General features: G+C 44.2%; 1 protein-coding gene across 2 annotated transcripts; it reads left to right on the forward strand.

Moving 5' to 3' along the window:
• The first annotated feature begins 12,194 nt into the window (after nt 1–12,194).
• LOC125006438 (DDB1- and CUL4-associated factor 1-like) lies at nt 12,195–33,731 on the forward strand. 2 transcript variants are annotated; one of them, XM_047582476.1, is made up of 30 exons: nt 12,195–12,373; nt 13,457–13,629; nt 13,735–13,811; nt 14,477–14,550; nt 14,884–14,997; nt 15,195–15,332; nt 16,083–16,721; nt 16,963–17,064; nt 18,569–18,727; nt 18,876–19,055; nt 19,858–19,967; nt 20,056–20,155; nt 21,006–21,175; nt 21,688–21,812; nt 21,920–21,996; nt 22,079–22,231; nt 22,705–22,860; nt 23,924–24,580; nt 24,715–24,992; nt 26,423–26,621; nt 29,398–29,480; nt 29,576–29,660; nt 30,161–30,394; nt 30,818–30,911; nt 31,138–31,242; nt 31,362–31,435; nt 31,529–31,615; nt 32,654–32,818; nt 32,928–33,063; nt 33,147–33,731. In XM_047582476.1, exons 2-30 carry the CDS (start codon nt 13,463–13,465, stop codon nt 33,191–33,193), a joined length of 4,785 nt encoding a protein of 1,594 aa, XP_047438432.1. In that variant the 5' UTR covers nt 12,195–12,373; nt 13,457–13,462; the 3' UTR covers nt 33,194–33,731. The 2 variants fall into 2 exon arrangements, with proteins under 2 accessions (XP_047438432.1, XP_047438431.1); XM_047582475.1 differs by lacking the exon at nt 12,195–12,373 and adding an exon at nt 12,420–12,585.
• The last annotated feature ends 38,358 nt before the right edge of the window (nt 33,732–72,089 follow it).

Below are 72,089 nucleotides of genomic sequence, written 5' to 3' on the forward strand. Positions count from 1 at the left end.
TAAATGTCCTATAAATGTCCTCAAATGTCCTTAAATGTCCTATAAATGTCCTCAAATGTCCTTAAATGTCCTTAAATGTCCTTAAATGTCCTATAAATGTCATTTTTAATTGAGAACGAGTCATTTGATGGACGGCTTCAACCTCTTCTCTGCATTTTCACACCGCAAGCAGATGAGTCGCACATAGTCCAGTCGCATGAGGTTTTACTAGGAAAGTTTGAGGAATATGAGTTTAAAGTGTTGCTTGCAGTGTGAATGATCCCCCCCCCCCCCACCAGCACCACCAGCACCAGCACCACCCTTCTTCCAAACCTTGAACGCTGGTTGATGTTTGTAGTATTTCAGGACGAGCTGCAGAGCAGAGCTTCCTGCACTAGGATGCATGTTCCTGGTCGCAGCGCTTTGGCTTTTAATACGTTCTTTTAGTTTCCACGTCCTTCTGCATGTTGCTTGTCCACGTCGCACCGAACACTGGAATGTTTTTCATGCATCGTGTCGAACGCCGACATAAAGTCACAAAAACACACGTTAAACACACGTTAAATACGTAAATACAGCAGAAATAAACGTGTCTTTACAGAGAGTTTAAAAACTCTGGATACAGTTTTAGAGACTTTAAGAATAAACTTTTTAATTAGCTGGGAGTTAGATGGAGACATGAAGATTTAAAGGACACGACGCAGATTATATTTTAACATCTGTGACGTCCAGACCAATGAAAACCATCACAACACTTCTCCTGCCAGTGGTCGTAATGTTGTGGCTGATTGGAGACTTTATGCTGGTGTTCCTGCTCCTCACAGATCGTGTTCGTTCTTCTGGAGCTCAGAATAAACTGTTCAGTGTTTCCTCAGTGGTTATGGAGCAACAGCTGATCTACGAGTGATCTGGTTTATTTTAACCCTCAGAGCTTCACATGAAGATTTAAGAAGAAACTTTAATTAGTTTGACTTTTAAAAGACTTTTAAATAGTTCCTCACTGGTCTGTGCATTTTTATCAAGTTTGGTTTTAGACTCGTAAAAAACGTAAAAAAACGTAAAAAAAGATGCTGAACATGAAAATTGTTCCTTTAATCTATGAAACAATAAACCTGAGTAAAGCAGGAACCAGTGATTATTAGACGAGAACAATATTCAGATTAATTTCAGACTTTCAGACTCTGTGAATCTGTAGAAGAACCAGGTTTATCTAGACCTGGACCACGGAGGCTGCTTCATATATTATTATGCATATTTTTAGTTTTAGAACAATAGAAATGTTTAGTTTATTCATTCATTTAAAAATTAAAGACAAAAAAAATAAAAATGCACAGACCCAAAATATTTTCCGTCTCCAGTCGACTATGAGGTCGTGTAATATTTAAACGTCATAAATGAAAATGAAATGCTTCATAACGCTGCTCAGGATCCGCTCTTTAACCGTGTCAGGTCGTTGTGTTGTGTTTGTGTTGTGTTTGTGTACATGCTGAGTGGACTGGAGCTGCAAGATTTTGGACAAGACGTCAAATATTGAATCAACATATAATATAATTAGTTACATGTGGTGAAAATTAGACCATAAAACAGAATATTGTGAATATTGTCGCACCTAGAACTCTGACAACTGTTATTTAGTTTGAACACTAAACAAAATCTTAAAGTTTGTGGTTCACTCTGGTGATTTTGTTGAACCGAAGGGACGGGAATCAAAAAAAACACGTTTAATGATAAAACCTCCGTCTGTCCTTCAGGATTTTCTACATTTCAGCGTAAAAATGGTTCAAAACATCATGAAAGGAAACAAAGATGGAACCGAATCAAACACATGAAACTGAAATATGAGACGAAAATGAGCCGATATCACAGATCAGAGACGAGCTGAACAGTTTAAATGTTTGGAGATGAACCAACACTGCATTCCAGCATCAGAACCTCATCCCTCCATGACACATGGGGGCGCTAATGTCCTGGTTTGGGCCTGTTCTGCTGCATCTGCTCATCATTGATGGACCAATGAACTGTGAATTCTACCAGTGAACTCTGAAAGAAAATGTCAGGACATGAGGCCATGAGCTGGAATGTGAAGAGAAACTGGGTCATGGAGGAAGACAAGGAGCCCAAGAACACCAGTGGTTCTCCAGAAGAACCAGATGAATGTTTAGGAACAAGTCAAAGTCCTGACCTTCATCCAGTAGAAATGTTGGAGCATCAGCTGATGAGAGGAAACCACCAACATCTCACAACTCAGCTGGTTCTGATCTGATTAATGGATCAGCTGTTACAGGAACATTTATTGTGAAGGACTCACAGACTCACTGATATGTAATATTGGCTCATTTTACTCATATTTCTGTTCCCTCTTTGGTTTGTTCTGATCTTATTTCATGTTTGTTTTAACTCGGGTTTGATCCTGAATGAAACGATTCCCGTCCCTTCGCTGATGTTTGTGTTGTAGGAAACGTCTTCATCACCAACTAAAACCATTGCCCCCCCCCCCCCCCCCCCCCACGGTCGATGTTTGTCTCCTCTTCACCTCCTGGATGTTGTTGGTTAATTGTTGTGTCTGGTTGCACTCTCTCCTTGTTGCTGCCTCCTTTTCCTCCTGCTCTTCTCACCTTCCTCCCTTATTATTCCTGCCTCTCCACTCTTCTTCCTCATCTTCCTCGTCCCCCCCCCTCTCTCTGACCCCCCCCCCGTCCCCCCCTGGTGGTTTACGGGGGAACAGCTGGCCCTGCTGCAGTACCGCCTCAGTATGTCCAGCATGCCGTGCCAGCCCCACGCGCCACCAGGCTCTGGGACCCTCCACACCTACCAAGTACTTTTACCTTTTCATTCCCCCCCGGCCCCCTGGGGCCTCCTGGAGGTAACGCTCCGTCCGCTCGGGTCCCGGTGCAAGAATACTTCTCTCCGCCGGCCGCCATGACGCCTCATTCATTCTGCATTTACTAAAAACGACTCGATGCCGATTCACAAGATCCTCTGTTCTTAGATTAAATTACATCAGATTCAACTCTCTTGTCGTTACACGTGTGAAGCTGCAGATCTAGTGCTGAGTTTAGCATCAGTAGGTTTATTACAGGTTTATATGGACAGATTCAACCATATATATATATATATTTATATACAGGTGAGATTCATCTTCCACATATTTGGTATAAATTACGTCTCCTGGCCTTTAATTCTGCTACAAAGTGTCAGATACATGTTAATTAGTTGAGATATTTATGTTTAAAAACTGTTATTTTACAGAAGGTGATGTTTATAGAAGAAGAGTCTCTGCAGAGACAAGAGATACAAGTATGAATGAAGTGAATTTAAAAGTAAATACAAACTCTGTCCGTGATAAAGAAGCAGGCAGCTGGTTTTATACCTGTTAGTTAGTTTGTTTATACCGTTTGTTTTTGTGCTCGTTTGAGACAAATAAAAAAAAATCCACTGATTTAAAAAATGATCTTAAACATCTGAGGATTTTCTGAATCGATATCTTTTGAATCCAGATCAGTTTTCTAAACGTTTAAAGGACGAACGGCGACGTAGAGGAAAGATTCGGTGTCGAGTGAACAGAGAAGTATCCTTGTCAGGGATTTAATCCAGGAATGAAGCTTTGGAAATGAAGTTTTTATGCTTTTATTTTATTTTATTTTTATTTTTTAATGGCTTGGTTGTGGATCTTTTTAAATGCATGCTGTTTATTTCTGCTGTGTGTGACGAGCTCTGTTGATTTTTGAGTTTCTGCTGAAAACGAGAGCGAGAGACTAACAGTGACGCTGCCTCAATTCAAATGCAAGTTTGATCACATTTTCATGCGTTTGCTGGTTTTGTGTCATGAAGCAATGAATCCTGCAGCTTAGCCGCTAACGAGCTAACGAGCTAACGAGCTCAGAGGTCCCACGTCCCTCAAACATGAACCAGGACAGAAGATGTGTTTAATGAATCAAAGTGAGGTGGGACCTCTGAGCTCTGAGCTTCTTGTGAATCGTGCTGCTGCTTTCGGACCGGGACGCCGCGTCATGATTGGCTGCTTTGTTTCTCTGGTTTTGGAGGCTGGTGTTGGAATAAACTGGTTTTCATCAGGTTTTTTTCTTTTTGAACAGGAGCCGTTCAGTCCGTCGGAGGAGCACGTGCTGGTGGTTCGACTCCTGGTCAAACATCTTCACGCCTTCTCCAACAGCCTGAAGCCGGAGCAGCTGACGTCGTCGCCCTCCGCCCACTCCCACACCCACACCAGCCCCCTGGAGGAGTTCAAGAGGTCAGCATGCACTGACATCACTGCTGCCTCAGGCCACGCCTCCACAGGCCACGCCCACTCAGGACACGCCCCCTCAGGACACGTCCCCTAGTGGCAAAAACACAGTGAAATGCATCAGTAAATAGGTCAAAAGGATTATTAAAAGTGAAAAAAAAAAATCAAAATCAGCTGCTATTAATAATAATAAAAGAACAACAGTACAACATCAAATCAATGACTAAAAACCTACAGCTACTGAACTGATTAACATGTCCAGTCTCTCTAACAGAGGACACGTCCTGTGTCTCTAACAGAGGACACGTCCTGGGTAACAGAAAACCTTTGTTATCCAGGAAGGACAAAACAACTGTTTTTCCTTTATAATCAGGCACTAACTGGGTCTACTGTGTCAAACATTAGCTTAATCTTCAACACATCAATGTCATATTTCACATGAAATAGGTCATTTTAAAATTTAAAAAATTATAAATGTGTTATTAGCGTTATCCAGAAAGACACATCATGGTGGTACATCATGTACCACTGAGCGAAAAGGTCAAAATATCAACATTTTAAGAGAGATTTACTGATATTGTTTTCTCTTTCGGGTCCTTCAGAATCTGTTGGCTGATACAACACCCTGAAACATGAATGTCCAAATCCAATTATGGTCATAGACACTTTATGTGTGAGACACAGGAAGGACATCTGAGAATCAGAAAATGTAAATGAGCTTAGTGTTGTTACTATATTTGTAGGTGTCATTACAAACACCAACACAATTATGACCCAGTGTATCATTAATGCCTTTATTAAGATTTTTGACATTTAGCATAATTTTGTACTTAGATCTTTAGCCCGGACGTTATCCAGGAAGGACAGTTTTGTACTTTTGAGCTCAATTTGTCCTTAAATTTTCATTTCTTACAGTAAATACTCATGAGCAAATAAAGTGGGGAGAATTGAGTAACAAATTGTACTTTTTAAAATTTTTTATTTATTTTTACTATGATAAATATGCCTCGGACACCAGAATCCACATGTCTCGTCTTCGACCCAAATACACCAGGAAATATGTGGATTATCAGATCAACAATGATCCATACGAACTAATATGGTTTTGGAAAAGTTTCAGTTAGTTTCAGATCTGATGAATGAGGCTAAATAAAAGATGCTAACGCTAAGAGTTTTAACGTAACTGTAGCGTTAAAAGGATGAAAGGAGTGATCACAAATATTCAGTTTATTGTTTTATTGTTATTTATTGTTGGAGCTGAAATAGTTACTGTAGATTTATCTGACACCCAGAACAGAACAGAACTTAAGAAATAACTCAAGGTTTGACTTCATCAGTAAATTCAGCATAAATTAATATTATCTGACACTAAATGAACCACAACACCAGGTTTCTGTGTCTGGATTCAAGTTGTTTCTTCTAAAGCAGTGAAACATTTACTTCTCTTTTCTTTGACAGATAATCTGTAAAAATATAAAATACATCTGTAAAAATATAACATTTATCTGTAAAAATATAAATATTTCTCTGACTTCTTTTCTTTTTTTATGTGATTTTACAGAGTAGACGCTGTTAAAGCCTCTGGTTCAAACTAATGCTGCTAATCTCAATGTTTAACCCGTCACTTATTTCCACCCGGTGAACGTTACCATGGAGACGCCGGCTTCCTGTGACGTCACGTTCACGATTATATTATTACTCATGACGGGAATGTTTATATCAAACTAAACCGTCTAAATTTACTCTCTTCACTTGTATTTGGATATTTTCTTTAGATGAAAACGTGTGAAACGTAATTTATTAGCTGGTTATGATTCACATCAGAAATACAGGATTTATCAAACTAAAACTCTCTGAACTCATTTTAAACTACAGATTATTTCAAACTAAAAATAGTTTCAACGTATTTAAATTTACTTTCTCTCACTGATTATTTTTCACCAAATCACGAGTCATGTGTTCATGATAAAATTAATTACACAAATGTCTGATTCAGTAAAGTCTAAATTTAGACATTTATCACGATGAAACCGTGTGAAACGTGGTTTATCAGGTGGATCCCAGTGGATTTAATTCACATCCTTTAGACGTCGGCTGATGATGCATTCATGGACAGTGGGAATAACCAGCGTTTGGATGAAATAACTGAGCCGGTGTGAATGAATGTGTTTCTGCAGGGTGGTGGTGCAGCGCTTCGTGCAGCAGAAGCTTTACCTGTTCCTGCAGCACTGCTTCGGCCACTGGCCCCTGGACGCGTCGTTCAGAGCCGTACGTATTATTATTAACGTCCAACATTTTATTTTTATTTTTATTTTATGTCTGGACTGATCCAGGCTCGTCCTGTTGGTTGGTCTGTGTCTCTGCGTCCAGGTGTTGGAGACGTGGCTGAGCTACATCCAGCCGTGGAGATACACCGAGGAGAAGACCCAGACCCAGAACCAGAACCAGACCCAGAACCAGACCCAGACCCAGGCCGAGCCGAACCGGACCGTGGCGGATAAGTGGGAGGGGTTTGTCCAGGAGAACCTGCTCATGTTCACCAAACTGTTCCAGGTGTTTCTGAACCGCGCGGTGAGGACGGACCTGGTCAACGCCAAGAACGCGCTGATGGTCTTCAGAGTGGCCAAGGTGTTCGCCCAGCCCAACCTGGCCGACATGATCCAGAGAGGTAGGGAGGGGGGCGGGGCCTGGAGGGGGCGGGGCCTGGAGGGGGCGGGGCCTGGAGGGGGTCACCGCGGAAACTGCGACTCAGCATCTCCTCACATATAAATAAATAAATAAATAAATAAATAAATAAACATCAGGAACAGAAAAACTGGAGGACGTGTTCTTTATCACCTCCTCCCTTCTTACCCTCACCACCTCACTCTTTCCTCCTCCTCCTTCTCCTCCTCCTCCTCCTCCTCTTCTCCTCCTCCTCTTTGTTCTTCCTCCTCCTCCTGCTCCTCCTCTTCCTCCTCCTCTTCCTCCTCCTCCTCCTCCTCTTTCTTCTCCTCCTCCTCTTTCTTCTCCTCCTCCTCTTCCTCCTCCTCCTCCTCCTCTTTCTTCTCCTCCTCCTCCTCCTCCTCCTCCTCTTTCTTCTCCTCCTCCTCCTCCTCCTTCTCCTCCTCCTCTTTCTTCTCCTCCTCCTCCTCTTTCTTCTCCTCCTCCTCCTCCTCCTCCTCCTCTTTCTTCTCCTCCTCCTCCTCCTCCTCCTCCTCCTTCTCCTCCTCCTCCTCTTTCTTCTCCTCCTCTTCTTCTCCTCCTCCTCTTTCTTCTCCTCCTCCTCCTCCTCTTTCTCCTCCTCTTCTTCTCCTCCCCCTCTCCTCCTCCCCCTCCTCTTCTCCTCGTCCTCCTCCTCTTTCTTCTCCTCCTCCTTCTCCTCCTTCTCCTCCTCTTTCTTCTCCTCCTCCTTCTCCTCCTCCTTCTCCTCCTCTTCTCCTCCTCCCCCCTCCTCCTCTTTCTCTTTCTCCTCCTCCTCCCCCTCCTCCTCCTCTCTCTCCCTTTTCCTCCTCCTCCTCCTCTTTCTTCTCCTCCTCTTCCTCTTCTTCTCCTCCTCCTCCTCCTACTCTTTCTTCTCCTCCTCCTCCTCCTCCTCTTCTCCTCCTCCCCCTCCTCTTCTCCTCGTCCTCCTCCTCCTCCTCCTCCTCTTTCTTCTCCTCCTCCCCCTCCTCCTCCCTCCTGCTCGTCTCCATGGTAACGTATGAGGATGAGTGATGTGCTCCTTCCAGGGGAGCAGCTGTTCCTGGAGCCGGAGCTGGTCCTCCACCACCACCGGCAGCCGCGGGGTTTCCTCACGCCGGGGCAGGGGGGCAGCTACCTGTCGTCACGGCAACGCGTGGTGACGGACACGGTGTTCCGGGTGAAGAGCCACGTGTACGCGCTGGAGGGACAGGACTGCCAGTACACGCAGATGTTCGGAGGCGAACTCAGAGCAGCCGTGAGTTTAACTCCTCCTCCTCCTCCTCCTCCTCCTCCTCCTCCTCCCGCGTCCTGATTGGTCGATGGGAGGCGTCTACTGAACGGTTTCCTGTTTCAGGTGATGAAGCTGATCCAGATCATAGCCCAGGCCCGTCACACCGCCCGGAGGATCTCGGATCAGTCCAGCGAGGCGGCCGCCAACACCTCCTTCCTGTCCTGGTTCGGCCTGGGCTCCTCCCCCCTCAGCAGCACCTTCGGCCCCGGCTCGGGGGCGGAGCCTGAGGAGAGCGGCGAGTACCTGAAGAAGACACACGAGTTCCTGGACAGAGCTCTGGAGAACCTCTGCTACATCTTCAAGGTACACGCTCCCCATTTTACTCCTCCTACTATCACCCCCTCCCTCCTCCCTCCTCCTCCCTCCTCCCTCCCTCCTCCTCCTCCCTCCCTCCTCCTCCTCCCTCCTCCTCCTCCCTCCTCCCTCCCCCTCCCTCCTCCTCCTCCCTCCTCCTGCTCCTCTCCCTCCTCCTCCTCCACCTCCCTCCTCCTCCTCCACCTCCCTCCTCCTCCTCCTCCGTCTCCTCCTCCTCCCCCCCCTCCTCCCTCCTCCTCCGTCCTCCCCCCCCCCTCCTCCCTCCTCCCCCTCCCCCTCCTGCTCCTCCTACTATCACCCCCTCCCTCCCCCTCCTCCTCCTGCTCCTCCCCCCTCCCTCCTCCTCCTCTGATGAGTCTTGTCTTTGTGTCCCAGTTGAACCAGGGCCAGTTGTCTCAGCTCATCTCCTCCCTGGGCTCCTCCCAGGATGAAGGGAGGAGCCTCCAGGTTCCTGACTGTGTCCAGGGGGAGGAGGGCGTGGTCCTGACCGACCTGGGCCGCAGACAGGTGGGTGTCGTCATGGTAACGGGATGAACACATGCAGCAGCAGGTCTCTCTGTTATTTAATACTTATGTTTATTATTTATTGTTTGTTATTATTGTTTGTTTATGTATGTATTGTCAATTGTTGGTGCAGATGATGAACGTATTTATTATTATTATTATTGTTATTATTTGTCGGTGCAGATGATGAACGGGCTGCGTAGGTTCGACCTCCAGTACCAGGGAGACCCAGAGCTGCAGCCAATCAGAAGCTACGAGAACGCCACCATGGTCAGAACCTTCTACTGGATCTCTGGGCTGGTCAACGACAGGGTGAGGAACACTCCCCCCCCTCCCCCTCCCTCCCCCCTTCATTCATTCATTCCTTCATTCATTCATTCATTCATTCATTCATTCCTCTCCCCCCCCACAGTTTGGGCCCCACATGTCCGCCCTGTGTTCGCGTCCCGACTTCCTGGGTCGTCTGGGTCGTCGCTACCTGACGGAGGTGGAGGCGGGGTCCAGCCCGAGGCCGACGCCCACGTCCCGCCAGGCTCTGGAGCGGAGACGTCGTCCTCGTCTCAGCCTCCGTCCTCTGGCCAGCTACAGGACGCTGCTGCTGCTCTTCTTCTTCTACGCCTTCGGGGCGCTGCTGTCGCTCGGCCCCCTGGGAAGCACGGCGCTGATCGCGGCCGGCGCCGTCCTCTACGGACTCGTCACGACGCTGCTCGGAGACAAACTGAAGACGCACTAGAACAATAATAAAACACACAGAGACACAGGCTGCGACCGTGAAGTCATTCTAATCAACACAAAACTACAAATCCCAGGAGGCAGTTCACCCACGTGTCAAACTGAGACACAAAATTTGTCTAAGTTTATTTTCCATCACTTACATCTGGACTTTCTTTCCATGGAAATGTGTGAAACCTGATTTATTATGTGGTCACAGTAAAAAATCTGCTTATTTTTCACCAAAAAACGACTCATCTGTGACGGAAAGTTGGATTTTCTTTATGTGAAAATGTGTGAAACGTGATTTATTTTGTGCGTATGAGAAAATTAACTGCACAGATGTTTGATTCGTCGAAGGAAAAACTTTAAAACGTCCAAATTTACTTTCTTTTACTTATATTTAAAATCGTTTTAGATGAAAACCTACAGTTCCCAGGAGGCAGTTCACAGATTTGTCAAACTAAATTTACTTTTTCACTTATATTTGCTTATTTTTCACCAAAGCGCGGCTCATCGTGTGCTCATCATAAAATTAACTCCACAAATACTTGATTCATCAAACAAAAATACCCTGAATTTATATAAATTTACTTTCTATCATTTATATTTGAACTTTCATGAGATGAAAATGTGTGAAACATGATTTATTTTGTGGAGGCAGTTTATAAAGTATTTAAGTTAAAACACTCAGATTTACTTTTTATTTCTGATATTTTTACTTTTTTTCCCAATGAAAATCAGGTTTGATGTTTTAAACTACAAAACCCAGGAGGCAGTTCACCCATTCATCAAAATAAAACGCACTAAACTCGTCTAAATTACCTTTTTTATCGCTGATATTCAGTTATTTTTCACCGTGTCTTGACTCTTTGTGCTCACGATAAATAAATCTGGTCTTTTTTTAAACTTTCTGGTTTTCAGTTTAAAATAACTTGAGAGATGAGTTGATTCAACCTTTTATTTTGGAGGCCGTCGTCATGGAGACGTGACACGAGTTTTAGAAGGAGACGTAAAGTTTCTGACAAAAATCTTAAAAAGAAAATTAAGTACAGGTTAAATTTAAAGTCATTGGCCATTAAATTAGGTACAAGAGAGAATTAATTCTATGTCAGAATATTAGGGACACGTGTCAGTAGTTCTACAAAATAAAAGCAGTCGAATCAACATCTGTGTGAGTTATTAGGAGCTAAATAAACTCCAGAGCACTGTTGTATAATGTGAGTCTATACGGGGCTGTTGTGTTGCCTTCACTAGCGTTCCTAATGAAGTGGCAGTTCATTAAAGCTGAGGCCAAATGTTTTCTAATGTTCGTCCATTCACATCATTTCTCTGTAACGCTTTAATTCATTCGTTCATTATTGTGCTGATTCCTTTCAAACTTGTTTAACTGAGGAGAGTTTTCACACGTGTAAATAATCAGCGTGGGTTTTGTTTTATTCTTTGTTTTTTTGGTCAGAAGATTCAATAAACTGTTTGCACTGCTTCCTGTTTTCTGTGGCTAAACTTTTATAACTGAATCACACGAAGCTTTGGAAGAATTCATAAATTAACAGGGTCTTGAAAAGCACCGTATTAAAAGCTGATAATTCAGTTTGGGGGAAATTAAGGTCCATAATTAAAAAGTCTTATCCCGACTTTATGAGGTCTAAAAATTTGAGTTTGAGTCTAAAAACATTGAAAAAGTGTGTGAGTTTATTAAAAAACAAAGACAATGTGGTAAAATAAAAACGTGACTGTTATAGGTGCGTTCGTCAATAATTTATCCTTTACTTTTTGAGTTTCTTTTGATGAAAATGTACGAAAGTTTAATGTGGACGTTTTAAACTACAATTCCCAGGAGGCTGTTTACAGATTATTTAAACTAGATCAATCTAAATGTGGCCAAATTTACTTTCTGTCACTTGATTGACTTGATCTTTTGAGTTTCTATAGATGAAAATGTGTGAAATATGATTTATTTTGTACTTATAATAATATTAACTGCAGAAATGTTTGATTTGTCAAAGTAAAATAGTCTAAACTTGTCAAAATCGACTTTCTATTACTTATATTTAGACTTGTTTTTATCAATTTATCAAACTTAAACCCACTAAACTCTTCTAGATTTACCATCTATCACTGATATTTGGATTTCTTCTATCTATCTATCTATCTATCTATCTATCTATCTATCTATCTATCTATCTATCTATGCATCTATCTATCTATCTATCTATCTATCTATCTATCTATCTATCTATCTATCTATCTATCTATCTATCTATCTATCTATCTATCTATCTATCTATCTATCTATCTATATAAAACTCAGCGTTTGCTTATGATTAAATAAAATACATAAATATTTGATCTGTCAAACTCAAACACTCTAAACTCGTCTAATTTAAATAAATAATAATAATTAATAATAAAAAAATCCCGTTTGCACATTTAGAACTACAAAACCCAAGCGGAAGTTCAGCGCCACGTCATCGAACGTCGCCGGAAGCTCAGTGACGTACCATGCGGCCGCCGGGAGAAGTTTGAAAATAAACGTGAAACTTTTGTTCCTTTTTAAACGGTTAATTGTCAGATGTTCCGCGGGTCGCTTTTGGGGGACACTCGTGGAAGTGGGAGCGGAGAGCTGAAGTGAGGAGTCCGGCCCGGAGGACGCTCGTCTCCCGGTGAGTAGCGGGGGTTAGCCGGGTTAGCTCCGCGGGGCTAGCTGTCACCTTGTTACCGTGATAGCGGAGCTCCGAGCGGAGGCTGGAGAACAGCTTGTCCGAGCGGAGGACACCTGTTGCGGCTAAAAATCGGTCCGTACGGCCCTGGTTGTACCTGGAGCCCGGACATAGGGACCATGCCTGAGATCCGAGTGTCTCTCCGGCTGCGGAGGGTGAGGAGAACATCCAGGAACTTAATAATTAACTTCATTTCTACTTTCTTTGCACTGTCTGCCGCGGGAAGATAGTGTCGCTAAGAGCGTCTCAGTTTGATAGAGCTGCTGTTTATTGTCTCAGTTTGATCATTGCATCTAAAAGAACCAGAGAAAGTCTAAATATATGTAAAAATAAATAAATATAGGCCAGTGAAATGTGTCTTAGTTTAATAAATCAACAAACTGTAATATTAATTTTACTATAACCACATAATAAATCATGTTTAGTAATTAGAAAAAAAACAAATGTATGTAATAAAAACTAAATATATGCAAATTTAATGTGTTTTAGTTTGTTAAATCTACTATTTATTATATTCATTTGATCATTTTATCTATAAGAACCAGAGAAAGTCCAAACATATGTTAAATATAGGCCAATTTAATGTGTTTTCATTTAATAAATCAACTGTTTCTGATGCTAATTTTACTACAAACACACAATAAATGATTTATTTTTAAAATCTAAAATAACCAAAAAGTAAATTTATCGGTAATAAAACTCAGTTTAGGCAAATTAAATATGTTTCAGTTTGATAAATCTACTATTTATTATTATAATGTGATTATAAAGGAACCAGAAAAAGTCCAAATGTATCTAATAAAAACTAAATATAATCCAGTTTAATGTGGTTTGGTTTAATAAATGAACTATTTCTGAAGCTAATTTACCTATAAACACACAATGAATCTTGTTTTTCATGTAAAATAACCAAACAAAGTGACTTTATCAGTAATAAAAGCTGCTTTATATGAGACAGATGAGCTGTTTCTATGAGCGTACGCATCATTGTGTCATATGTCTGGTTTCGTCCTCCTCGTCTTGCAGACTGCGATGTCGTCCCCGGGTGAAGAGCGTTCGGCCGCGCTGTCCTCGGCTCTGTCCAACGCGGTGGCGGCGGCGATGGCGGTGGAGGCCGTGTCCGACCTGACGTCGCTGCTGGACGAGTGGGAGGAAGCTCAGCGCGGCAGCACAGACCCTCTGGTCTCCATCCTCACCAGGTCGGCAGGGACACGTCAGGGACACGTCCGTCCATCGCCCTCATTCACGTGCTTCATTCACATTTTAACAGCTTCTCTTTGTGCTTTTTTATTTATTTCCTGCAGAATATCTGAGCTGATTGAACGGGAGACGGGAGAATATCACAAAGCAGATCCTGATCCGTTCGACGACCGTCATCCAGGTGATCACAGCGCTCGGTCCTTCGTTTAGTCCAGTTTAACACAAGTTTAATAAATCTACTATTTATCATGTTAATTTGATCATTTCATCCAAAAGAACCAGAGAAAGTCCAAATATATGCAAGAAAAACTAAAGTGTAATGTGGCTCAATTTAATAAATCAACTGTTTCTAATGTTAATTTTACTATAAACACACAATGAATTGTGTTTTTTTATCTAAAATAACCAACAAAAATAAACTTATTAGTCATATAAACACATTTAGATGAAATTAATGCGTTTTAGTTTGATAAATCTACTATTTATTATGTTAATTTGATCATATCATCCTTAATAACCAGAGAAAGTTCAAATAAATGCGATAAAAAGTAAATCTAGGCCAGTTTTATGTGTTTTAATGTAATAAATCAACTGTTTCTCATTTTAATTTTACTATAAACACAGTTTTTTATCTAAAACACACAACATTTCAGTCCTTTGTTCTCGGAAGAACTCAGAACTCTTTCAAATCCGTTGGGTCCATTACACTCTATTAACTTATTAACTTTATTTATTTAAACTTTATTAACTTTATTTATTTAAACTTTATTAACGTTATTTATCTAAACTTTATTCCCTTTATTTATTTAAACTTTATTAAAGTTGTGGTTTGTTTTAACTGTGCAGGACGAGCGGATCCAAACTGTCGACTCGGACAACTCCTGAAGATGCTCTTCATCAACGATGACTTCACCAACGCAGTAAGATCATTCATTTACTTATGTACTGGTATTTAGCATTTAGTGCTATTCAGTATTTAGTAATATTTAGTATTTATTACTATTTAGTCGGGCAGAGAGTGTAAAGTTAATAAAAGATGGGAATGATTTGTTTGGTTTTATTAATGTCTCTGGGATTAAAATCATGCAAGTTTTGACAGATTCTGACCCAGAAGCTCCAGAATTAAAAGTTTATCTCTGTGTTTTCTGGTTGGTTCTTTATGGAATAAAACAATAATAACTGTAAAGAATGAAACATGAGCCAGTGTTGGTGTGAAGGAGCTTCTTTAATTCATTTCCGTGCATGTTTTGCAGCTGCTGGATAACTACATCATGACCAGCAGGGAGGTGAACCTGAACACGGCCGCCTGCCGCCTCCTGCAGAACATCATGCCGGGCCTGGACTCGGCCGTCGTCTTCCAGGAGAAGGTACGAGGCTCGGACAGAGTCTGCACGTTATCGGTTTCACTGTGTCGTCATGTGGGTTCGCTTTAGTCCTGGACGAGGACGAGTCTTCTCCTCGGTTTGTCTCCACCGGACGTAGCTCAGCTTGATTTAAATGGGAAGCGTTAACAGTAAATGTGTCTCTGTCTGTCCCCGTTGTCTCCGTGTCTCGTGTCCATCAGGACGGTTTGGTGGAGAAGTTGTTCGTCTGGGCTCAGGAAGCAGAACGTCCTCTGTCCGTCTACGCTACAGGTCTGTTGGCCCGAGCCATGAGCAACCAGGAGGTGGCGCCGAGCTACCGGGAGGACAACGCTCGCCTGGTTAGTTAGTTACTTAGTTAGTAGGTTAGTTAGTTAGTTAGTCTGTTACTACGTTAGTTAGTTAGTTCTGTAGTTAGTTACTTAGTACGTTAGTTGGTACATTTGTTCGTACATTCGTTAGATCCTCAGTTAGTTTGTTTCTTAGTTCGTTACTTAGGTGCTTAGTTTTAGTTTGTTCGTTCGAATGTTCGTTAGTTCCTCAGTTAATTAACTCATTAATTATTTCGTTACTTAGTTACTTAGTTCATTCGTACGTACGTACATTAGTTTGTTCATTAGTTACTAAGTTTGTTGCTTAGTTCGTTAGTTGGTTCATTCTTCGTTTCTTGGTTTTAGTTTGTTAGTTCATCAATTAGTTTGTACGTTCGTTAGTTCCTCAGTTAATTAACTCATTAATTAGTTTGTTACTTAGTTCATTCTTTTTTACATGTGTGTCTTTGTTAGTTAGTTTGATAATTTGTTAGTTCCTCAGTTACTTAGTTTGTTCGTTCATATGTACGTACATACGTTAGTTTGTTCGTTAGTTAATTTGTCAGTTACTTAGTTCCTTAATTAGTTACTTAGTTATTACGTTTGTTGGTACGTTGGTAAGATTCGTTAGATCCTCAGGTTGTTTGTTTGATAATTCGTTAGTGACTTAGTTCGTTAACTTGTTAGTTTGTTACTTTGTCAGTTCCTCAGTTAGACTTAGACTTCGTTCTTTCTTTCTTTCTTTTTTCACCGTCCTTGTTTCCTTGTTCCTCTCTGAAGGTTCCCATCATGATCCGTCGTCTTCACCAGCTGCAGAACGAAGCCTCCGCGACTCACATGAGCTCCGGTCAGAATCTACCTCAGGACCATCAGGACCATCAGGGCCCCCAGAACCTGGACCAGGACCCCCAGAACCTGGACCAGGACCCTCAAGACCTGGACCAGAACCTGGACCAGGACCAGGACCAGGATAAGGAGGAGGAGAGGAAACCTCCTCCGTCCTCATTGGCCCAGAAAAATGGAGGCTGCAGCTCCACCCGACTCCTCCCAGGCTTCGTTTACCAGGCGAGTCCAGACCAGGAGGACCCCCAGGGAGGAGGAGGAGGAGGAGGAGGAGGAGGAGGAGGAGGAGGAGCGGGGGGGAAGAGACGAGCCACCGTGAAGGAGAACGGGAAGAAGGCCAAGCAGAAGCTGAACTTCACCTCCTCCTGCAGCAGCAGCCGGGCGGAGGAGGAGGTGGAGAAGGAGGCGGCCGAGGAGGAGGTGGAGGGGGAGGAGGAGGGGGAGGAGGCGAGGACCTCCTGGTCCGAGATGAGCTCCATGGTGATCGGCTCCGACTACGTCCTGGCTCCTCTGAGTGCGGCCATGGAGCAGAGGCTGATCCTGCAGTACCTGGCGCCACTGGGAGACTACCAGGAGGTGAGACTGAGCATGTGCAGCCTCCGGCCACCGGGGGGAGCTCTGCAGCTTCTGCAGCCTCCGGCCACAGGGGGGAGCTCTGCAGCCTCCGGCCACCGGGGGGAGCTCTGCAGGCTCTGCAGGCTCCGGCCACCGGGGGGAGCTCTGCAGCCTCCGGCCACCGGGGGGAGCTGTGCAGGCTCTGCAGGCTCTGCAGGCTGTGTGTTGGCGTCCATCTCTAAGCGTGCGTTGTGTCTTCCAGCTCTTGGCCGTCTTCATGCAGCTGGACACCAGGTCTCTGCTGATGAGCTACATCGACCTGAAGAAAACCAACAACGTGCAGCTGACGTTCGACGCGCTGCTGGTCAGAACCCGTCACCTCCGATTCAACTAGATCCAAAACGTTCCGTAACTTCAGGAACAGTCAAAGCTTAAGATGATGATTTATATTGTTTATAGGTTAAAGTCTCTGAACAGATTCATTAATGTTTTAAATACGTCTCAAAGTTTAGTTCAGTTATTAACTTTTAATATTCATATGTTCTTAAGTATTTCATAGTGTAGTTGTGTTACAGTGAAGCTGCTGTGTTGTGTTGAGTTGAGTTGTGTTGTTGTGTTGTGTTGTGTTGTGTTGTGTTGCGTTGTTGTATTGTTGTGTTGTGTCGTGTTGTGTTGAGTTGTGTCGTGTTGTGTTGTTGTGTTGTGTTGTCGTGTTGTGTTGTGTTGTGTTGTTGTGTCTCTGGTCTCAGTGGATCTGGTTCCAGGACTTGAACCCCTCCCTGTGCAAGAACCTCTGTGTGGCAAAGATAATCTGGAAGTTTATGGGCGAGTCTCTGCAGCCTCGGTCTGATACAGGGACCAGGTCTACAGGGATCCTTCTAGTTTACATAGAACCTGATACAGGGACCAGGTCTACAGGGACCCTTCTAGAACCTGATACAGGGACCAGGTCTACAGGGATCCTTCTAGAACCTGATACATGGACCAGGTCTACAGGGATCCTTCTAGTTTACATAAAACCTGATACAGGGACCAGGTCTACAGGGATCCTTCTAGAACCTGATACAGGGACCAGGTCTACAGGGATCCTTCTAGTTTACATAGAACCTGATACAGGGACCAGGTCTACAGGGATCCTTCTAGAACCTGATACAGGGACCAGGTCTACAGGGATCCTTCTAGTTTACATAGAACCTGATACATGGACCAGGTCTACAGGGATCCTTCTAGAACCTGATACATGGACCAGGTCTACAGGGATCCTTCTAGTTTATACAGAACCTGATACATGGACCAGGTCTACAGGGATCCTTCTAGTTTATACAGAACCTGATACATGGACCAGGTCTACAGGGATCCTTCTAGTTTACACAGAACATGTAATTTATCTCCAGGGACCAGAACAGTTTAAGAACCTGGATGTCAACATTTAACATCTATGGAGACTGACCCACTGGTGGACGCTAGAGGTTTAGAACATGTTCAGAGAACCTCTAGAGAACGTTTAGAGAAGGTTTACATGTTTAGGGATGTTTAGATGTTTGGACAATGTTTGGAACACGTGTAGAGAGAACGTTTGGATGTTAGAGAGAGCTCTTAGGGAGAACCTTTAGAGAACTGTTAGGTTCTCTAAAGGTTGTTTCTAAACGTTCTACAGAACATGTTCTTAATGTTCCCTAAACATCTTAACGTTCTCTAAACATGTTCTAAACGTTCTGTAAACATGTTCTAAACGTTCTGTAAACCTTCTCTGCAAACATGTTCTAAACGTTCTATCTAAACGTTCTCTAAACATGTTCTAAACCTTCTCTCTAAACGTTCTCTCTAAACGTTCTCTCTAAACGTTCTCCCCTTGGTTCTCCCCCCAGTATCTGGCCTCGCTGCTCCTCCATAAGAAGTTTGCTGCTGAGTTCATATCTCATGGGGGGGTGCAGCGCCTCCTGGAGGTTCCCAGACCGTCCATGGCAGCGACGGGAGTCTCCCTGTGCCTGTACTACCTGGCCTACAACCAGGACGCCATGGAGAGGGTACACGCCGTAACCTTTAGAACATGTACTCATATCATACATATACATTTAGAACATGTATTAATATCATACATATATATTTAGATCACGTATTAATATGATACATATATATTTAGATCATTATTATTAACCCCGCCCATGTCTCCAGGTGTGCATGCTCCCTGAGGGCGTCCTCTCAGACATGGTGTCCTACGCCCTCTGGCTTCTCGAGTCGTCCCATTCGTCGGGCGTCTGTCACGCCACCATGTTCTTCTCCATCTCCTTCTCCTTCAGGGCCGTGTTACAGCTCTTTGACCAGCAGGACGGACTCCGACGCCTCGTCAACCTGGTCAGTTCTTAGGTCTCTGGTCTCTGGTCTGAGGTCTCTGGTCTCAGGCCTCTGGTCTCTGGTCTCTGGTCTCTGGTCTCTGGTCTCTGGTCTCTGGTCTCAGGCCTCAGGTCTCAGGTCTCTGGTCTAAGATCTCTGGTCTCTGGTCTGAGGTCCCAGGTCCCAGGTCCCAGGTCTCTGGTCTCTGGTCTCTGGCCTCAGGCCTCAGGCCTCAGGCCTCAGGTCTCTGGTCTCTGGTCTCAGGTCTGAGGTCTGAGGTCTCTGATCTCTGGTCTCTGGTCTCTGGTCTCTGGTCTCAGGTCTGAGGTCTCTGGCCTCAGGCCTCAGGCCTCTGGTCTCTGGCCTCAGGTCTCAGGTCTCAGGTCTCAGGTCTCTGGTCTCTGGTCTCAGTTCTCAGGTCTCAGGTCCCAGGTCCCAGGTCTGAGGTCTCAGGCCTCAGGTCTCTGGTCTCTGGTCTCTGGTCTCTGGTCTCTGGTCTCAGGCCTCAGGTCTCTGGTCTCTGGTCTCTGGTCTCTGGTCTCTGGTCTCTGGTCTCAGGTCTGAGGTCTCAGGTCCCAGGTCTGAGGTCTCTGGTCTCTGGTCTCTGGTCTCTGGTCCCAGGTCTGAGGTCTCAGGTCTGAGGTCCGTCTCAGTCTGGACGCTTTAAAAACAACTTTATTCTTGTTAGTGAAATCGCTCCAAAGACTTTATGAGTAGATCAAGTTTTTTTAATGTGGTGCACTAATTTTACCTTCTCTTCTATATCTTCCTTCCTTCCTTCCTTCCTTCCTTCCTTCCTTCCTTCCTTCCTCCCTTCCTTCAGATCAGTACTCTGGACATCCTGAACACAGATAACGAGGCGTCAGTCATGAGTGATGATCAGACTTTCTCCAGCAGACAGACGGCCAAACACACCTGTATGGCTCTACGCAGGTAAAATCAATTATATGTTATATTAATTAATTAATTAATAGATATTGTGATCAGGTGAACCCACCCTCCACCTTTTAACTGGTTCTAGGTACTTTGAGGCTCATCTGGCCGTGAAGACGGAGCAGGTGAAACAGTCTCTACATTCTTCAGACAGCGGGACCATCGTTGCCCAGCAACCGTTCTACAAGGTTCGTGACTTCATCCTCGTTAATGAGATTACATCATACATCACATCTATGATGTAATCTCATTAACGAGGATCAGTTAGATCCTCGTTAATGAGATTACATCATAGTTAATTCATCCTCGTTAATGAGATTACATCATAGAGTTAATTGATCCTCGTTAATGAGACTAGATCATAGAGTTAACTGATCCTCGTTAATGAGATTACATCATAGAGTTAATTGATCCTCGTTAATGAGATTACATCATAGAGTTAATTGATCCTCGTTAATGAGACTAGATCATAGAGTTAACTGATCCTCGTTAATGAGATTACATCATAGAGTTAATTGATCCTCGTTAATGAGATTACATCATAGAGTTAACTGATCCTCGTTAATGAGATTACATCATAGAGTTAATTCATCCTCGTTAATGAGATTACATCATAGAGTTAATTGATCGTGAATGAGATTACATCATAGAGTTAACTGATCCTCGTTAATGAGATTACATCATAGAGTTAATTGATCCACGTTAATGAGATTACATCATAGAGTTAATTGATCCTCGTTAATGAGATTACATCATAGAGTTAATTATTCCTCGTTAATGAGATTACATCATAGAGTTAATTATTCCTCGTTAATGAGATTACATCATAGAGTTAACTGATCCTCGTTAATGAGATTACATCATAGAGTTGATTGATCGTTAATGAGATTACATCATAGAGTTAATTGATCATGTGGACTCTCCTTCCTGTTTTCACATCTATAATAATGATTTAATAACACTTGGTTTAGACCAGTGTTGATCAGCTGATGATGTAACTAACGTTGTGTGTCTGTGTGTGGTTGTGTGTGTTCTCAGGCCTATTCTTACACCAGGGAGCAGATCATTGAGATGATGGAGTTCCTCATAGAGTTCGGTTCTCCTCGGTTCCACTGGGAACCCGTGGAGGTTTTCTCCAAACTCTCCTGTGTTCCTTTGATGCTGCAGCTCATCTCCACAGCCTGCGACTGGAGGACCTACTACGGGAGGTACACAGGCTCCGCCTCCTCCTCCGCCTCCGCCTCCTCCTCCTCCTCCTCCTCCTCCTTCTCCTCCTCCTCGTCCTCCTCCTCCTCCACCTCCTCCTCCCCCTCCTCCTCCTCCTTCTCCTCCTCGTCCTCCTCCTCCTCGTCCTCGTCCTCGTCCTCCTCCTCCGCCTCCTCCTCCTTCTCCTCCTCCTCGTCCTTGTCCTCCTCCTCCTCCTCGTCTTCCTCGTCCTCTTCCTCGTCCTCATCCTCCGCCTCCTCCTCCTCCTCCTCCTCCTCCTCGTCCTCCTCCTCGTCCTCCTCCTCCTCCTCGTCCTCCTCGTCCTCCTCCTCCTCCTCGTCCTCGTCCTCGTCCTCGTCCTCCGCCTCCTCCTCCTCCTCCGCCTCCTCCTCCTCATCAGAACCTCTTCATCATTCATAGATCTATTATTGATTTGATTGATTGACTATTGATTAATGATGTGAACTCCTGTCTCCTCCTCCTCCTCCTCCTTCTCCTCCTCCTCCTCCTCCAGGAGTGACACGGTGCGTTATGCCCTGGACATCCTGTCCATCCTGACCGTGGTTCCTAAGGTCCGGTTGGTTCTGGCCGACACTGTGGAGGTTCTGGATGAGACCAGGAGTCTGGTCTCTACTGTGGGTCAGTGGCTCTGATGTTGTCGTTGTCGTTGTTGTCGTTGTTGTTGTCGTTGTCGTCTCGACTGAACAGGTGATTCTGATCCTGCTGTTCCTCTTCATGTTGTCCAGGTATGAGCATCATCCTCGGGGTGGCAGAGGGGGAGGTGTTTGTTAACGATGCTGAGATACAGAAGTCAGCGCTACAGGTGAACACAGGCCCCGCCCCCTTCCTCCAATACTAATACTACTACTACTACTTTATCTTCTTCTTCTTCTTCTCCTCCCCAGGTGATAATAAACTGTGTGTGTGCTCCAGACCAGAGTCTAACCACCGTCACCCCCCTCAGGCCCAACCTCCGCCCCCCCCAGCCTCCTCAGACCCCCCACAGCCGCATCCTGGTCCACATGTGGCAGGTCCTCCAGAACAACAACGGCATCAAGGTGAGAAAACAATGCTACTGCCTTATTTTAATCATCTATTTTAATAATGTTGTTTCATGTATTTTATTATTTCAATGACGTGGTCCAGGTGCTGTTTATTATATTATTTTATTATTATTGTTTTTTATTTTGTTACTATTTTGATAATGTTGTTTTTATATATTTTTATTATTTTAATGATGTCGTTTTATATTTATTTATTTATTATTTTAATGGCGTTGTCCAGGTGCAGTTTATTATATTATTATTATTTATTATTTATTTATTTTATTTTTATTATTTTAATGATGTTGTTTTATATATTTATTTATTATTTTAATGATGTCGTTTTATATTTATTTATTATTTTAATGGCGTCGTCCAGGTGCTGTTTATAAAATTATTATTATTTATTTATTTATTTATTTATTTTATTTTTATTATTTTAATGATGTCGTTTTCCATTTATTTATTATTTTAATGCCGTCGTCCAGGTGCTCCTGTCCCTGTTGTCGGTGAAGACGCCGATAACAGACGCTGACCTCATCAGGGCTCTGGCCTGCAAAGCTCTGGTCGGACTCTCTCGCAGCGCCACCATCAGGCAGATCATCAGCAAACTACCGCTGTTCACCAGCGGACACATCCAGCAGGTCAGAACCACAGATACATCCAATACCAGGAATATCTATTTATTTTATTTATTTAGTAATCTCTGATTAATTTGTTTGTTTAGCTCTTTATTTATTCATTCATTTATTTATTTATCAATTTATTAATCTATTTATTTATTTATTTTATTTATTTAGTAATCTCTTAATTAATTAGTTTGTTTATCTCTTTATTTATTAATTTACTTATTTATTTATCAATTTATTCATCTCTTTATTTATTTTATTTATTTAGTAATCTCTTAATTAATTTGTTTGTTTAGCTCTTCATTTATTCATTTACTTATTTATTTATCAATTTATTAATCTCTTTATCCATTTATTTATTTATTCATTTGTCTGTTTATTTATTCAGTAATATCTTAATTAATTTGTTTGTTTTTCTCTTTATTTATTCATTCATTTACTTATTTAATTATCAATTTATTAATCTCTTTATTTATTTTATTTTGTAATCTCCTAATTAATTTGTTTATCTCTTTATTTTTTTATTCATTTATTTATTTATTTGTCAATTTATTTATTTGTTTTATTTATTTAGTTATCTCTTAATTAATTAGTTTATCTCTTTATTTATTCATTTATTTATTTATTTATCAGTTTATTAATCTCCTTATTTATTTATTTTATTTTGTAATCTCCTAATTAATTTGTTTGTTTATCTCTTTATCCATTTATTTGTTTGTCTGTTTATTTATTAATTTATTTGTTTGTCCGTCTCTTTATTTATTTGTCTGTTTATTAATTTATTTGTTTGTCTGTTTATTAATTTATTTGTTTGTTTATCTCTTTATTTGTTTGTCTGTTTATTTATTAATTTATTTATTTATCCATTTATTAATTTATTTGTTTGTCTGTTTATCTCTTTATTTGTTTGTCTGTTTATTTATTTGTTTGTCTGTTTATTAATTTATTTGTTTGTCTGTTTATTAATTAATTTATTTATCTATTTATTAATTTATTTATTTGTCTGTTTATTAATTAATTTATTTGTTTATTAATTAATTTATTTATTTGTCCTTCTCTTTGCCCCGCCCCCTCCCAGCTGATGAAGGAGCCCGTGCTCCAGGACAAGCGCAGTGAGCACGTGCTGTTCTGCCGCTTCGCGGCGGAGCTGACGGAGCGTGTGTCGGGGAAACCGCTGCTCATGGGCACGGAGGTGTCTCTGGCGCGGCTGCAGAGGGCGAGCGTGGTGGCCCAGTCCCGCATCACCTTCCCCGAGAGGGAGCTGCTGGTCCTCATCAGGAACCACCTGGTCACCAAGGGCCTCCACGACACGGCCGCCACGCTCGCCAAGGAGGCGCATTTACCCGCCAGCTCCTCCTGCTGCGCCACGCCTCCTCCTGCTCCTCTCCCTCCTCCTCCTCCTCCTCCTCCTTCATCATCATCCTCCTCCTCAGGACCCAGGACATGTCGTTTAGCCGGTGGCATCGCGGCTCGCGTTGGAGCCACCACCCCTTTATCCTCCCGCTCCATCTCAACCCCCCCGTCCTCCTCCTCCTCCTCCTCCTCAGCCCTTCCTCCTCCTCCTCCTCCTCCTCTTCTTCCTCCTCCTCCTACTACTCCCACTACTCCTCAGGGACAAAACTCACATGTGTTCGGTCGGATTCTGTTTTCTCGTGAGCGTCCGGCGGCCGTTTGTAACTCAGGGAGGAAACTCAGAGCTCTGAAGCAGAAGTCTGACCACGGAGCTTTTATCCAGGTCAGTGACACATCCTCCCTCCTCCCTCCTCCTCCCTCCTCCCACCTCCTCCCTCCTCCTCCCTCCTCCTCCCTCCTCCCTCAGGGTTGTGGTTGTGTTTCCTGACCCCCCCTCCCCTCCCGTCTCGTCTCCAGACTCCAGCCATGAAGAAGCAGCTGGAGCGCCACCACCCGTCCCCTCCGACGCTGGACAGCATCATCACCGAGTACCTGAGGGAGCAACACGCCCGATGCCCCAACCCGGTCACCACCTGCCCCCCGTTCTCCCTCTTCACCCCCCACCGCTGCCCCGAGCCCAAGCAGAGGCGGCAGGCCTCCCCCAACTTCACCGCCCGGCTGGGCAGCAGAGTCCTGTACCCGAAGTACGGCGGCGTGGACCGAGGATGTCTGGACCGACACCTGATATTCAGCAGGTACATGTGGGAGGGGTTTACACCACGGAACAGAATCTAGACCCTTATTTTCACATCTTTTACATCTTTTAAAGTACAGATGACAGAAAAATCTACTTAAGTACAGTAACAAAGTATTTTTACTTCGTTTACTTCCCACCACCATCAAACAGCACAGAGTTAGAGAAGAGGAGATAAGAAGACAATAATAATAACAATAATAATAATAATAATAATAACAATAATGATAATAATAATAATAATAATAATAATAATAATAATAATAATGGCACACAGAGGAGCAGCTTTTCTTTTTCAAGTTTAAACATACAGGCCATTATTTCAATTTAAGGCCTTAAAATGTGTAAAATCCTCTTAAAATCTCATAAAATGTCTTAAATATGACTTTGAAAGGTCTTAAAAATGTGTTGACTGCTTTTATTTCAAGCAAATGTATAAACTTCAATCTCGCTATAACGTAACTCATGTACCTGTGCAAAACGAGCTAGCTAGCATGCTGTGGGCGCGCCGTGGTGTGTTAGCGCGTAGCATAGCAGCAGAGAACCCCACAGCATCACTTAAGTTTTCTCTGGCCAAGTTTTGCTAATACAACACTTACTAACGAGTAAGCTACTAACGAGCTAACAGGCTAACTGCTCAGTAAGCTTCTAATGAGCTAACAGGCTAACTGCTCAGTGAGCTGCTAATGAGCTAACAGGCTAACTGCTCGGTAAGCTGCTAACGAGCTAACAGGCTAACTGCTGGGTAAGCTACTAACGAGCTAACGGGCTAACTTCTCAGTAAGCTACTAACGAGCTAACGGGCTAACTACTCAGTAAGCTACTAACGAGCTAACAGGCTAACTGCTCGGTAAGCTACTAACGAGCTAACGGGCTAACTTCTCAGGAAGCTACTAACGAGCTAACGGGCTAACTGATCAGTAAGCTACTAACGAGCTAACAGGCTAACTGCTTGGTAAGCTACTAACAAGCTAACAGGTTAACTGCTCGGTAAGCTGCTAACGAGCTAACAGGCTAACTGCTCAGTAAGCTTCTAACGAGCTAACAGGTTAACTGCTCGGTAAGCTGCTAACGAGCTAACAGGCTAACTGCTCAGATTGTCCTCCACATTATAAGCTGTTGCCGTACAGTGAAGCTAGTTATACATTTAAAGCTGTTGCTAACAGCGGCTAATCAGGTAACGCTGAGTTCTGAACAAATATCATTTCACAATAAAGAGGCTTCTTTTGTTTTTAAGTTGTTGTATTCCAGCGTGAAAGAACTGTAACATTCATATATTGTGCGTTGTGTAATTCCAGCCTCTTTTTGTCCGGATGGATGTGAAATGGGTCTTAAATTGTATTAATTATGGTCTTAAAAATGTCTTAAAGGGTCTGAAGTTTGACTTGTTCACCTGGTGCGTGAACGTCTCTGTGCTCTCGGTCCGTTCAGGTTTCGTCCGATGTCCGTCTTCCACGAGGGCGACGGAGACGAGAGCGGCTTCACCTGCTGCGCCTTCTCGGCCCGCGAGCGTTTCCTGATGCTGGGAACCTGCTCCGGGCGCCTCAAGTTCTACAACGTGTTCTCTGGGGAGGAGGAGGCCAACTACACCTGCCACACGTCGGCCATCACTCACCTGGAGCCCTCCAGGGTAGATTCACCACACCTTTACCCGCCCACACCTTTACCCGCCCACGTCTCCACAACGTCACACTTTAACCACCCACGTCTCCACAACGTCACGCTTTAACCACCCACACCTCCACAACGTCACACTTTACCCGCCCACACCTCCACAACGTCACACTTTAACCGCCCACACCTCCACAACGTCACACTTTAACCGCCCACACCTCCACAACGTCACACTTTAACCGCCCACACCTCCACAACGTCACACTTTAACCGCCCACGTCTCCACAACGTCACACTTTAACCGCCCACGTCTCCACGACGTCACACCTTTAAACCGCCCACAACGTCACACTTTAACCGCCCACGTCTCCACAGCGTCACGCTTTAACCACCCACGTCTCCACAACGTCACGCTTTAACCACCCACGTCTCCACAGCGTCACACTTTACCCGCCCACGTCTCCACAACGTCACACTTTAACCGCCCACACCTCCACAACGTCACACTTTAACCGCCCACACCTCCACAACGTCACACTTTAACCGCCCACACCTCCACAACGTCACACTTTAACCACCCACGTCTCCACAACGTCACACTTTAACCACCCACGTCTCCACCACGTCACTCTTTAACCACCCACACCTCCACAACGTCACACTTTAACCGCCCACACCTCCACAACGTCACACTTTAACCGCCCACACCTCCACAACGTCACACTTTAACCGCCCACACCTCCACAACGTCACACTTTAACCGCCCACACCTCCACAACGTCACACTTTAACCGCCCACGTCTCCACAGCGTCACACCTTTAACCGCCCACAACGTCACACTTTAACCGCCCACGTCTCCACAGCGTCACGCTTTAACCACCCACGTCTCCACAACGTCACGCTTTAACCACCCACGTCTCCACAGCGTCACACTTTACCCGCCCACGTCTCCACAACGTCACACTTTAACCGCCCACACCTCCACAACGTCACACTTTAACCGCCCACACCTCCACAACGTCACACTTTAACCGCCCACACCTCCACAACGTCACACTTTAACCGCCCACACCTCCACAACGTCACACTTTAACCGCCCACGTCTCCACAGCGTCACACCTTTAACCGCCCACAACGTCACACTTTAACCGCCCACGTCTCCACAGCGTCACGCTTTAACCACCCACGTCTCCACAACGTCACGCTTTAACCACCCACGTCTCCACAGCGTCACACTTTAACCGCTCACGTCTCCACAACGTTACACTTTAACCGCCCACGTCTCCACAACGTCACACCTTTAACCGCCCACGTCTCCACAGCGTCACGCTTTAACCACCCACACCTCCACAACGTCACACTTTAACCGCCCACGTCTCCACAGCGTCACGCTTTAACCACCCACACCTCCACAACGTCACACTTTAACCGCCCACGTCTCCACAACGTCACACCTTTAACCGCCCACAACGTCACACTTTAACCGCCCACGTCTCCACAGCGTCACGCTTTAACCACCCACGTCTCCACAACGTCACACTTTAACCGCCCACACCTCCACAACGTCACACCTTTACCCGCCCACGTCTCCACAACGTCACACTTTAACCGCTCACGTCTCCACAACGTTACACTTTAACCGCTCACGTCTCCACAGCGTCACACCTTTACCCGCCCACGTCTCCACAACGTCACACTTTAACCGCTCACGTCTCCACAACGTTACACTTTAACCGCTCACGTCTCCACAACGTCACACCTTTACCCGCCCACGTCTCCACAACGTCACACTTTAACCGCTCACGTCTCCACAACGTTACACTTTAACCGCTCACGTCTCCACAGCGTCACACTTTAACCGCCCACGTCTCCACAACGTCACACCTTTACCCGCCCACGTCTCCACAACGTCACACTTTAACCACCCACGTCTCCACAACGTCACACTTTAACCACCCACACCTCCACAACGTCACACTTTAACCGCCCACACCTCCACAACGTCACACTTTAACCGCCCACGTCTCCACAACGTCACACCTTTAACCGCCCACGTCTCCACAACGTCACACCTTTAACCGCCCACACCTCCACAACGTCACACCTTTACCCGCCCACGTCTCCACAACGTCACACTTTAACCACCCACGTCTCCACAACGTCACACTTTAACCACCCACGTCTCCACAACGTCACACTTTAACCGCCCACACCTCCACAACGTCACACTTTAACCGCCCACGTCTCCACAACGTCACACTTTAACCACCCACGTCTCCACAACGTCACACTTTTAACCGACCACGTCTCCACAACGTCACGCTTTAACCACCCACACCTCCACAACGTCACACTTTAACCGCCCACGTCTCCACAACGTCACACTTTAACCACCCACGTCTCCACAACGTCACACTTTAACCGCCCACTTCTCCACAACGTCACACTTTACCCACCCACACCTCCACAACGTCACACTTTAACCACCCACGTCTCCACAACGTCACACTTTAACCGCTCACGTCTCCACATCGTCACACTTTAACCACCCACACCTCCACAACGTCACACTTTAACCGCCCACGTCTCCACAACGTCACACTTTAACCGCTCACGTCTCCACAGCGTCACACTTTAACCACCCACACCTCCACAACGTTACACTTTAACCGCTCACGTCTCCACAACGTCACACTTTAACCGCCCACGTCTCCACAACGTCACACTTTACCCGCCCACACCTCCACGTTCTGTTCATCTGTTCACAGTGTGTTTTTTTTGTGTTTGTCAGGACGGGAAGTTGGTGCTGACCTCCGCCTCCTGGAGCGTCCCGTTGTCGGCTCTCTGGAGCATGGACGGCGTCTTCAGCCTGAAGTAAAAAAAGAGGAAACCCTCCCGCACAGCTTCAGTTCCTGAGAGATTCCTAAAAACCTTGTCCGCTGATGTTTGTGGTTTCTTTTCTCCCGCAGACACTCGTTCGCCGACGATAACTACGTCGAGTTCAGCAAACTCTCTCAGGACCGAGTCATCGGCACCAAAGACCAAGTCGCACACGTAGGTTTCACCAGCTGTTTGATATTTCAGTCTCATGTCCCATAAAACTTACTTTTGAAATGTTAAAAGTTAAATTGTTATGTGTTACAAAATCAACATCAAAATAAATGTTGCTGCTAATCACTGACGCCCCCAAAATTAATTAAACTTTGGTGTTTATGATTAGGACTGAAGTAAAAGATTTATGTGAAATAATAAATAAAATAAAATGTGTATTTATATATTAAGTGTCTCTATATTTTCTAGTTTTATTTCTTGTGTTCTAGTTTTATTTCTGTTGTTCTAGTCTTATTTCTTGTGTTCTAGTCTTATTTCTTGTGTTCTAGTTTTATTTCTTGTGTTCTAGTTTTATGTCTTGTGTTCTGGTTTTATTTCTTGTGTTCTGGTTTTATTTCTTGTGTTCTAGTATTATTTCTGTTGTTCTAGTTTTATTTCCTGTGTTCTAGTTTTATGTCTTTTGTTCTAGTTTTATGTCTTGTGTGCTCCTGTGTCCGTTGCAGATCTACGACATCCAGACGGGTCAGAAGACGTTGACCCTGAACGAGCCGGCTCTGGCCAACAACTACAAGAGGAACTGCGCTACGTTCAACGCCACCGACGACCTGGTGCTGAACGACGGCGTCCTGTGGGACGTCCGGGCGTCGCGCGCCATCCACAAGTTCGACAAGTTCAACATGAACATCAGCGGCGTTTTCCACCCAAACAGCCTGGAGGTCATCATCAACACCGAGATCGTATCCTTCAGCCCCCGGGACGCGTTCACATTTATAACCTCAAAGCTAATAGTCACAGCTAACAGCAGCTCCTCCTACTCTAATAATAGCCAACCAGCTAACAGTAGCTCCTCCTAGCTATCCAGCTAACAGTAGCTCCTCCTAGCCTTCCAGCTAATAGTAGCTCCTCCTAGCCTCCAAGCTAACAGTATCTCCTCATAGCCTCCCAGCTAATAGTAGCTCCTCCTAGCCTCCAAGCTAAAAGTAGCTCCTCCTCCCTTCTTAGTCTCACAGCTAATACTATCTCTTCCTAGCTTCCTTGTCTCCCAGCTAATAGTAGCTCCTCCTAGCCACCCAGCTAACAGTAGCTCCTCCCAGCCTCCAGGCTAATGTTAGCTCCTCCTAGCTCGTAGCATAGCTTTGAGCCTTAACAGCAGGACTCAGTGGGACCTGAGGACCTTCCACCTCCTCCACACAGTCCGAGCTCTGGACCAGTGCAGAGTCGTCTTCAACAGCAACGCCACCATCATGTACGGAGGTACGAACCTTTCCCTCTACTGTTAGCTAGCCGCTAGCAGCTAGCTGCTAGCGGCTAGCTACGATAACCACCAAAGATTTACCACCAAAGACCGTCCCCACGCTCACAATGTGTTGTGTTTGTGTTTGTGTTTGTGGTGTGTTTGTGTTTTGTTTGTGTTTATGTTGTGTTGTGTTGTGTTGTGTTGTGTTGTGTTTGTGTTGTGTTGTGTTGTTGTGGACCACAGCGATGCTCCAGGCTGATGATGAGGATGATGTCATGGACCAGCAGATGAAGAGTCCCTTCGGTTCCTCCTTCAGGACCTTTGATGCTACGGACTACAAGCCCATTGGTAGGTTCTGGTTCTGGTTCTGGTTCAGGTTCTGGTTCAGGTTCTGGTTCTGGTTCACCAGGTTTTATGAATCATTGTTTTGTTCTCGGCTTCATTTATTCATTTATTTGTCTTTTCAGCCACCGTGGACGTAAAGAGGGACATCTTTGACCTGTGCACTGACTCCAAGGACTGTTACCTGGCCGTCATCGAGGTACTGGACCTACAGCATGGAGGGGGGGGGGGGGGGGGGGGGGGGGGGGGGGGGGGGGATGAGTGGTTTTAATGTTGAACGTCTCGTCTCCAGAACCAGGACTCAGTGAGTCTGGACACAGTTTGTCGTCTCTATGAGGTCGGACGACAGAAACTGGCTGAAGAGGGAGACGACGACGAGGTGGGAGTTAAAATCTTTTAATCTTTATTTAATATTCATCATTTAATTAACATATTTTAATCCTCACGTCTTTTAATCTTTAACGTCTTTAATCCTAACATCTTTTAATCTTTAACGTCTTTTTATCTTTAACATATTTTAATCCTAACGTCTTTTAATCGTTAACGTCTTTTAATCCTAACGTCTTTTAATCCTAACATCATTTAACCTTTAACATCTTTTAATCTTTAACGTCTTTTAATCTTTAATGTCTTTTAATCCTAACTTCTTTTAATCTTTAACATATTTTAATCCTAACGTCTTTTAATCTTTCATGTCTTTTAATCCTAACGTCTTTTAATCTTTAATGTCTTTTAATCCTAATGTCTTTCAATCTTTAACATCTTTTAATCTTTAACATATTTTAACCCTAATGTCTTTTAATCCTAATGTCTTTTAATCTTTAACGTCTTTTAATCCTAATGTCTTTTAATCTTTAACATATTTTAATCTTTAACATATTTATTCTTTAACGTCTTTTAATCCTAACGTCTTTTAATCTTTAACGTCTTTTAATCTTTAATGTCTTTTAATGTTTAACATATTTTAATTGTTAACATTTTGAATCTTTAACGTCTTTTAATCTTTAACGTCTGTTAATCTTTTAATCTTTAACATATTTTAATCCTAACGTCTTTTAATCTTTAATGTCTTTTAATCCTAACATCTTTTAATCTTTAATGTCTTTTAATCTTTAACGTCTTTTAATCTTTAACATGTTTTAACCTTTAACGTCTTTTAATCCTAACATCTTTTAATCCTAACGTCTGTTAATCTTTTAATCTTTAACATATTTTAATCCTAACGTCTTTTAATCTTTAATGTCTTTTAATCCTAACATCTTTTAACCTTTAATGTCTTTTAATCTTTAACGTCTTTTAATCTTTAACATATTTTAATCCTAATGTCTTTTAATCTTTAACATGTTTTAACCTTTAAAGTCTTTTAATCCTAATGTTTTTAACCTTTAACGTCTTTTAACCCGTCGTGCTCCTGCAGGACGATGAAGATCAGGACGACGACTCCTCGGACTCGGACGACGATGACGATGACGACGACGACGATGATGATGAAGACATGGACACAGATCCGCTCATAGAGGAGTTGGTCAATAACGAGAACCCTGAGAACCAGGAGGGAGGGAACCCTGCAGCTGAGGAAGAGGTACCGGAGTCTTCCTCACTTTAACCATCACACACCTTTAATTAACTAATTAATTAATTAATTAGACGATTCGTTAAAAGATGATGATGATGATGATTTTCCTCCTCAGGCCGAAGGCAACGACAACAACAGCAACGATGAAGATGAAGATGATGAGGATGAATCTGACTCTGAGGACTCGTACAGTGATGATGATGATGATGATGATGAAGGCTCCGACCCGTTTAACCCGGACACCATCGACTGTGAGTGACCAGCCATAACATTATGACCACTGACCTTCCTTCTGCACAGTTGTTATAAACCGGTTTCTTTTTTCTCTCTTCAGTTTTAGAAGAGTCTGATGATGGTGAAGGTCAGTTGTTCTGGTTCTGATCCAGAGTCTCCTCCTCCTCCTCCTCCTCCTCCTCCTCCTCCTCCTCCTCCTCCTCCAACAACATTTTCACTTCAAGCGTCAGATGGACTTTCTCTCGACGAGACGACGGTGAAGAGAAATAAATGTTTCCCCCAGAGGCGACTTCAGAGAAAACGCTTCAACGTGACTGAGTTTCTTCTTTTTTTCTCACAACAAGACTTTGTAAAATGTTTCCTCGTGTTTGGTTTGTTCAGCCTGGAGTTAATTTAAAGACATTTTATAGTTTTTCTAAAAATGAACAAGAAAATAAATGTCTGCATCTTTTTGTTCTTCTGGGAGTTATTGACGTCCACACTGAGGCACAGAGCAAATAATCAGCGTGGAATAAATAAATAAAAATAAATAAAAATAAATAAAAATGTTTTTCATCCTCAAATACAAAAATATAAAATGTCATGAGAATGTTCCTGTGTGATGTCTGGAAACCAAGAAATACCTCCAATCTGCTCAGCGATAGAAAATCACCAGAACAGAAATAAACCTTTTATTTTGCCGTTACGCCGGAGTCGGTCACTTTCACTTTAACTGCTACAAACGTTAAATTAAATCTTTCTAATTTATTTAATTTATTATTTTAATTATTATTTTTTCAGGGTCAAGTACAAATATAATTTATGTTGTTGCTAATATTTAAATCTGAATATTTATTAAATAAACCTTAAATAAATCTACTTTATTTTAGCAGCAGATATAAATTTACCTCAGGAATCATTGTAATTTACTTTATGATGTTTTCTGCGTTATTCCTACGACTATGACACTTTTTTTATTTCAGATTTGTTTGTTTTGTTTTTTTTTTTGCAAATTTCTCCAATTAAACTGATCAAATTAAATATTTAAATGAGATTTTAAATAATATATAAATTAATTCCCTAGATTTTCTAGATATTTTTATGATTTTTCTTCAAGTTTCCTTGGTTCCTTTGTCTTTTGACATAAAAAAAAACATTAAACCTACAGAATTCAGAATAAGGGAGAAAACTTGAGACATAAACATGTTTATTTATTAATTTATTTATTGCCTTGTGTATATATTGGAAAGTATTTTGTATTTGTTCTATAATGGAAAAAAAAAAGAAATTGTCACAAATATAAAACAAAACAAATATCATGTAGAAAGTGGGTTCCTTTCAAATTAAAAGCTCTTTACATCCTGGATGTTTTAGATGGAGACGACAAAAGCATCCAAATGAAAAAACTAATTATATTGCTGAGCCTCTTCCGGGTTTAATTGAGATTTTAATTACATTCCTATCTCTATATTTGTGTGTTTTATTGCTTTAATCATTATTATTAACTTCGTTTTATCTTCCTGTTTTCGAATTTCAGATTTTTATGTCTTTTAGAAGCACTTTGTAATTTTGATTTGCTTTACTTACTGGCTTTGCTTTATTTAAATTTTATTTATTTATTTTTTAGAGAGAACTTTAAATTTAAGCACTGGTGTAATCAGGGCATGAATATTAAATATTGTTTAAAATTGTACCGTTAAAAATTAAGCAAAAATATATTTAAACAGTTAATTCGTATTAAAGGTTGAAATAGCAGAAAGGACCGTGAAACCGATGGCGTCGCCATGTGTGCGGCGTGTTAGCGGCACGTTAGCTTCTCGGCTACAATTCAGTAGCAGAAAGTGTTTTTAATCTGTGTCTGTTCACGAATGATAAGATTTGGATCCGCCGATTTTTTAATAAGTGACTCTTGCTTGACATGTAACGGAGAATGTGCTGGAAACTGTCCACAAACTCCCTCAAAACGCAAGAAAATCGGAAAATTCGTTTTTTCTAAAGCGAGTTCTGACGGTGGCTACAACGAGTTAATCCGTTTTCATATGCGACGGATTTCCACGATAACGACGTCATTGAAAACGGTACGTCACGCTGAATTTAAAAATATCGGTGTAATGTTTGTGTGTTGAATTTAGAGTGAATTATTACAACTAATTTATTTGGTAGCATCTTGTATTTCCTCCATGTTTGCGGTCACTAACTTGTGCAACTAGTCATTTGCATAAATATAATAACCTGAAACCCACGTTGTGTTGATAAGACGTGTTCCTCTCATTATACAGCGTATTTACCTGCTTTTTATTATTAATATTATTAATTTGACATTTCAGCATCAGGAAATACTGAAAAATAGACCAAATGTACACGAGAACGCCCAAGCTAAGCTAGCTAAGCTAAGCTAGCTAAGCAAGTAAGCTAACATTCCTGAACTATTCAAATAACATACAACACAGAAATAAAATATATGTTTTATATATTTATTATTTTTTCAGATTTTTATTGATGTTATATTTAAGTATTCCTTCACACAACATGTATTTATTTTATCAAATGAAGATTTCCTTTAATAAACATGGCTAATTAGCAACAGTTATGCTAGAACATTGTTAGCCTCCGTTTATTTCTTAAACTCTCTATAAATTTATGTAAAAAAAAAGGAAAAGGGAAAATAATTGTGGTCAGTAAATGTATATATATACGTGTGTGTGTGTGTGTATATATATATATATATAAGACTATATACACATTCAAGACTATAATATGAGAATAAATTTAATTTAATTTACTGGTTAATGTGTAGGACAGACTCTTATATTATGATGCGTTCACGTCCAGACGGTCTCATCTGGCCCATGAAGGATGAATTTACGCTGTGAATGTGAATAAATACAGTTAAATACAGCTACAGTTTTATTTTGTTGTGGACATAACATAACACTGAGACCTAGAATCCAGTTGTTCATTAAATGTTTCATACTGAACTTATTTGCACTAAAACAAATGCAGTAAACTGGCCGTGAGTATTTATTTATTTATTTTATTTTATTTGCTGTACTTCCCCGGAGCTTCCACACGGTGGCGCTGCGCACAGCGAAACTCGGGAGTGACATTCGTGTGCTGCTTTAAACGCGTTCATTCATGCGTGTCCGGGGATCAGCTGTTCGTGTTCATGTGTGCGTCGTGACCGTGGAACCCTTCTCCATCTGCAGCCTCCTCGCTCCCGTGATCCTCTTACACGGACGGAGGCTTCCTCCCTCCCTCCTCCACCACCTCCTCCTCCACCTCCTCCTCCTCCACCGCCGCTGCTCCTGCACGACTCCCCCGGTTCACACCGACACCGACACAGACCGGAGCGGAGCGGAGATGGTGCGATGTGGAGACGAGCTCCGGGATTTATCTTCATGGAGCAGCTGTGCGCTCTGACACCACCCTCCTCCTCCTGCTCCTCCTCCTCCTCCTCCTCCTCCTCCTGCTCCTCCTCATCGTCGCTCCGTGTTGTTTTTCATCATTTTTTTAAAGTGATCCTACTCCTTTAACAGCCTCCCGTGTCCCGTGTCCCGTGTCCCGTGTCCCGTGGGTCCGGGCCGGAGGTTCGATCCCCGCAGAGCGCACCGCACCACGGCCGCTGCTGCACCATGCGTCACCACGAACCGGACCGGAGCGTCACATCTGCCCTGAGCCCCGAGGATCTTTACCACTGATTATTATTATTATTATAAGATTTATTTTAAATCACCCTGAACATTTGAAGCAAACTTTTCCTGCTCGTGTCCGGGTGAAAACCTCATGAAGCCTCTCACCGGGTGAATATACTTTATTTTTTTTTTTTTTTAAATTTCCCGTGGATTTTTTTTTTTTTTTTTATTATTTTTTTTGCTGTGGGTGAACCGGAGACATCATGTGGACGCCGACGGAGGATGAGAAAATCGGAGTGGGTGAGTTCAGTGATGCTGGAGTTGGTTCAGTTCGGGTCCTGGTGACTGAGCTGAGGGATGTGTGATGTGTGTTTTCCTGTTAAACGCTGGCTGAGGTTCGTGGGGTGCAGTGTGAGGTCTGTGGGGGGGTGCAGTGTGTGTGGGGGGGGGGTCCAGTGGGTCCAGTGGGTCCAGCTGAGAGTCTGCGCTGGGACGCCGCTGATTTATCAGCTGTTATTCTGCTGCAGTGAACGTGTCTGAGTCATTAGACTCTGGTTCATCGTCTCATCCACCCGCGTCACATCATCCTCTCCGTGTTTTTTATCATCATCCATCATCATTTAAATGCTGGTCTGTGATCTGTGTGTTTCCATGGACTCTAGTGATGATGCTGGGGTGAGTTCAGGTGGCGGTAACCATGGTAACGCCTGCTAATCATCTCCTAACCAACCAACAAGTAAATAAATAAATAAAGAAGCACATATAGAAATAAAATGGACATCAGGTGGAGGAGTTTCCAGGAGGAGGGACGGAGACATGGGGACATGGGACAGATGAAGCAAAGCTGTAGGAGGACGTGGGGGAGACACTTGTCCCTCTCTGCCCCCCCCCCCCCCCCCTCCACACACTTTCCACCTGTACGTCATTTTTTTTACAGACACTAAATTATTGTTTGAAAGTCGAGTAAAAACCAAACAACTCCTCCAGAGCCCCCCCCCCCCCCCCCCCCCCTCCCCCTGGTGTTTTGTTGCTGCTGTGTTTGTGTCTTGTTTGTGTTGTGTTGTGTGTGTTGTGTGTTGTGTTGTGTTGTGTGTGTGTGTGTTGTCGTGCTGGATGAGGCTGTGCATACCAAGGCAGGCGCAGTGGTAACTCATAGAGCTTCTGGATGAGTAGAGCCTGGTGGGAGAGGACGGCCCATTCAGACGGATGAATGCAGCTTTGTGCCCCCCCCCATCCCCCCCCCCCCCCCCTCCTCCCTCCCCCCTCCAGGGCTGCACAGCTCAGCACTCAGTTCTCACCCTCTCACATAGCAGAGGACAGATGGACGGGGGACACAGGACACAGGACAGATGGACGGATCAGGCCAGAGATAAAGTCCTTCATGGGGAACGCACCTGTTGGTGGAGACACAACCCAGACCTGAAACTGGACCACGGGACACAGGGGGGGGGGGTGAAGGAAGGGAGGGAGGAAGGAAGGGAGGAAGAGAAGGGAGGAAGGAAGGGAGTTTAAGAAGTGAGGGAATGAGGCAGGAAGGAAGGGGGTCGAAACAATGAAGGAAAGAAAGAGAAAAGGAAGGAAGGGAATGAGGAAAGGAAGGAAAGAAGTGATGAAGGAAGGGAGGAAGGAAAGAGAAAAGGAAGAAGGAAGTAAAGTAGAAAGAAAGGAAAGAAGTGATGAAGGGAGGAAGGAACGAGGGAAGGATGAAGGTAATAAGGAAGGAAGTAAAGTTTGTGTCCCTCCTGATGTTCATTTCTTCCTTTCTGTGTTGATTGGTGACGGTTGCCGCGGTAACCACCTGGTTACCGGAGGCTGTCGGAGTAAAAACTGGTCCATGTACCAAACATTAACCGAGCTGCCTCCATCACAGCGTCTCCCTCGTCTCCTGCTATGGAAACTATGGAAACACAGTTTTATTCCTTTTATTCTTTATTTAATTAACCAGGTTGGTTCCACTCAGACCAGTGATTTCTCACAAAGGGAACCAATGTTACAAAGACAGATATAAGATACAGGACACAGATATAAACATGTAAAACTATGAGATGTAAAGTCCAGCTGCTTCACTGTTAATAAGACCTTTAAGATAATAAAATGCTGAGAAACAAACAGGTGGATGAATAGTTTTATAGATTTTTACACTTATTTTCAGGTTGAGATTTAACAGTCGAGTCAGAGATAGAAACATATTTAATGTGGGAAGTTAACTTCTTGTCCGGGGCCGTGTGTGACCCTGTGGCGGCCGTGTTTCGGCCCGCGAGCCTCCTGTTTGGCCTCCAGTCATCACGACGTCTCAGCTCAGATCCATTAAAGTTCATCTCCATGAACTGATGACGGATTATTTCTCACACAGACGAATAAAATCCTGATCTGCGTTTTATTCCGTGTGCAGCTTCGTTCCTTCAGCCTCGGCCCGTCACACTCATTCATTCATTTCTTTCTTTAATTCCTTCCATGTTTACTGACCCACATCCACAGCTTAAATCATATCATACAGCTTCTATAGAGTTAACACGAGCTGCAGTGAAACCAGGTCAGGATGTGACGTTAAAACCAGGCCACTGGTTCATTCAGATCGATTCGTTTATCCAATGTTCTGCTTCCCCGATAAATAAAAACCATTAAACCTTTTCAAATAATCACGTGTATTGATCCCAGAGGTCGTAGTTATTCAGTGTAATTGGTGGAAAATGTTTCTTTGAGTCATTTTTTCACCATTAGCATGTAGCATGACTTAGCTCCACTCAGTTCTCAATCTAAAATATGTGAAACTAAAGACGAATCCTCTGCATCTGGTTCAACTGATTCCAGATTAAACGTGAACCAGGAACAAAGAGACAGACTCTGAATAATACGTCGAATCATTTTCACTTGAATGAGTTTATGAACTTTATTTGAAACTTTAATGTAAATTTAGAGACGAAAAGATACGTTTAACACATTTTAAAATGAATCAGTGAATTCATGGAAGCTTCTTATTTATTTTATTTTATTTGATCGACGTATGAATAATCCAGAGAATAAAAAGTGCAGAACAGACGTCAGACGATTTCTTTCATCTTTTTCTTTGAAGTGACTCAGTGAAACTAAAGCAGGTCAGAGTTTCACTCTGTTTTCAGATGCGTTCGTATCCTCACCTCCTCCTCCTCTTCCTCTCCCTCCTCTCCTCCTCCTCTTCCTCCTCCTCCCCTCCTTCCTCCTCCTCTCCCTCTCCTCCTCCTCTCCCTCCTCCTCTTCCTCTCCTCCTCTCCTCCTCTCCCTCCTCCTCTTCCTCTCCTCCTCTCCTCCTCTCCCTCCTCCTCTTCCTCTCCTCCTCCTCCTCCTCCCCCTCTCCTCCTCCTCCTCTTCCTCTCCTCCTCTCCCTCCTCCTCTTCCTCTCCTCCTCTCCCTCCCTCCTCTTCCTCTCCTCCTCTCCTCCTCTCCCTCCTCCTCTCCTCTCCTCCTCCTCCTCCTCTTCCTCTCCTCCTCTCCTCCTCTCCCTCCTCCTCTTCCTCTCCTCCTCTCCTCCTCTCCCTCCTCCTCTTCCTCTCCTCCTCCTCCTCCTCTTCCTCTCCTCCTCTCCCTCCTCCTCTTCCTCTCCTCCTCTCCTCCTCTTCCTCCTCCTCTTCCTCCTCTTCCTCCTCCTCCTCTTCCTCCTCCTCTTCCTCCTCCTTCCTCCTCCTCCTCCTCCTCCCTTCCTCCTCCTCTTCCTCCTCCTCCTCCTCCTCCTCCTCCTCCTCCTCTTCCTCCTCCTCCTCCTCCTCCTCTCCCTCCTCTTCCTCTCCTCCTCTCCTCCTCCTCTCCTCCTCCATCCCTTTTTCCTGATTCCGTCTGTCTCTCTGTTTATTGATCAGTGGTTTAAAAAAGAAAAAAGGTCGATAGCTTCACGCTTCACAGCCTCCTCCACTTCACTGATGGACACAAGGAGTCTCCTCCCCTCCTCTCCTCTCCTTCCTTCCTGTCTCCTCCCCTCCTCTCCTTCCTTCCTTTCTGTCTCCTCCCCTCCTCTCCTTCCTTCCTTCCTGTCTCCTCTCCCTCCTTCTTTCCTTCCTTCTCTTTGAAGCTTTAAGTGAAACTAGTTCATCATTTATTCATCATGGACCATGTGTCAGTCAGCGTCTCCTCCTCTGTTTTAGCTCCGGTTTAATCAGGAATAAAGCTCCTCCCACTCCCCCTCAAGCTCCTCCCACTCCCCATCAAGCTCCTCCCACTCCCCATCAAGCTCCTCCAGGACTCTCCTCTTTCATCACGTTTTCTTTCCTGAGTCTTTCTCTGACTTGATGAATATTTCACGTAGAGACTTTTTATAGATTTATAGTAAACGTGTAACTTCTTCTTCTCTGGTCAGTTAGATGTAGTTTAGAAGTTCCTGATCTTCAGGATGAATCATAGTCGAGCGTCCCTGTCTCCGCTCAGCGTCTTATAGGACGGGATGAGTCCAGTCAATGAGCACTTTATTTAATAGATTTAAGGCTCTGCAGCGTTTAACTGATCAGAAATCAGACTGTGTCTGAATCTGAATTACAGAAGGATCCTGGTTAAATGAGCTAAATACTAGCCCCCCCCCCCCCCCCCCCCCCCCCCCCGGCTCCTTGTCCTCAGCTTCCTGCTCATTCAGTCACATTTATTGAAGCGAATGAAACTTGACTGAGCTGAGTCCATGTTTCAGTCTCTGCTCTGAGTACGAGAGCTGGACCTGAATCCTGGGCTGGGGGGGGCGGGGGGGGACGGGGGGGGACGGGGGGGGACGGGGGGATGGGGGGGATGAAATGTAAAGAAACAGGAGATAAATACCAGCTCTGAGTTTGACATGAAACCTGCAGCACTTTTATTTCCACATGTTTTATAGTTTTAGTGAATCACCACGTTAGTGTGGCCCAGTGATAGACTGTGATAGACTCAGTCCTGGGACCAGGCCCCACGTTAGCGACCCCCCCCCCCCACACACACACACACACACACCGACCCCCCCCCCCCAGGATTACGTGGTACTGTAGATGAGATGAGATGAGACCACATGTACCTAATGTTTTGGTTCTGTGTGAAACTCTGGGTTTAAAGTCTGAAGAGATGAAGATAAAACCTGATTCCAGTGTTTTCCCCCCAACATGTGTGTGTGTGTTGTAGTGTGTGTGTGTGTGTGTGTGTGTGTGTGTGTGTGTGTGTGTGTGTTGTAGTGTGTGTGTGTGTGTGTGTGTGTGTGTGTGTGTGTGTGTGTGTGTGTTGTAGTGTGTGTGTTTGGTGTGTGTGTGTGTGTGTGTGTGTGTGTGTGTTGTAGTGTGTGTGTGTGTGTGTGTGTGTGTGTGTGTGTGTGTGTGTGTGTGTGTGTTGTAGTGTGTGTGTGTGTGTGTGTGTGTGTGTGTGTGTGTGTGTGTTGTAGTGTGTGTGTGTGTGTGTGTGTGTGTGTGTGTTGTAGTGTGTGTGTGTGTGTGTGTGTGTGTGTGTGTGTGTGTGTGTGTGTGTTGTAGTGTGTGTGTGTGTGTGTGTGTGTGTGTGTGTGTGTGTGTTGTAGTGTGTGTGTGTGTGTGTGTTGTAGTGTGTGTGTGTGTGTGTGTGTGTGTCTGTGTGTGTTATAGTGTGTGTGTGAGTGTTATAGTGTGTGTGTGTGTGTGTGTGTGTGTTGTAGTGTGTGTGTGTGTGTGTGTTATAGTGTGTGTGTGTGTGTGTGTGTGTGTGTGTGTTATAGTGTGTGTGTGAGTGTTATAGTGTGTGTGTGTGTGTGTGTGTGTGTTGTAGTGTGTGTGTTGTAGCTGCTTCCATTGCATCACTATAATGTTGTGTAGTGGGTCTGACTGGATGAAGGGGGACCAGGATAAACCAGAGTCCAGGTCCAGGTCTGGGGGCTAAGTGGTTCACAGGTCTAGAGTTACAGTGGGGGAAATAAGTATTTGATCCCCTGCTGAATTTGTAAGTTTGCCCACTTCCATAGAAATGATCAGACTCTGGTTTTTATGGTTGTTTACTGGTTATGGGTATAGACAGAATATCAGTCGAAAATACATAAAAAACACACAATCTAAAAGTTATAAATTGTTTTGTATTTTATTAAGGGAAATAAGTATTTGATCCCCAACAATTCACTTAGAATTCAGGCTCCTACAGATTGGCTGGTGCGCATGTGGCACGGAGCTGTGCTCATCAACTAATTACCAATACTCCTGATCTTAACTCGTCATGTATATAAAGCACACCTGCTCTAAGAATCAGTTTCTTACATTCCAACTCTACAGCACCATGGGCAAGACCAAAGAGCTGTCAAAAGATGTCAGGGACAAGATTGTAGACCTGCACAAGGCTGGTATAGGTTACAAAACCATCAGCAAAAGGCTTGGTGAGAAGGTGACAACTATTGGTGCCATTATTCGCAAGTGGAAGACCCATAAAAGGACCATCAACTGTCCTCGGTCTGGAGCTCCCCCGCAAAATCTCGCCTCATGGAGTGAGGATGATGATGAGAAAGGTGAGGGAGCAGCCTAAAACAACACGGCAGGAGCTTGTTAATGATCTGGAAGCAGTTGGGACCTCCGTCACCAAGAAAACAGTTGGCAACACACTGCGCCGTTATGGATTGAACTCTTGCAGTGCCCGCAAGGTCCCCCTGCTCAAGAAGGCACATGTACAGGCCCGCCTTAAGTTTGCCAGTGAACATCTAAATGACTCAGAGAAGGCTTGGGAGAAAGTGCTGTGGTCTGACGAAACCAAAGTTGAGCTATTTGGCATTAACTCGACCCGCCGTGTTTGGAGGATGAAAAAACGTGAGTATGACCCAAAGAACACCATACCCACGGTTAAGCATGGAGGTGGAAACATCATGTTTTGGGGCTGTTTTTTCAGCAAAGGGTACAGGGTAACTTCACCGCATTACGGGGCAGCCATGTACTGTAACATCTTGGACAAAAACCTTCTTTCCTCAGCAAGAACACTGAAGATGCCTCGTGGTGGGTTTTCCAACATGACAATGACCCAAAACATACTGCCAGGACAACAAAGGAGTGGCTCAAGAAGAAGCATATTAAGGTCATGGAGTGGCCTAGTCAGTCTCCAGACCTTAACCCGATCGAAAACCTGTGGAGGGAGCTGAAACTCCGAGTTTCCAAGAGGCAGCCAAGAAACTTGAAGGATTTAGAGACTGTCTGTAAAGATGAATGGGCCAAAATCCCTCCTGCGCTGTGTGCAAACCTGGTGACCAACTACAAGAAACGTCTCATCGCTGTGCTTGCCAACAAAGGTTTCTCTACAAAGTACTGACTTGTGTTGTGCTTGGGGATCAAATACTTATTTCCCTTAATAAAATACATAACAATTTATAACTTTTAGATGTGTTTTTTATGCATTTTCGACTGATATTCTGTCTATACCCATAACCAGTAAACAACCATAAAAACCAGAGTCTGATCATTTCTATGGAAGTGGGCAAACTTACAAATTCAGCAGGGGATCAAATACTTATTTCCCCCACTGTAACTAGTGGACCGGGTCCGGGTCCTGGACCTGGTCCTGGTCCTGGACTCTGAAGACATGTGGAAGGATGTTTAATGTTTAATGTTCAGTGGAGAGATTGTTTGGTCCCTGGGTTTAAATCCATTCACCTCCTCCTCCTCCTCTTCTCCTCCATCATTAAACTGACGCTCTGATGTGAACACATGTATCTTATCACATCATTTTTATTTTATTAGTCTCCATGGAAACAGTTCTTCTCCTCCTCTACCTCCTCTCTCCCCTCCTCTCCTCCTCTTGCTCCTCCTCCTCCTCTTCCTCCTCCTCTGCTTCCTCCTCCTCCTCCTCCCCCTCCTCATCCTCCCCCCTCCTCCCCCTCCTCTCCTCCTCTCTTCCTCCTCCTCTTCCTCCCCTCGCCTTCTCCTCCTCCCCCACCTCCTCCTCTCCTCCTCCTCTCCTCCTCTCCTCCTCTCTTCCTCCTCCTCTTCCTCCTCTCCTCCTCCTGCTCCTCCTCCTCCTCCTCCTCCTCTTCTCCTCCTCTCCTCCTCCTCCTCTCCTCCTCTCCTCCTCCTCCTCCTCCTCCTCCTCTCTCCTCTCTCCTCTCCTCCTCCTCCTCCTCCTCCTCCTCTCTCCTCTCTCCTCTCTCCTCCCTCCTCCTCCTCCTCCTCCTCCTCTCCTCCTCCTCCTCCTCCTCCCCCCCTCCTCCTCCTCCTCCTCCTCTTCTCCCTCCTCCTCCTCCTCCTCCTCCTCCTCTTGTTTTTCTGTTCTCGTGTTAATTACTCGTACGTTGTTTGTCTCCATATTAAACTTTAGAGCAGATCTGACTCTTCTTCTGCTTCACTGCAGGATTTTACATTTTAAATGTGATGCAGTGAAAGTTTAAGAGAAACCGGGAGAAAAGTTTGTGTTGTTGTTGTTGAAGTATAAATATCTTCACGGTGAATGAGTCCGATGACAGATGCTGTTGTGAAGATGACTCAGTCGTGTCTGTAACTTCTTAAGAGCTCAGCATCATCACTGGGATTAAAGCCTCCAGCTCCTTTTCCTTCTCTCTCTGCACATTTTAATTTATGTTTCTACAGCAGGTTCTAGTTTTAGGACTTTTAGTTTCTCAGTTCCAGGATCTAATCTGATCCATTAATCAGAACCAGCTGAGTTGTGAGATGTTGGTGGTTTCCTCTCATCAGCTGATGCTCCAACATTTCTACTGGATGAAGGTCAGGACTTTGACTTGTTCCTAAACATTCATCGGGTTCTTCTGGAGAACCACTGGTGTTCTTGGGCTCCTTGTCTTCCTCCATGACCCAGTTTCTCTTCACATTCAGCTCATGGACTCATGTCCTGACATTTTCTTTCAGAGTTCACTGGTAGAATTCACAGTTCATTGGTCCATCAATGATGAGCAGATGCAGCAGAACAGGCCCAAACCAGGACATTAGCGTCCCCATGTGTCATGGAGGGATGAGGTTCTGATGCTGGAATGCAGTGCTGGTTCATCTCCAAACATTTAAACCAAACTATTCTACTCTGGTCTCATCTGTCCACTAAACATTGTCCCACATGTCCTTTGTGGACAGAGAGCAGTGTCTTTGGTTGTTGAGTGGATTCATCAACATGAACATCAGCCAATGTGAGAGAGGCCTTTAGCTGCTTAGAAGTTCCCCTGGGTTCCTCTGGTTCCTCTCCCACTATGATGGAGTGATGTTTGTTGGTGGACCACTCCTGTGGAGGGGAACAGTCGTCTTCAATCTGTCTGACTCTCTGTGGATTATTTGTGGCTTCCAGACTCTTTACAGATGGTTGTGGAACCTTTTCCAGCCTGATGAGCAACAACAACTCCTTTTCTGAGCTCCTCACAAAGCTCCTTTGATCTGTTGTCATCACACACTTCAACACAAACATGAGACAAATCCCTGATTCATAGAAACTAAACCATCACATTCATGGAAACATGTTTGGACACATGGACATTAACTTGTAGCAGCTTCTCTCTGATATGTAAAGTCAAATATTTCAGAAATGTAGAAGATATTTTTACCGTCTGCAACTTAAATCTGAGCATTAATCTCTGCAGGTCTGTGGAAGTATTAATGTTTAAGGCTACAGGTCGTGTCCTCCTCCCTTTCTACTGTAAAACTAAACGTCTGACTTTATGGACGGAGCCGCACACTGAAATAAAACCTCCATCACTGAGCTGAACTTAACCGGGATTAGAGATGATTTATTGGATAAGTGCTGCAGGTTTTTAGCATCATTTCCTGTTTTTGTTTTCATGAAAGTTTAATGAAGCTCAGCGGGAGATATTTAGGATCCACATGTTAACGTTTGAGAGGTTATTAATGGAAAAGTTGCAGAAAAGCTGAATAAAACCAGTAAAACCAGATTTCAGCACATGTTCCTACGTCTGAGCTAAATGACTTTGTGTTTCAGTAAATAGTAAAGAGACGTTTCTCTGATGCGTCTTCACCAACTTCCCAGAAAGACAACGTAAAAAATCATAATGCAAACTCAGGAGTCTGAGTTCGGTGCCAGTCAGACTTCAGTCATCGATTCTTTATTTTTATGTGGGATTAGAGGGAAGTCATCGGGGAAAGTGCTCGTTATTACGATATAACGGCGAAGCCTCAAAGAGAACTTTAAATAATTTAACACTCTGGGGTTTTAAAGCCTCCGTGTTTGTTCTGAACGAGTGAGAACGTCGGCTCAGTCGAAATCACCACGATCGATGAGCAACACGACACCGTCCACGTTCCCGTCAGAGGCAGCAGCAAAGCATTGTGGGAAGGAGGACAAACGAAACCTTTAACATGTGGAGGACGGGTCTGAAAACGCTTTAATGTTGGAGAGCGCAGGTTAAACCTGTGATCAGAGTCACTGCAGTTACTCCCTAAAGCTGCAAATTTAAAACGAAACACAAAACAAACTTTAATAAACGTTGCTGCACAAACTCTAGATGAGGCTCAGATCTGAATATTTATCAATGAAACTCGCCTCTGCTCCTGATTTATCCACTGATTTATTCAGAGAAACAACCGAACACGACACTGAGACCAGGACTCAGCCTGTAACGTCCCATTTATTCGTGTAAAAATGTATTAAATTAAATTTAGTTTAACTTTATATCAAATCAAACTTTATTCACATGGTTCGACACTGAGTCAAGAAACGATATCAGTCGACCTCAAGTTATCGACTAGTTTATCTGGACTCAGCTGCAGAAACAGACACATGACACCTGGATGTGTGGTCTTTGTGTGTCTGTTGTGTAGCTGGACGTGTGGTCTTTGTGTGTCTGTTGTGTGTCTGTTGTGTAGCTGGACGTGTGGTCTTTGTGTGTCTTTGTGCGTCTTCATGTATCAGCAGATCTGTGTGTTCTCTGTTGGGTCTGAACCTGCTGAATCAGGAGAGAGAACAAAGACCTGCTACACATGCCCATCAGCCATAACATAATGACCACCCCCCCCCCAGCTTTTATTTACAGCCTTGTTTCTTAAACCCACATAATTATAATTAATTCATTATCTGCTACACATGCCCATCAGCCATAACAATATGACCACCTCATGATGGGGGCTGTGGTATCTGACCTCCTTTAGGTCGTGCAGGTTGTTCAGGGCTGTTTTAGCTCCTCCCCCATCCAGCCCCATAGTGAACTAACTGTGCCCCCCCCCCCCAGAGTTATGTGGTAACAGAGTGGGATAGAAACCCATGTCCATGTGTGGGGGCCGGGGGTTTCCCTCCACCCTCACACGTGGGATCTGAACGACAGATGAAGGTTGGCAGCGGCAGCACCCCCCCCCCCCCCCCCCCCCCCCGACCTGCAGCCCTGCTCGTTAACGTGTTAATTGATGCTGCTGCCGCGCCGCCAGCGTTGCATTAAAACTCGAGCCAGCGCGGCCGCACCTGCCTGAAAGGTCTCGTATTAATTAATGACGCTTTAAAGAGACGTGACTTTAAGAACCCGTGAACCAAGGAGAACGTTTCACATAAATTCACCTGGATGTTACTGCTGCACCCACAGTCACCACCGAACTAACTGAGCCCGTCTCATTCTTTTTACAAATTTATTCTGTCGCTTTGTGTCTGCAACCAAACTAGTTCCTTAAAGGATTCATTCAGTTTTCTGATTCTGATTCACGTCATTTTTGGTCGTTTTGTGTTTGTCGTAATTACCTGTTTCCTCCTCAGACTTTACTTATTAGTCATTTATCGTAGTTTTCTGCTCTTTCTTTGTTCTGTTTTGAATAGAACTTTCTGCCTTTTTGACCCGTTTCTAAAAGGGTCAAAATCAATCAAGTCTCATCTTAAATAATTCCCCACTTCTTTGTTGTTGTTGTTGTTTTTTTATTCCCTTTTCCTGGACACGTCTTTATTCTCCCGCTCTGTCTGGTCCGTCTCTATGTGGACGGGAGCTAAGATTAGACTCAGTCGTGGTCCTGGTGGCGTCCTCCTCTAAAAGCAGCGGTGGCTGAGTTCAGGGTGCTGTCGGGTGATTAGTGTGGGTTTTTTTAAGCCGGTATAATGGAGGCTTAGCCCAGTGCTCCACTTTCAGGGCAGGCACAGAAAGCCGGGGCCATCTGGACCCCGGTGCGACTCTTTGACGTCGGAGCAGGAGGAAGAAGAAGAAGAAGAAGAAGAAGAAGAAGATAACGTGTTAACGAGAGGGTTGTTAGAAACACTCAGTGATGCATGAGTGGACGTACGGTGGATGATGCTGCAGGATTCACACGGATGCATGAACACGCAAAGACACACCGACAAACATCTGCCTGCCCCACATTACTGCACTGTGCAGCACATGGGGGAGGAGCCAGAGGCCATAATCCACATATACACACTATATATATATATATATATATATATATATATATATACACACACACACACAGCCTGGACAAAAACAAAAAAGACTTTAACTTTGCTACGTATGCAATGAACAGCTTCTCATTTCTTCTTCTTCTTCTTCTTCTAAATGAACCTAATAACCACTGGTTTCTGTTTCATTTTAAAAGACAGAAGGTGAATTTACTTGTTCAGCGTTTTGTTGTTTTTATCCATCAAATTGAAAATCATCTCTCATTGTAACACGAGAAGCTTCAGTAGAAGGACGGAGGTCAAAGCCTAAATAAGTTGTTTTAAACATCTACGTGTCAGATGACGTGAATGAAGAATCCACTTTTGTTTTTAACAAATCCCACTATTCATTTAAAGCTCAGATTTATTCGGTGTGATCAGTAAACTCATGCTAACGTGACGCTAACGGTCGTGTCTATGTGAGAAAAAACACAGCAGAAAAACTCCACCGACTTAGAACCAACAGTCTTCACGCTGTGATGCTAAGTCAAAATTAGCATCGCAATTAACATCGCCTTTAATGTCACCATTAGCGTCCCCATTAGCTTTTCATGTAGCATTACCTTCAGCATCAACTTAGCAACGCCATTAACATTGTCTTCAACACTGTCGTTGCCTTTAACACAGACATTAACGTTAGCATTGCAATTAGCTCCACCTTTAACGTCTCTATTAGCGCCATCTTTGGCGCCACCATTAGCATAACCATTGAACAGAAGACACTGTTCATTTATCCCATGTGTGGGGAAATTTCCATGACACAGTAGCACAGAATTAGACGAGAACAGTGACAAAGAACATACAAAATACACAACAAACGGCAGCACATATTCCGTATATACAGGGTGGAATGGGAATATATTATAATATAATAACAGTGAGATGGTAGTTAGGGTAGTACCACGTAGCTACCACGAGCTTCACCATTGGCATCACCATTAGCATCGCTATTAGCATCGTCTTTAGCATCTGTTCTGGAGTCTCTGTTGAGTTCTTTTTTCAAAAAACAAAACAAAACAACAACAACAACAACAACAACAAAAAACAGCTGATTCAGGATCAGATAAAAATAAAAATGTGTTGATGTATGTTAATCTTCTCATTATCACTCATTTAAACATGAAATCTATGAATCAAACATTGACTTTTACCTGATGATCTATTTATCCCAGAGTTCAGATTCATTCAGTGTCATTAGCAGAGAGGTTGTTCCCTGTGTTCTCTCATTAATTAGCATTCATAACATAACATAACCATCTGCAGCAGCCCTGTTGTTTTCACTTGGTAACGGAGCCAAAGAGAAGCAGGAAGCTGCGTCCACAGGAATAAAAACAGAGATTATCCGCCCGTAGAAGGAGATGAACCTGATGCATGATGGGAACCAACAGCACAAATATCCAAACGGCGTCGTTATGGACGTGAGCGACTGAGCGAGCGGTCGGGGTTTCCGTCGGCGACATCTGCCAGCGACCGAAAAACAAACAGCAGGAACAAACAAACAGAGTTTCCTGCTGCTTCCTGAGAAGGTTAATCCTGCTGCTGAAGGCTGTGGTGGATAAAAGTCACACTCAAATCACAAGTTATCGCCACAAAACCTTCTCCGGATGCTTTCTGAACGGATCCTGGCCTCAGACTGAGGTCCACCTTTATTTCACGCCACCACGATGTGACATGAAGTTTGTAAATACTACAAGTAAATGAGTAAGAAATATACAGTAAATACAGTTTTCTACGCAACCCATCAACTATATACACTATGTTATGATGACAAATCCATAAATATGTTGAATACATCAGTGTTCAGCTTCATCCCCAGCTTATCGTCCAAAGGGGGAGGGGCTGGGAGGCTAGCAAGGCTAACAGGAGCTAACCTGGTTTTTACCAGACTCAGTTCATAGTCGTTTAACACAACATTAGGATTTAATTTCTCTTATAAAGAAAAGAAATACTGCATTTCTGCTGTGTTTCTGATTTCTCTTTAGAGTAAATGCTAATGGAGATGCTAATGGTTAGCATAGCACTACTGCTTTCTGATATTCCAGGAGTAAACTAAACCAGGGAGATGTAGTTTTTTTTTGAGGATGGCACGTCGGCCTACGTCTCTGTTGAGGTACTCGTCTATAACTTTTCTGCCGTCCTGGATTCCAGACGTACGTCCTCACAACATATTTTTTCTTTCCCGTAGTAAAGTTGTTCTGGGGTCTGATTAGTTTAAATGTCTCTGATTGGTTGATGGCGGAGCCAAGTGATGTAAAGGGATTTTTATTTCTCTGTATCAACTCAAATCATACACGGAATAAAGATGGAAGCCAAAGCTAGTAGAGCTCCCCCTGGTGTCTGGATGATGCAGTGTAGGTCATAAGCTCCACCCCCTCCATGTTAGTGGGCGGGACTTGGGCCAGACTAAAACGCTAAAATACATGTTAAACACGTGTTTTTTAAGGACGGTTTCTTTTATTTTAGGTAGTTAACTAAATGAAGATGAGAGTGAGTCTAGATGAAGTGTGGGCGGGGCATCAATGTTGTGGCTCCGCCCTCAGACCGTACTGATCAGTTTTTAGGAGAATCCCCGACTAACGTATGCTTGGTACAGTGTGATAATACTTTATGTGGTAACTCTACTTTGACAAACTGAGAGACGCTTCACTGGGTTCAAATATTAAATCAGATTAATCATGATGACGGATGAATCCACGTTAATTAATTTTGACAGAGCTACTTTTTACTTCCCTTTATGTGTTTTCTATGGACTGTCAGTCTGACCCCCTCCCGATCTGAATCCATTTCACCCGTGACACAGAAAGAGGCAGTTTGAGTTTTTCCATGTTGTTTCCCGGCCTCCAGGCTTAAAGAACAGCTGGAAGTCTGACACATGTCTCTGATGCGACAAACTCGCCCTCCATGTCCAGGACGCGCCTCAGTTTTCTGGGTGAGAGTAATTTAATTTCTGCTGTTTCCACGGCTCCGTTTCCCCTCTGATGATATTAACCTTTCGGGTTTTTGGAGAAGGAGCGAGAGGTGTTAAAGAGACAGAGCGATGCCCACGCACCAGAGCAAGGATGCATGAAACATCTCAGTAAATCACATTATTTCTAACACACAACGGAACAAACAGTGGAGTGATTCAACCGTTTCACTTCCACTTTCTCTTTATTGCTCATCTCTGCTGATCCTCCCTCTTCCACCTGCAGCAGCTACAACATTAAAAGTCTGATAATGATCTTAGTGCAACACTGTGGGAAGCTCTCAAGCTGTGTCACAGAGGATTTATTTTTACACCTAAACTGGAAACAGCAAACCCACATCAAAGAGGCTAGAGGCTAGGAAGAGCTACTGTTAGCTGGGAAGAGCTATTATCAGCTAGGATGAGCTACTGTTAGCTAGCAGGAGCTACTGGCTGGTAGGCTAGGAAGAGCTACTGTTAGCTAGGAAGAGCTACTGTTAACTGGGAAGAGCTACTGTTAGCTGGGAAGAGCTACTGGCTGGTAGGCTAGGAAGAGCTACCATTAGCCTAGAGGCTAGGAAGATGTACTATTAGTTGAGAAGAGCTACTGTTAGCTGGTAGGCTATGAGGAGCTACTGTTAGCTGGTAGGCCATGAGGAGCTACTGTTAGCTGGGAGGCCATGAGGAGCTACTGTTAGCTGGTAGGCTATGAAGAGCTACTGTTAGCTGGGAAGAACTACTGGCTGGTAGGCTAGGAAGAGCTACTGTTAGCTGGGAAGAGCTACTGGCTGGTAGGCTAGGAAGAGCCACCATTAGCCTAGAGGCTAGGAAGAGCTACTATTAGTTAAGTAGAGCTACTGTTAGCTGGGAGGCTATGAGGAGCTACTGTTAGCTAGTAGGCTATGAAGAGCTACTGTTAGCTGGTAGGCCATGAGGAGCTACTGTTAGCTGGGAGGCCATGAGGAGCTACTGTTAGCTGGTAGGCTATGAAGAGCTACTGTTAGCTGGGAAGAGCTACTATTAGCTGAGAACAGCTACTGGCTGGTAGGCTAGGAAGAGCTACCACTAGCCTAGCGGCTAGGATGAGCTACTGTTAGCTAGGAAGAGCTATTATCAGCTAGGATGAGCTACTGTTAGCTTGGAAGAGCTACCACTAGCCTAGAGGCTAGGAAGAGCTACTATTAGTTGAGAAGAGCTACTGTTAGCTGGTAGGCTATGAGGAGCTACTGTTAGCTGGTAGGCTATGAAGAGCTACTGTTAGCTGGGAGGCCTTGAGGAGCTACTGTTAGCCGGGAAGAGCTACCATTAGCCTAGAGGCTAGGAAGAGCTACTATTAGTTAAGTAGAGCTACTGTTAGCTGGTAGGCTATGAGGAGCTACTGTTAGCTGGTAGGCTATGAAGAGCTACTGTTAGCTGGTAGGCTATGAAGAGCTACTGTTAGCTGGGAGGCCTTGAGGAGCTACTGTTAGCTGGGAAGAGCTACCATTAGCCTAGAGGCTAGGAAGAGCTACTATTAGTTAAGTAGAGCTACTGTTAGCTGGTAGGCCATGAGGAGCTTCTGTTAGCTGGGAGGCCATGAGGAGCTACTGTTAGCTGAGAGGCTATGAGGAGCTACTGTTAGCTGGTAGGCTATGAGGAGCTACTGTTAGCTGGGAGGCCTTGAGGAGCTACTGTTAGCTGGTAGGCTATGAGGAGCTACTGTTAGCTGGGAGGCCTTGAGGAGCTACTGTTAGCTGGGAAGAGCTACCATTAGCCTAAAGGCTAGAAAGATCTACTATTAGTTGAGAAGAACTACTGTTAGCTGGTAGGCTATGAGGAGCTACTGTTAGCCTAGAGGCTGTTAGCTGGTAGGCTATGAGGAGCTACTGTTAGCCTAGAGGCTGTTAGCTGGTAGGCCATGAGGTCGGGGATAATTTTAGGTGGACGGGTCTTAGGACCATGGGGTGGGTGTCGTCCACATGAGTCACATGACCAGAGTCCGTTAGTGACCTGATGCTGAGCTCATCCTCTTTTAAACTGAAACCTGGATGAAACGTCTTGAAACCGAGCAGCTGTGCAGCAACGTCTCATCCGGGCGGAGACGGTTGGACGTTATGTCCCCGTGTGTGTCCTCCTGGTGTCTCCTCTGTGCCAGAGACTCTGTGTTGTGTTGTTAGTCTTTTGTGTTTTTGTTTTCACTGTGGGACAAAGAGGAGTCCCCCCCCCCCCCCCTACTCGTTGTGCATTGATCCATTAACACACATCATCATGTGCGACGGGCTGAGAACCCAGTGAACTGAGCTCAGAGGAAACGGTTTAACGCCTGCGTCCACGTCCAGAGCTAAAGGACGACACAGTCGCCACAGATACGGGTCATTCACGCTGCTTTTAATAAAACACGTCCCAAACAGGACGTTAGGACCACAAACCCGCCAACTATTTACTAAAGACAATAAAATAAAATATCCAGGTGTGGATACAAGGAAGTGAAATCCTTTCAGTCCTTAAAGGTCCGTCCACAGTCTGTTCCCTGTATTTAACCTGATGAGATCAGAGACTCTTCTTTACGGCTCCACGTGTCTGTGGTTAAACATTATGACCAGAGTTTGATACATTATCCTGAAATGTCCCGAACGCCGTCACGTCTGCTGCTCCAAAACAGCCAGAACAGGCTCAGTTTCCTCTTCAGTCCTGGTTCTGAGAACTACACTGTGTTTGTGACTGAAAGAGAAAATAAGTCCCAGGTCTGATGTCACCACGTCGTCCGACGCCTGCAGGACATTTTCATTGTTACAGACTCAAAAGGTCGGATTTAATCTCACCACATCCACTCTTTTAGCAAAATTCTAATTTTATTTTTACGCTTTTCTCCACATATTATTTCGACTTTTTTGTCGACATTTTGACTCAGTGCACGATGAACTGAACCTACGTCCCTTAAACTCTTCCATAAAGTATTATGTCAAGAACGAAGTCAAAATACGATTTTGAGAAATTTTGAGCTGCAGTCGATCACACGAAGCCAGAATCAGAGTCACTTTCATTATTTCTTGGACTTTTCTGATCTAACAACGATCTGCACGTTAAAGCTGCTTCTTTGTTCCTCTTCTTATCTTCTGACTTCGAACCGTTTGGTATCAAACACTCAGGTTTAATATTATATAAGTTTTAATATATTTACTCTCCCCCCCCCCATAAGAACCGACCACACACACAGTTTGTGTATCATGATCTCAGGAGGCGTTTTGTATCCACTCGTTGTGTTTCTCTCAGTTTATCCAGGTCACTAACTTGATCTGATTAACTGAGTTTAACAGTCACCCGAGGGTCTCTCCCCGTCCTCCCCCGTCCTCCCCCCGTCCTCCCTCATCCTCTCCCCGTCCTCCCCCGTCCTCCCCCGTCCTCCCTCCTCTCTCTCTTCTCACCTCAGTCCATTTCCTCCTTCCGTCCCCGTTCTAAATCTGCTAATTACATTTAGGAAACACAACTTCTGACTTCAGGAAGAAGTGGTTTTCTGGATTTTTCCTGCCCTTCTCTTCCTCCCGTCTTTCCTTCGTCTACTTCACCTACTTTCCTTTGTCCTTCTTCTCATTAATAGCAGCTAACAGTAGCTCCTCCTAGCCTCCTAGCATCCTAGCCTCCTAGCATCCTCGCCTCCTAGCTGATCTCTCACCAATAATCCTTAAAAAAACGAATTCTTTCTCTCTTTAGTTGATTATTTCTTTCTTTTCGAACGCTCACATCAGGGTCGACTTCTTTTGGGTCATTTTACATTTAAAATAACTTTCTGCACGTTGACCATTGGTTTAGCTCACAGTCAGATTTTCGTCTCCAGAGTTTTACAGACCGGGACGTTGTGAGACGAGTTTTCAGGCCGGAGTGACTCAACGTTTGGACGGTGGTGACGTGGGTGGAGTTTACGAGTAAATACTCCACCATGAGAAACAGAGGCACAAACACAACCCTCCGTTTTCTCCACCTGCCAATTAGCAGCGGTGACGGTCGCTCTGCGGGTGTGTTCGGACGTGGAGGTGGGAGGTGGGAGGAGCCTGTGGGGTTGAAGTCGGGGTCCTGTCCGTCAGAATATCCCCTCGTTAATCCAGATTAATCCAGACTAATGCTTCTTTTGTTCCTTCTCCTCCTGCCTGACTTCAAAAAAATCTATTACGGCCTGTGGAGATTAGTGCATCTTTAGATGTGCAGCACAAACACAAACCGCAGCCCGAATGTTGGCGTCCCGGCTCGTGCAGCGGTTTCAATCCCGTCAGACGCCACCGACGCAACAACACGGCATCTGTGCTCACATTTTATTTATTTATTTGTCTTTACTCTTCTAATCCGGCTCCGGTTCAGCTGTTGCACCATTTGTTAATGAGAAATAATTAATGAGCTGAGCTGGTTTCTCGTTCTCGTTGCACCATCTGGTTTCAGACTTGTTTTCCAGTCGGTTGTTATTTTTCTCTGAGGGACGAAGCTTCAGGCCGCGCAGTGAAAACGTTTCATCGCTTTACTACTACGAGTCCTGGCTGACCCACGGCTGCTCCTCCTAGCCTCCCAGCTAACAGCAGCTCGTAGCTCCCTAGCCTCCCAGCTAACAGCAGCTTGTAGCTTCCTAGCCTCCCAGCTAACAGCAGCTCGTAGCTTCCTAGCCTCCCAGCTAACAGCAGCTCATAGCTTCCTAGCCTCCCCGCTAACAGCAGCTCGTAGCTCCCTAGCCTCCCAGCTAACAGCAGCTTGTAGCTTTCTAGCCTCCCAGCTAACAGCAGCTTGTAGCTTTCTAGCCTCCCAGCTAATACTAGCTCGTAGCTCCCTAGCCTCCCAGCTAATACTAGCTCATAGCTTTCTAGCCTCCCAGCTAATACTAGCTCGTAGCTCCCTAGCCTCCCAGCTAACACTAGCTCGTAGCTCCCTAGCCTCCCAGCTAACAGCAGCTCATAGCTTCCTAGCCTCCCAGCTAACAGCAGCTCGTAGCTCCCTAGCCTCCCAGCTAATACTAGCTCATAGCTTTCTAGCCTCCCAGCTAATACTAGCTCGTAGCTCCCTAGCCTCCCAGCTAACACTAGCTCGTAGCTCCCTAGCCTCCCAGCTAACAGCAGCTTGTAGCTTCCTAGCCTCCCAGCTAACACTAGCTCGTAGCTCCCTAGCCTCCCAGCTAACAGCAGCTTGTAGCTTTCTAGCCTCCCAGCTAACAGCAGCTCATAGCTTCCTAGCCTCCCCGCTAACAGCAGCTCGTAGCTTCCTAGCCTCCCAGCTAATACTAGCTCGTAACTTTCTAGCCTCCCAGCTAATACTAGCTCGTAGCCTCCTAGCCTCCCAGCTAGGATCATGGACACCAGGACTTTCCTTCTGTCCTCCTGTCGACCTACATCTTGAAACTAGGGACGTCTCGATCGGTGTCGAGGCTGATTCGGTTTGATCTCTGGTCTCTGTCACATCAACAATCAAATAATATTAAGAAGAAGAAGAAGAAGTCAGCCAGTCTTTAGTCAGCGTCTAGTGTGATGAGGACGTGCGGTGAGGCGACTCTAGAAAAGACGTTAGGAAGCTACATGAGACCAACTCTAGGACATGTGGACGTCCCGTATGAGAAGAGTCTAAACCAGCTGGTCCCTCGTTTGGCTCTTCTTAGCGGGCTAAAGCGTTAGCATCGGTGGCTTCTAGATGCTAACATCGTCCTTGCAGAGGTGTCTTCATCTCTTAAGCCCGTCCAGGGACGGACTGACTGTTTTTATTGGTCTGACCGGCTCATAAAACCAGCAGATCAGAGACATGATTATTGACGCACCTTTCACTTCGGTAAATGAATGTGAGAAACCACCACTCAGCATCAGCGACAACAAGTCAGGGGGCAACATCTCCACCTCGTTATCATTATTTCATTGTGTGTGGTAGTAGTGTTGCAGTAGGTTAGCCTACGCTAGCTTAGCCCAAGGCTAAGCTACTTTCTGGCCCTGGAAAAATGTGTAAGACAGTTTCTATTATTATTAATAAATGTAAAGTCTCCACTCAGCAACATGAAAAGGGAGTCAGAGGGCAGAATTCTGATTTCATTATTAGGCTGTTAATTGTTTAACCAGTCGATCTAAGCCAAGATACTGTTTAGGCCCAGAAAACAATGAGTTTGTGTCTGTTTTTATGTAGCTTAGGCGGCTAAAGACAAGGTAGGATACAAAGAAATCCAGGCCAATACAACCGTTTGTTCATCAGTGGTTCTGGTCCAGACTCCATCCTATAGATGTTTGTTTTTTTGAGCTAGGTTGAGAGATTCCCAGAAGATTGTTCTTTCCATTGTTCTTTTGCAGTGGAAAGTTCATGTCTTGTTCTCAGGCTGTGATGTTGGGATGCACACTGACAGAAAGTGATTTAAACCCAGTGGGTTTAAAGCCGTGGACCAAACAGACGGACGCTAACCTCTGCACTGAAACTCCTTTAAAGGGGGAACGTCGGTTATTTCTCTCCTCGGTAACGGGTGGAAAATGAAAGGCTGCTTACAGGCCTGCAGGTTTTCATTAATTTATAAAGGCAGCTCAGTAAAATGACTTTTAAAGGAAGCTGTGAGGCAGAATAACGAGGTCAGATCTATTTATTTCATCATCACCTGTTCTCGGGGAAGATGTCTGAAAGCTGATTCAGGCTTTTATCCAGAGACCAGAGTGGAGCTCTGCCTCTGTCCCGAGGCCTCGGCCTGTTAATGCACTTACGCAACTCTTCCTGTGGCACATCTCTGTTTAACCTGCCTCCGTTTATACCTCTACGTCCCGTGGATAGATCGTGGATATGAACCTGCGGAGGGCGTGGATTTAACTCTCTGCAGCTCGGGGGGTTTCGCTGCAGCTTATGTAAGAGAGGCCTTCACTCTGACCCAAATGCAAGAGACAAAGCTGCTGCTGCTCCGCCGTGAGTTACAGTAGCCGGCGCATTTAGAGGCTGATGAATGATTGAACGAAGCTCCGCGGGCGACCAGCTCAGCTAAACTCCGTAGGATGTGAGATTAGCCTCCGTCTGTCCAGCAGTAAAACCCAGAAACCAGCTCCTTCAGACAGACGTTGGCTTTTAATTGGTGGGAAACGTGGAGCGTTGGTTCACGCTGCAGGAATCAGACGCCTTCACTGGACACGTAGTGGACATGTTTGTTTGTGGGACGCGTTTAAGAACGAAAGACAGACTGTAAGATGGGTGTAGGACTGGAGGCCAGACGTTTTTATTGGAGCCCACGTCCCTTTGACACCGTGTGACATAACTACGCATGATTCCTGTTAATCAGCTGGTTCATTTATTACCACAGATTATTGACCAATGGTCTCGTTTTGAGCTTTTATGCTGCAGCACGAGTTGATCTTTGTTCTGTCTGATGTGGTGGTGGACCAGCAGCAGCAGCAGCAGCAGCCAGAACATTATGACCACCCTCCTAATATTGTGCAGGGCTCCCTGGTGGTGACTCACTGAATTGACAGAAGATGGTTTAAATGTCGTGTGTTTTTTCATGAATTAGCTTTGATTCCAGGTGCATTAAACTCTGGTTATTTGGACAAAGTAACTGAATGATGTCGATGAACATGCTGGATCATTCATGGTCTCGGTCTCTTTTTAAAGACAAGACTCTGAAGTTTCTATCATAACAGTCAGAATCTCTCTACGTGGTTTAGTTCTGGAGGAATCAAAGCTGGAACACAGTTAAAAATAACAGGTTGTTGTGTTGGTTGAATCTTATAATGACTTTTATCAATGAAACCAGAAGAAAATGACGTGTTACATCATCATCACTCTGATTGGTTCATGGAGATACTTCTGTCCCATAAACCACCAGAGGAGGTTCTGCTCTGTGAAGGTTCCTGTGTTGGTCCATGAGTTGAGGGAATCTGTTGTTGTGGTATTTGTTTCGTTTGCTTGGTTAAAACCAGTCGTGGAGCTTCAGACCAGCTGCCATTAGTTTCATCTTTTTATTTCATCTCATTTCACATCCAACAAACACGTTTCGCCCGGTTTTTCATCCTCACACTGAAATCTTCTGCTCTCACTTCCTGTCTTATTATTTTCTTGTGTCGTCCATGTTCGGGTCACGTTATATAATATGTTTAGATTTTACTGTGAGTCCGTTAAAAAGGGACGAAACGGGTCCTTCACACATGAGAAGAATCATTTACTGTCAATATGTGAGAACTAAACGAAAACCTGGCTGAAGTCAAATATATGCATCAAAACAGCAGAATAAGCATTTTAAGACAAAATAAAATAGAAATAAAGATCTGCTGCACGTGGAGTTTAACGTGTAGATAAAAACATGTAGAAACTAAAGTAAATATATTAAACACTAGTGCAGGATTTAACAGCTCCCTGGATAAAATGAACAGGATCCTCCTCCTCTTCCTCCTCCTCCTCCTCCTCCTTGTCATTTCTGATGTGATCTTCTGCAGCTTTTCTCGTTAGTAAGATTCAGATCAGAGCCGCGAGGATGCGTTTGCTGTCTCTTGTTTTCTGTGGGACATTCGGACGTTCTCTGTGAGTGGATTCAGAATGTGAGAGGACGAGTCCTTCGTCCTTCGTCCTTCGTCCTTCGTCCCACCTCCTCTCCTCATCGCATGTTTTATTCAGAGCGCTGACTCAGCCGTTCAATAGTCAAACACTACATCAGCGGCTCGGAGGTCAGAGCGGGAAGTGAATGTGCTTCAGTGTCGTGTTCATCGTAGAAAAGACTCTGCAGCTTTTACTCCTTATTATTCCGCCACAATGAGCACGAAACATATAAACCACATATTAAAGGACCAGAGGTGAATGAACTGTTTGAGCATATTTTAGTTTTTGCCTTTTAATTTAGAGACTAAACTGGGCAGATTAAATATCCAACTCAGAGTCTGATCCGTGGTGTTTTTCTCATTGTGATTCTAATTTTACTGAAGCTAAAAACGAACAAATCTCCGTCTGATTGGTCCATTTTGTGTCTGATATTTCCATGTTCTAAACACCCTCCTCCTTCTTGTCCGTCTGAAGTAAATGCATTTTAGATCTATGCTAAACAGTGACGGCTCTTTATGTGACTCGGACGATAAACTCCATGAAATGGAAGGAAAGTAGAGACAGTTTCTCTCTTATAAAGAAAAATAAATAAAAATAACAGCTGCAGACGTTGCTGTTGTTTTAGTGCCAAAGGTTCTGTTACAGGATAATTTATTAAACGTGAACATTTTCATATAAATGACTAAAGTACATTTTGGGCTCATTCGTGACTCCTAGTGGATAAATGAGGAATAGCAGTGAATTATCCTGAAACATTGCAGCTAATGTTTGCAGATTAGGACCAGACTGAACTATCTGCCTATACACAGACCGATCAGCCACAACATTATGACCACACACACCCTGGTGGTGAAGCGGTTCATCGATGCTTTGTCTCTACATGCGTCAGGTTGTTACAGGAACCTCATCCTCTCACTTTCCCCCCGTGGAGCAGAAAGTCTAATTAGGTTTTGTTGCACCTTGCTGCATAAATTTAAAAGTGTTTCCTGTCTCTGCTCCTCTCAGCCTTTTCCATTTTTTTTTGTATTTTTAATTTAATCCCCTGCAGCTCTTTCAGTCTTTCCCGGTCCCCTCTTCATCCATCTTCCATCCTTCTCTCCCCTGAAGACGCCGTCCTCTGCTACAGAACCTGGTAATTACACTCTGGCTTTCAGGAGATGATCAGTTTCATCCCGATTCTTTCCCACTCTTTGTCTTCTGAGGAGTCTGTTCTTCACCTGATTGAAGGTCTAGTGTAGAGTCTATACGCTCCTCTGTGCAGGATGTTTACCTAAATAAACTAGTGTCAGTGGTTAAAGGCTTCATCCATCAGATCTAAACCTTCCTCAGTCGAACATTTTGTGCTTTTAGTTCAACTTGAACTCTTTACTCTGTTCTTTGTTGCCATTGCATTTGTTGTTGTTGTTACGCGTCCAGCTGTTAGCCTAGCCGGCTAATTAGCGCCTGTCCTCTACACACACTAGTTCACCTGTGTCTTAACCTGCAGCACGCATTAGCATTAGCATTAGCATTAGCATTAGCCCTTCTTCGCTGTGTCTCTGCATAATAACATTCATTGTGTCTGGGTCAGTGTCTCTGTTAAATCAGGAAGTAAAGTCATTAAATATGAAGCAACAACTTACATTATTCACATATTTAGAGACGTTAAACATAAATAATAAGAGAGTTAACGTGAAGCTACGGAGTCTGAAGACACGTGCTGAGCCAGTGGCTTTATCTGTTTACATGAATTTACATGAATTTACCTTCTTCATTTCCTAGCGTCGCCCTCTTGAATGAGTTGTGAGGCTTTTTCGTCCCTGAAACGTTCTTCATGCACATGCAGGAGCGAGTTAATGCAGCGAGAGGCTGAACAGACAGATATGAACCACGGACGCCATCTTTCTTCATCTCATGTTTCAGTCCCCTTCTCACTTCCCTCCCTCCTCCTCCTCCTCCTCCTCCTCCTCCTCCTCCTCCTCCTCCTCCTCCTCCTCGTCTTTAATTTGTCAACTGTAAAGTAGTTTTCCACCTTTGGGTTCACTCCTCATTCCTTCAGTTTACCCTCCTCTCATGTCTCATTTCTCATTTCTGTGGCCTCCGGTTTCAGTCTCATCTTGTTTCCCTCATTCTTTCTCTCTTCGTCCGTCTCTTCTGAGATAAATGAGCTGGAACCAAGCAAAAAAAAAACAAAAAACAGAAAAACATTCAATCCTCCGTCTTTTATTTCCCAGAGTGGTCTTTGTGTAACGATATTGCCCCCCCCGCCCCCTCCCACCCGCCGCCAGCTCCTTCTTTTTTTAGCCCGACAAATTTCATTAAACTGCTTCTTTCCCACAAAGTGTGTGTGAATCGGGCCTCGACCTCATGGTCTCCTCTCTTTGTCTGGCAGAGAGATTATGAAGCCATTTCATCTTTCAATTTCACTCATCAAATCCCCGGCTCTCAGCTGGATGAAGCTTTGTCTGCACACACTCGTGCATGTTTGCATCTTTGAGAGGACCTGCCATTGACGCACAGCGTTCCCCAGCAGCCCGACCCTGAACCTTCTCGACCAGGAGCCTCACCCAAAACACAGCAAACATCCGTCCAGTCCATCCTGTCATAACTCGGTGGAGTTGTGTACAGTTGTGTTCCTGCAGCCCGGCACATTCTACTCCTTCCTCTATTTTTAGGCGTCATCTGGTTTCGTTCTCTCACCGTCATGAAATAAATCCCTCGCTCGCCAACGGGGGTTTTGAAGAAGGTCATCGATCGCTTAATGCTCTCGGCTTTTAGCCTCCGAGACAACGCTGTTATTTATATCTGCTGCTGTTCCTGCCTCTGATGTATTTACTGATTTATTCTTCCAGCTTTTAAACACGTAACCTAACCCAGCTAGGAGGAGGAGGAGGAGGAGGAGGAGGAGGAGGAGGTGGAGGAGGAGGAGGAGGAGGTGGTGGTAGCTGCAGTCTAGAAGGAGACCAAGCTAACCCGGCCTAGCTGCACTAGCTGCACTAGTTGCATTGTGAATTCTTCTCAGTGTCGCTGGTGAACCGTCTGGTGTGGAGCATGTTGCAGGGGGGGTGTTGCAGTAATGTGGATGTATAACAGACTGACAGCCCCACCGCTCAGGGCTTACAGCCACCCAGCCTTATGTCCCCTAACCCAGTTTTTACGCTAACACAGATTAGCATGTTTCTGAGCTGAACCAATAATGACCACTGTTACCGGACAGAGAGAAAAGCAGCGAGAAAATTCAATTACAGCCGGAGACTCGACGCAAAACGAAGGCGCGAAGGGAGACGGATTTATATTTCACTCTTCTTCCTGCTGCTGATGTTATTCAGAGTTTTATGACTAATTCTTTGTTGGTAAACTGGAGGCTGTGTTTCACAGAGCAGACAGATGCATCAGAAACATTAAAGTTTGAATTTATTGAATCTGCTTTAGAGAAAGGGACCAGCTAGAAAGAGCTACTGTTAGCTGAGAGGCAAGGAAGAGCTACCGTTAGCTGAGAGGCTAGGAAGAGCTACTGTTAACTGGGAGGCTAGGAAGAGCTACTGTTAGCTGAGAGGCTAGGAAGAGCTACTGTTAGCTGAGAGGCTAGGTAGAGCTACTGTTAACTGGGAGGCTAGGAAGAGCTACTGTTAGCTGAGAGGCTAGGAAGAGCTACTGTTAGCTGGGAGGTTAGGAAGAGCTACTGTTAGCTGGGAGGCTAGGAAGAGCTACTTTTAACTGAGAGGCTAGGAAGAGCTACTGTTAGCTGGGAGGCTAGGAAGAGCTACTGTTAGCTGAGAGGCTAGGAAGAGCTACTGTTAGCTGGGAGGCTAGGAAGAGCTACTGTTAGCTGAGAGGCTAGGAAGAGCTACTGTTAGCTGAGAGGCTAGGAAGAGCTACTGTTAACTGGGAGGCTAGGAAGAGCTACTGTCAACTGAGAGGCTAGGAAGAGCTACTGTTAGCTGAGAGGCTAGGAAGAGCTACTGTTAGCTGGGAGGCTAGGAAGAGCTACTGTTAACTGAGAGGCTAGGAAGAGCTACCGTTAGCTGAGAGGCTAGGAAGAGCTACTGTTAGCTGAGAGGCTAGGAAGAGCTACTGTTAACTGGGAGGTTAGGAAGAGCTACTGTTAGCTGAGAGGCTAGGAAGAGCTACCGTTAGCTGAGAGGCTAGGAAGAGCTACTGTTAGCTGGGAGGCTAGCAAGAGCTACTATTAATTGAGAGGCTAGGAAGAGCTACTGTTAGCTGGGAGGCTAGGAAGAGCTACTGTTAGCCGGAAGGCTAGGAGGAGCTACTGTTAGCTGGGAGGCTAGGAAGAGCTACTGTTAGCTGAGAGGCTAGGAAGAGCTACTGTTAGCTGGGAGGCTAGGAAGTGCTACTATTAGCTTCTTGTCTTTTTATACGTATGTTAACATCAGCGCTGGTCTGTTTTTTTCTCTGTGATTAATTCAGTGTTTAATGTTTGTTTTAAGCTGAATGAAAACCTAATTGATGGTGGATGTGTTGTTAGACCATCACACTGACTCTGGTTTGGCCTCCTCCCCGTCCCGATTACACCGTGTTAGGACCCGTGCGGCCATGCTGGTCGTTTCTCATCATGAAACATGTCACCGGTGGGAGGCTCGTGGGGCTCGCGGCTCCGTCCGGCTCGGTTATTGTTCTAACTGGCCCTCGGCGAGTCCTGGCATTTTGGGGGGGGGGGCCTGTTTTCGGCCGCCTGTCGGTTACTGTTGAGAAGATTAGCGTTTTGGGCCGTGGTGGAGGAGGTGGAGGAGGGTGGAGGAGGTGGAGGAGGTGGAGGAGGTGGAGGAGGGTGGTGAGGCATCTTTGTTTGTGTTTTACGACCAGCGTCCTCTGGGTTCAGCTCTCCGTGCTGGAGTTAACCTGTTATAATAGTCTGTGCATGAGTTTTATTCCGTCCACATGTTAATTTGAAACAAACAGAGCTCTGCTGTTCCTCTGTGCTCCATATTTACAGACTCGTACCACAGCTACTCCTGCATATATTCATATATCTGTGGTGTTTGTATTCAGGGATTCAGCTGCTCTCCATCAGGAACCTTTCAGCCTCCAGCTTTCGTCGTTTCTCTTCGTCTCTCTGCTCTCACGATCTCTGCGACGTTCAATTAGCTTGATTACTTCAGCCAGAAGTCGCCCGTCGTCTCGTGTCCCTCCGTCCCTCGTCAACCTGCCCCCCCCCCCCCCGTCCCTTTTCCCTCCGTCGTCGTCGCTCGGCTGAGGTTTTGTGCCTGAGAGCGTCTGTCTTCACCGTCCTGACTCCCGATAGAAAACTGAGAGAGATGAAGGAAATAATCATTTTCTTGGAGGGAAACTCTTCATGAAAATATGCTGATTCTTCTCTTAGAGTTTGGCCACTAGGAGCAACTCTTTCTGCTAAGAATCTGTAGGAATACAGCCTTTAATCTTTTATTACTGAGTCCTAAAGTTGGTCCCCTGTAGGATCCAGGACCAGGGTCCAGGGTCTGTGGGTTAAGTGGGTTTATAGGATTATTTAGAGCTTTATATGAAGTAAATGTTCTGCTTATTGCACCAGGACTCTGGAAAAGGCTGTGAAAAGGCTATCGGACGTTTAATGGAGACCTTTATGGGTCCAATGGAGAAGTTATGGTCAGTTTGTTTGGTCCATCGCTTAGTTTTGTGTCCCACCATGTTCATCACACCCTGAGAAGAAGAGTTGAACCTTTCCACTGGAAAAGAAAAACTGTACGCCAGAGAAGTTTGGTCTTTCTTCCATATTGGTGCACGGGCTTAAGTGATGAGGACACCTCTACTAGGCCGGTGTGGGCATCTACAAGCCACCGATGCTAACACGTTAGCCAGCTAGCCAGTTTCTGGAAATGTCAGCAAGGACGACGACGCAACTCAAGAACTGAATTCCAAAAGATGGACCCGCTGGTTTAGACTCTTCTCATGCAGATGTAGTTTTTATTTGCCTCCTGATCTGGAGGTAAATGAGTTGGTCTCCTGTAGCTTCCTAAAGTCTCCTCTGGAGGCGACTGGATCCAGTCCAGTAAATGTTTCTTCCAGTCAGAGTTAATGTGGAGACAAATGTTCTGGTCCTAAACTCCCTAAATCTCTGGAAGATCAGTCTCCAGGAAACTTTGCTCTTCTTCTAAACGTGGCAGCGTCAGTGTTTGTTTGTCTGCAGCCTTTGACCTGAGTGACTCATGGATTGTGTTTAGATCATCTCCTACTAACATCCTCATCACTCTGGTTACTGACTAATGGCTGATGCAGGTTCTTCTTCTCCTTGATATTATTCCATTGTTGGTGTTACAGGGATGTGGTTTTGGTTCATGACTTAGAATAAATAACGACACACGATCAGACTTGGCTGAAGCTTGATATCTGGACGTCCTTAGTTTCAAGATGCAGGTCGACACAAGTGCAAAGGACAGATTTGAAAATGAAAGTCAGTCAGACTGGAGACTTCGTCTACTTCGTTAAAACAGAACAAGAAGAGGTTTTGATTCTACAGTGGTTCCCTACTTTTTTCCGTCTTCTTTCTTTCCTCCTGATATATTCTTCCTCCCCTCCATCGCTCTCTCTCTCTGGTCCTGATGGCATCTCGTTCCTCGCTGATGTCGTGGCCGTATATCAGGTTTCATGCACATCGTAACGTTTCACCCTGAACTCCCCCATTAGTTCATCACCTCGTCCAACCTCTCCCCCCGAACATCAGCAAACACCACCTCTCTCTTCTTTCTGCAGTGTGTCATCAGCCCGTCTTCCTTATTTAAGAGTTGTCCATCCGTACTCGTCTTCTGTCTTCTGTCCGTCTTTGATATTTCTGACCCATCTGCACTCAGGTCTTTTTATTTTTGTCCCCGGTTCAGAGACGGAACAAACTCCACTAAATGTTTTGAATCAATCATAGAATCTGTCGATCAAAGTTTCTGTTTTTACCTTCATGAATAATGTGGCCCAGCGTTAACAAACTGCCTCCAGGGCAACGAGGCCACTTTATTATTTATTAATTCATGTGTCATCGTGTTTGTGCGTTTTTTTATGAATACAGACACACACACACACACGTGATGAGCTGTGTGTGACAGAATAATCCTGAACACATCTATGAATAAACTGAAACCAAAGTCACGGTGTAACCACTAAAGATGTGTTTTAACTAGTTAAACTGTGACGTCTGTGTCACCAGCTTAGAACCAACAACCTTCAGGCTGTGATGCTAACCGCTGCTAAAGGTCGCTAACACCTTTAAAGCTTACCTGGTTTATATGAGCAGAAACACAGTGATGGAAAGCAGCACTAGCATGCTGTCTATTAGCATTACCTTTAGCATTGTCATTAGTATCACTTTTAGCATCTCCATTAATCAGTAGAGCCAACAGAGCTCCGCTAGCTGACGTCAGCCTGCACTGACATTCACAACGCCACCATGTTGGCAGGAAAGCGCGCTTTTCAAACGACTATTAGGTCGACAACTGTGAGCTACTAACTAACTTGTTCTTGTACCAGTTACATCCAAAAATGGTCGACAGCTGTTGTGGCAACCAAAGGAAGGAGAAAATCGATTTATAGGATTCACCGAGATGTTGATTACTGCAATAAAACGAGAAAATAGAGCGGTGAGATCCCTCAAGAATCAGATTTCACTATGAGGGACAGAATCAAGTATAATGTCTTGTTTATTTAGCGTGTTTAAACACGATGTTCAGCATCATTAAAGAGTGGCATACAACAGAGACTAATTAGCACAGTGATTAGCTCGTTACTTTATGCTGCCGTTATGACAAAGATATACTTCCAGTGACCCCTCCAGGCTGTTGTTTGCTCTCAGTGAGTAGGATGAAGGGAAGTTAATGAGGTGGTTCTATATATCTGGATTCTACAGGTCAGGATGTTTTAATGCTCGAAAAAAAGCAAACCTGGGGCATGATAAGAGTCCGTGATACGTAATCTATTGAGTTTTGCCTTGTACTCGTCAGTTTGTAGCTGTTTAAAATGCTCCATTCATTTTAAACAGCAGTTTTCGATCAAATATGGAGGCTCTGAAGCATTAGCAACCCCATTAGCATCCCCATTAGCATCTCCTTCTCCTTCCCATTAGCATCTCCTTAATTTCAATTAACATTGCCTTTAGTATCGTGTTCAGCGTCACCTTTAGCTCCTCCTTTAGTGTTAGCATTTGCATCCCCTTTAGCATCGCAATTAACATTGCAATTAGCATCGCCATTAGCATCGCCATTAGCATCTGCTCTGGACTCTCCGTTGAGATCTTTCCTAATCTGATTGTTGGTTGGTGATCAGAGCTTGGGAATCACTTCCCTCATCAGTTGCTTTTCAGAAAATAACTCAACAGAGACTCCAGACAACATGCTAAGGAGATGCTAATGGAGATGCTAATGGCTACCATGTCAGCGCTGCCTTCCATGTTTCCATGTGTGTTTCTGCACATATAGACCTCTAAAACTAAACCAGGCAGATTTCCATCAGCGTTCTGCTCTGAGTGGGTGTTAGTGACCTTTAGCACATCAATACCAACAGCTGACTTTACCATCACGGATAAACCAGCACTATTAAAGCTGATTAATGCGAGAATATAGGAACATTTGAATGTTCAAATGTGTTATTAAGAGGAAAAGTTGGAGTAAGAGTTTTTATTCACTGGAGAAGATAATGCTGATATTATTGCTTTTTTGAGAACCTGTTTAACCAGTCACATTCCCGGGATGTGTTCCCTACAAGGACAACATCCCCACACAGGAAGTGGATGGAAACTTCAGAGGAGTCTGTGTGTTAGTGCATCACAGCCTGAAGCTCTGCTGCAGTGTCTGTGCACAGAAGAGCTGTAAATAATGAGAGCTGAAGGTTGTAATGATCCCTTACATGTGAGCCCAGGCCCCTGAGAGCTTCGATATCCTGCAGTAAATTATTACAGATTACGCTCTAATGACCCACTTAGATCTAATAGTTCCATGTTGTGGCGTTCAGCTCAAAGCTCAATAAAGGACGAGCTCCGTCGTCAAATAGAGAACAAATATGCTGTGGACTTTTTTATTATCATAATTGATAATTTTACGGTTAATTCAATTTGGAGACTCACTGCCACCAACTACTCGATGTCTCTAGGAAACAGGGACGTTTTAGCCGCGCTGAATTAGGACATTTTATATTTAGTGGTTAACTAGCCTGTCACAGCCAGACAGAAAAATATCACCATCTGCCAACAGAATGTTTTCGAACACGGAAGAAATAACGAAAACTAAAATTGAAAAAAATTAAATAAAAACGAAAATTAAAAGAAAGAAACATAACTAACTGAAACTGTATTGCGTGTTTTTGAAAACCGACTGAAATTACAGATGTAACTCGCTTCGTTTTCGTCTATGTCAGTTTAATTATGAGCCTTAATTGGCTGGATTCATTATGATCATGTGGTTTATTCCGTTCTGGCAGTTTTTACGTCAGCTGACAGCAGCAGCATGTGCAGCGCGCTTCACGTCGCGGCCCGCGACGTCACTTGGCAGCATAATGGCGGTTATAGCAAAAGCTGCGAGAAAAGCGGCAAAGTCCGTGGGACTCTTTTTTTTTTTTTTTTGAATATGACGACGAGAAAAATGAAAGCAAGTGTCTTGTAGTGGAAAAATAAAGACTGTGACAAAATCTATGGCTATATATGTTCCTCAGGGGGAAAAACCCAGCGAATCTCAAAGTCCATTTAAGGAGCTAGCACAAGGCGGCTAATGTGGAGTAGCTACCAAAACAAGCTAACCTCCGTCACATCCCGCCCAGGCAGAACCGCGAAGGAGACGCTGTCACCGACCAACAAACAGCTGCTGGTTAGTAAATACAGGAACAACACAAGCAGAAAGATGCAGTGGTTAACATGTTTGCCTTCAAAGGGTTCAGGACTTTACTCGAACCGAGATTTGAAATCCTCCGGTGAATAACGTATAACTAAGATGGAAAAGGCGAAGCACAAATTAAAAGATCTTAAAGGACGCGAGAAATGTGTGGTTATAAATTGTGGCTCACACACACACACACACACACACACTTTCTTTTTGTAATATATGCACTTTGTATGTATTAATTACAGGAATAATTCAGCCAAAAATAAAAAGTCAGTCATTATTAACTCACCCTCATTTTGTGTTGAATTTCATGATATAAAACTCACTCTGTCCTTTTTTGAATCCTACTAAACTAAAACTAAGCATTTTTGAAAATATATAAACTAGCAAATCCACACTAAAAACTAATTAAAACTAACTAAACTGGAGGGAAAAAGTCAAAATGAAATAAAACTAAAATGAAAAATTTTAAACTATAAAAACATTGATTTGCGCTGACAGTGGTCAGGATAACTTCTGATCGCTGATAGATTCCAGCTGGCTTTCCTTTTCCCACCTCCCTTTCTGTGTGTGTTCAATACTTTTCCCCTCTGTTATTTTACATTACACATAACTTAATATCTGAACTAGTTTGTTCTGGTTTCTTTCTATGTATGGATCACTTGGGTTAAAAGTTCATGTCAATATCACCTTTAGAAATATGTTTACTATGAAAAATTGTGATGTGTTTGATACTTATTTTACCTGCTGTATTTATATGCAGGCATAAGCCCCGCCCCCTCCATGTTAGTAGGCGGGAACTAAAATGCTAAAATATATGTCAATACTACATTTTTTTTTTCCAAGGATGGTTTCTATCATTTTTGGTAGTTGCTATAACGATGAATGTCTTTCAGAGAAGTTTAGTTTTAGTCGACGCTATTAAAAACAGGATGTGACATCATGTTGATTGACAGATGCCTGTGAAATAGAGAACCAGAGAGCACTGGAAGCTACCACAGATGGACTAATTTGTTTGTCAGTCACGTTTGTTTGGAGTTGAAGAAGTGTTGGTGTGTGGTCAGAGGTCTGTGTTGTGCCTGGAGGCAAACATGCTTCAGATCAGAGGTCGGTCGCTTCAGTGGTCAATTACTGGAGAAAACAAGAAAACAGGAGGATTCGCTCCGACACAGCTGAACACAGAGCAGCTTTTTCCTCCGGGGATACGGGTGATTTTAGAGCCTTTTTAGAGCTTTTTGTGTGAGTGTGTCCTGGCCTTTTTTTATTTTATTTATTTTTATTTTTTCAAAGCTGCTGTGAATTGGTGAAAGTGGCCGGGCAGATTTCAGCATCTGTCCCTCGCAGCTAATTAACTGAGAAAGTGTCGAGGACTTCCTGGATGATACAAGGTCAATCAATTATTCTGTGTGTTTTCCAGCCATGCCCACGGTGAGAGAGCGCCGAGCAGTGGAACATAGCGCTGAGTTTAAAGATCCGACATCGATTCATGATATTTGACTGTGTCGTCTCATTAGAGGCTGCCACTAGTCAAGGCGGACAGGGAAACTAGGAAAAGCTGCTATTTGCTGGGAGGCCAGGAAGCTTAGATGAGCTGCTATTAGCTGGGAGGATGTGAAGCAGGGAATAGCTACTATTAGCTGGGAGGATCTACCACTAGCTTGGAAGCTAGGAAACAAATATTTCCTGAGAATCAAAACTCAAACCGTCATGATGCTAACCTCATGAACAAGCTAACAAACCCAGCCCTTAAACATTAAGCTAAAAGCCCAACAATGTACTTTTTTAATTCAGTATTTCTGTTCTTGCGTTAAGAATCGGAGCAGATCATCTCTGTGGTTTCAGGGTTGAATCCTGTTTTGTTTTTAAATCTGGTCTCAGCTCTAATCTTGTCAAAGCAAAGACTTGTTTGTCCAAAAAAAAGTAAAAAGGTAAAC

The sequence above is a fragment of the Mugil cephalus genome, chromosome 4, assembly GCF_022458985.1.
Source record: "Mugil cephalus isolate CIBA_MC_2020 chromosome 4, CIBA_Mcephalus_1.1, whole genome shotgun sequence".
Taxonomy (NCBI): Eukaryota; Metazoa; Chordata; class Actinopteri; order Mugiliformes; family Mugilidae; genus Mugil; species Mugil cephalus.

Excerpts from the sequence above, each read along its gene's own strand:
- LOC125006438 (XM_047582475.1), top strand. The coding sequence starts at position 12,550 with ATGCCTGAGATCCGAGTGTCTCTCCGGCTGCGGAGG. Across the intron at positions 19,968-20,055 it reads ACCTGTATGGCTCTACGCAG|GTACTTTGAGGCTCATCTGG; the intron begins GTAAAATCAATT and ends AACTGGTTCTAG. Across the intron at positions 21,813-21,919 it reads GAGTCTGGTCTCTACTGTGG|GTATGAGCATCATCCTCGGG; the intron begins GTCAGTGGCTCT and ends CATGTTGTCCAG.